Below are 72,089 nucleotides of genomic sequence, written 5' to 3'. Positions count from 1 at the left end.
TCCTCTTGACTCCTGCACTGGTGCTCTATCCACTGCACCACCTAGCTGCCCACTTTCATTTTAATACTGACAACCTGTACCTTTGGGGAAATATGTGATTTCCATGACTTCAACTGCCAGTTGTATTTCAACGTAAGTTTCATCAACTGAGAATGAGATGTCATACTTGGCTGGTTTCTTTGTCCCTAGTTTCCCTGCCTTTACCATCGGTACTTTTGATTTGAGCTCTGTGCTTCAAAATGTATTGTAATAAAGGTCTAGTGCTTTATATTTTACTGGGTGTTCTAATTTTTAATATCTTTAAAGTTCAGAAACTTCAGGAAATAGACGTGGACATGTGAATATCCGTGAAACACATGGATTATTCATCTATTTTCCTTGATTTCAAGACATGCACATATGCTTTTCCTCTATGGTAATAAATTTACTTCATGATATTCTTTAAGCTACTCTAGTTTACAGTTCTCCATTAGCTGAGATGATTTAATAGGTCCCTTCCAGTTTTCCTTCCCATAGATAATAAAAACAACAGTATTTATAAAGGGTTTTGAGTTTTACAAAGCAAACTGCAACTTCATTGAATCCTCATAACCCTAAAGGAGAGTTTGTAATTTTTATCCTTAAATTTTTTATGTAAACTGAGGCTAAGAATGATTAAATAACTTGCCTAAAGTCATAAAGCTAGCAAGTGTCTGAGGCAGGAAGTGAATTTACTTCTTCCTTATTCTAAGTCCGTCACTCTATCCATTATTTCATCAAGTTGCTATCTCTGGTCTATAGATATCTATGAAATTCTAACAGCTTCCTGTAAAATAGATAGTGCAAATATAGTCTTATTTTTCAGAATAATAAAATGAGACACTGACACTACTTAGTGTCAGTTACACAGACAATAATTTGTAGAACAGGGCCAAAACCCATGTATTTTAAGATCAAGGACATATCTTTCTTTTTTTTTTTCCATTATATTTTAAGGACATTTCTTTCCCCCTCTCCTTTATACTGCACTCCCTTTCTTTTTACCTAGAGGAAATTGGGTAGTAATTAAGCTTGGGTGTGTGTATGAACCTATAAACTGTAAAAAAAAAAAATTAGGTAAAAGAATCAATAACATGCACAAATGACATATAAATCTGAGCAACTTCTACAGAAAAAGAGAAACCAAACCCCCAGACTGGGAGGGATTCATCCAAGTGGTAACCCATAAATTATAATATGTAATGTAATATATCTATGGTTCAGGCTATGCTCATAATATCTACAACATGTTATCTATATAGAGAGAAAGTTATCAGGTTCAGCTGTATCAAGGTGAAGCCTGACTATGGAAAATACCAATGAAACCAAGGTAATGCAAGACAAGAGACTGGAAAGAATACTGAACTTGGAACACTATACTTGCAATCATGGAAAATAAAATTGAATCCTTGTTTTAATACATGATTTTATAGAAATGTCAGTGTCATGTATTATTCTAATATTGAAATACAAAGTGATAGCTTGAATAGGAATAATTAATCAAGGCCAAAAAATAATTAAATCCCAGATTAAAGTTGAACATAGCAAAATTGTACCTATTTTTCCTACTTTAGGTTCTTGATTAGAATAACGTTATTAATGTGTTAATCATTGTATTTGATTGTTGTGTTAATTACAAATTAATTTCAAATCATCTAAATGAGCACTTAATGATATTCAATAGTGTTGTATTATCACAAGCAAGAAAGCATGACAATTGATCCAGGGCGCAGGAAGGAAGTTAATATTCTAATATGAGCACTAAACTCTTTCACCTCCCAAAGTGCGCTGTGATCACATTAAAGATGAGTTAAGCCCGTGAGTCTGAATCACCATTTCTTAAACAGTCTCTTACACTTCAGATAGAAAGGAGATCAAAGGTCCTTCATGAGATCTTCTGGTGTGGCTTTGCCACACAGCTCTTCAGCATTTAGTTCCCTGGTAAGCAGTTGGTGAACTGTGTGTCCTGAGAGACAGTCTGTTGCTGTGGTAGCTGAGATGATAGGTGTGACCAGAAATTATGCTATATTTCAACACAAACATGATGGAAGCAAGATTATGTAGGAACTGGAATAAGTTGAGTCTGATCCTCCAGAGATGGAGGTAGTATAAGGAAAAGTATGTCCTTGTGGCATTGGGAAGAAATATTTGTACCATATTCTTGCTATTATTTTGAAGTAAATATCCTTTTATATAAACTATCTAATGTTAGGTAGTTATGCGGAAATAGAGTGCCAGACACTGGCCTTTAGCAATAAGAGGAACCCTATCCATGGTGGCTTAGGTTGATGGCAATGTAACATAATACAACATAACATGCATAACATAACATAGTATGCTATGATATGATATAATGGAATGGAATATACTATAATGTAATGCAATATAATGTAATGTAATATAGTATAATGTAATATAATTAATGATATGATATAATGTAATATAATATAATATAATATATACACACATATACATATACATTTATATATATATATGTAAATATACATTCATATGTACATACATATATGTATATATATACACACATATACACATATATCCATCCATCTGTATGTGTGTATGTGTGTGTGTGTATGTGTACACACATAAGTTATTTTAATCCTTCAGGGTCCTTGAGGCACCCTTCCCAGTGTGATTTATCTGTTAATTTATTTTATTTTCTATTAAAGTGGCCATTCCCCGACTACTTTTTAAAGAGACCTGTTCGCTTAATGGACATCACCTCACTTTGTGAGTACCTGAAAAGACCTCAGCCTAAAAGGCCAAGATCTCTCATTGCATGCTGGGCTTTCTCCACTCATCCTGATGAATATCTGGTCACTAGATCCAGATGACTCAAGAGGAAAAAGTGAGGCTGGTGACCTTGCACAGCCCTTCCTCATTCAAAACAATGTCAAGTGCAAGTAATGTCATCATTTCTCTAATGTCATGATCCTCTTCAAAAAGAGAGAATAAACACAACTTGTGAGTAGACCGAGCTGCCTAAATGGGACCCAGCTAGCTGGGTAATTCAATTCTTCTTCTCTCTCAGCCTAACCCTCTCCCCTTCCTTACCCTCTATGAAAGAAGGCAAATTCTGATGACCAGAGGCTGCCCAGTTAACTTGGGGTACATTGGCTAGATTCCTGCCTGCCTTCCTTCCTTCTTTCCTTTCTTTTCTTCCCTAAAACCTTGAATCCAGTGTACTCTAAAGCCCATGGATTGAACAACAATGGGTGCCAGTCCAACCTCCACTCAATGGCTGTTTTTGGACCCTCCTGGCTCAGAGTGAACATCAGTAGTAATAGTTTCTCTTCAAACAACCCTGAGGTTCCTGCCCCTCCCAGCATGATTTATCTAAGTATTTGCTTTGTTTTCTATTAAAGGGGCCACCTCCCTGACTACTTTTTAAAGAGGTCTATTCACTGAATGGGTATTGCCTCACTTTAAGTGAGTGCTTGAATAGGCCTTAGTATCCCCTCCATCCTCAAAGAGAGACATAGTGACTTGGTTCTGGGATAGTGTGTTGGAGTGTATATATTACAATCAAGCTACTCTCATAAACTGCCTTCTATTCAACAGAATATTAACATTTAGGTTTAATTCTCAAGTTCAGCAAGATATTATATTCATTCTAATATTTTATTGATTACTCAGCATGAATCAAGCCCCTATGTTGGAACTCTGAGTGTATTAATTTTAGGTAAAACTTTTTTTGGTTGTTTACTTTCCCTTGAACTTTGTGATGAGAGAAATATTAGTAAAGGGAACTAATTGGTATTAATTAAAAAGTTTTCATTGTTTTATATATTGAAATTTTACTGACCATATATTCATTGTACAAACTTTTAAAAAACTGACTCAAGGTTGTCATATAGATATGAAGCGTAAAATGCCACTTCAGTTTTATTGAGATTGGAGAGAGTTTCAATTCAGTTTTCTTTGCTGCTATCCCCTTCCAAAAGGGCCATTGTAAATCCCTAGGTGCATGCTTGCTCTTGGCTACCTAAGATTCCTAATTTTCATGCTCTAAAAGTCTATCATTGTGTTCTGCTATAGACATCTTTTTTTTTTACTTTTTCAGTGTAATCTCTGACTCAATTATATGTCACCTTGAATGATAGCTGATAAAATATCAAGAAAGTGGCCATGACTAATAAAATCTTGTGACATAGTCTTTCTGAGAAGCATTTGACTCTTAAAAGGGAATATTGTTATAACATAAAGGAATCAATTGAGAAGGTTGAAAATCCACTCACGTTGATTGAGTGAATGAGGGGCATAACTTTAGGACATACAGTCTTCGGGGAAATCCTTTAATCGTAACATATGTGTGCTTTCTACTTTGTCTGCTTATAGAGATGGTTCTCTTAGACTGCCCATGTGTGACATAATTATTAATAATAATTCAGTGAATACTGAGGATCACCTGATATATAGATAGCTGATCCTGGAGATAAGAAGATCTGGGTTCAAATTCACATCCTGCCATATTTTGACTGTTTGTAACTGGATAAGTCTTTTATCTTTTATTGCTCCAGGTAGATTTCCAATATATTAAGGTGAAGAACAAGGACTGATCTGAATTGGTAGAAGATTACTCAAAGGAGGTTCCTTGTGTTAATGAAATTACAAGCCTGTTTAAAAAATGTTAATCACAATTTGCATTAGATTGTAAGCTCCATGAAAGTAAAGATTCTGCATGATATAATCTTTGTATGTCACTCAGTGTCCAGTTCAGCACTTGGTACATAGTAGATGATTATTAAATGCATATTAACATCAATGAAGAAGTATATTATCCTTCTGACAGAGAAGTGATGGACTAAGATACCTATGGATGCATTTTTTGAAAGCAACTAATGTAGGTATTTGTTTTGCTTACCTATGCACATTTATCATAAAGGGTCTCCCCTCATTTTTTTCTTCTATGTGGTGAGGGAATAATAGTAGGAGAGAAGTTTTTTAATCAAAAATATAGATCAGCCAAACAGGCTAATAATATAAAAACTGAGACTGACCATTTGTAATGTTCTGAAGCTATGTTCTTCCAAATCTGCAAAGGATCATGAGTGCCTGGCACATAGGGAGCAGTTAATAAATCTGTTAGTAGGCTGTTGGGGACAGAACCAGGATGGCAAAGTAGAAGCAGAGACCTGTTAGAGGTGTCCCATCAATACTCCTCAAAAAACCTGCAAAAATGACTGTAAACAAATTCTAGAGCAGCAGAAACCACAAAATGACAGACTGAAGAAAATTTGCAGCCCAAGATCATCTGGAAAATTGACAGGAAGGGTCTATCCCACCAGGCTGGGACTAAAGTTTGGTGCACACCAAGCTGGCATAGACAGAACTAGAGCAGGTCTTGCGGGACTGAATAGCTGGCAAGTGCTTTGGTTTTGAGACTTCTCAACTCATAAACTCTAAAGATAGTTTCAAAAATCAATGGGAAGCATCTCTCACCTGGTTGAGGGGGCTGTGTGGTGCAGACCCAGACCCAGCCCAGGCCCTGGCCCCAGCCCCAGGGCAGAAACAGTCACAACTGAAGTAGAGGCTACTTCTAGAGCCCTTCACATAGCAAAGTGTTCAAAAGTCAAGTAATTTGCTGTGAAAATGAACAAACTGGGGGAAAGAAACAGATTATAGATTCTTGCTTTCTTAGTAAAGATGTATTTTCTTACATCATTGATGAATAGGAAGATCAAAAAACACAACCAGATGAAGACAGCAAAGCAAAAGCTCGTGCACCCAAAGCCTCCAAAAAAATTTGAATTGGTCTTAGGGCTTGGAAGAGCTCAAAAAAGGATTCCAAAACTCAAGTAAGACAAGTAGAGGGAAAACTGGGAAGACAAATAAGAGTGATGAAAGAAAATCATGAAAAAATGAGTCAACAGATTGATAAAGGACACCTCCCAAAATGCTGAAGAAAACAACACCTTTAAAATTAGACTAACTCAAATGCTAACAGAAATTCAAAGACCCAAAGAGAAGAAGAATGTCTTAAAAAGCAGAATGGGCCAAATGGAAAAAGAAGTCCAAAAGCACACTGAAGAAAATAACTCTTTTAAAATTAGAATAGAGTAAATGGAAGCTAATGATTTTGTGAGAAATCAAGAAATTATAAAGCAAAACCAAAAGACTGAAAAAATATAAGGCAATGTGAATCATCTGACTGGAAAAACACAGCTGATCTGGATGGATCCAAGAGAAATAATTTGGACTACCAGATAGTCATGGTAAAAAAAAAAAGAGCCTAGACATCATCCTATTATCAAGAAAACTGCCCTGATAATATAGAAAGAGAGGGAAAAATAGAAATGCAAAGAATCCACCAATCATCTCCTGAAAGAGATCCCCAAAAGAAAATGCCTAGGGATATTGTAGACAAAATCCAGAGGCACCAGGTCCAGGAGAAAATATTATAAGGAGCAAGAAAAAAAACAGTTCAAGAATAGTGGAAACACAATCTGGGTAACACAAAATTTAGCAGGCTTTTACATTAAGGGATCAGAGGGCTTGGAACATGATATTCCAGAGGTCAAAGGAGGAAGAATGAAAACCAAGAATCACCTTTCCAGCAGAAATGAGTATCACATTTCAGGGGAAATAAATGAATTTTGAAGAAATAGAGGACTTCCAAGCATTCTTGTTGAAAAGACCATATATATGTATATATGATCACACACATGTGTGTATCTATGCATATATACATATATATGTATGTGGGTTTTTATATATGTATGTATATGTGTGTATGTATGTGTGTGTTTATATACATATACACATATATACATATGTGTATATATGCAGAGAGAGAGGGAGAGAGAGAGAGAGAGAGAGAGAGAGAGGCAGGCAGAGGACACAGGATGAGCTCAATATGAAAGGATGATATCTAAAAATAAAATTAAGTGTTAAGAGGAATGTACTAGAAGAAAGAGAAAAGGAGAGGTATAATGTAGTAAATCTTCTCTCATACAAGAGGCAAGAAAGAGTTTTTACAATGAAGAGGAAGAAGGAGAAGATGAGAGGGAATAAGTGAGCCTTACTTTCATCAGATTTGACTTCAGGAAGGAATAACATACACAGGTAATTGAATATGGAAGTTTATCTTAACCTACAGGAAAGTAGTGGGGGAAAGGAATTAGAGAGGGGAGACAACAGAAGGGAAGGCAGATTGGAGAAAGGGGTCATCGGAAGCAAATACCATGGTAGAGGGATAGGTCAAAGTAGATAATAGAATATATGGAGAGTGGGACAGTATAGAGAAAAATATAATCTTTCACAACATGACTGTTAAAAGTGTTTTGCATGGCAACACATGTATAACCTATATAAAATTGCTTGCCTTCTCAATGAGGGTGGATGGGGAGGGAAGAAGGGAGAATATATGGAATTCAAAGCTTTAAAAATGAGTGTTAAAATTATATTTACATGCTACTAGGAATTAAGATATACAGGCAATGGGGTATAAAGATGTATCTTATCCTACAGGAAAATAGAAGGGAAGGGGATAAAATGGGGAAGGGGGAATGATAGAAGGGAGGACAGAATGGAAGACAGGGTAATCAAAATACATGCTGTCCTGGTGTGTGAGGGGTGGGGATTGGGAGAAAATTTGAGATTCAAAATTTTGTGGAAGTGAATGTTGAAAACTGAAAATAAATAAATTAAACTATATACACACAACTACAAAAACAACCACCTTGATGACTTCATAAGGAATTGAAAGAGTTTTGGTTGGTCCAAAGTACCTATGGAGAACAAATTTTGTTACAATAAACTTCAAAAGATGATTCAAACTGAAAAAAAAAAGAAGAAAGTGGAAGGGATGTATTTTGAGATGCTGGTAGCCCTTGGGAAAGCTAGGAATCTATGGACTGTTTGAAACTGTAAATCAAGATTGGATTGGACTGAGTTTCTCCTAATATAAATTAGATGGTGCACTCATTGAAAGTCAGATGTGTTCTCCCATAGCAGTAACTGTTATGACCTACCCTCTACAGGTACATCAGACCTTAAAGCAAAATAAACTTAAAATTTAGTATTAAAGTGATATCTTTAGGAACTATAAGAATAAGAATTAAATGTAATCGCATTAGAATTACTCTCATTGCATAGATAGACGAAATTATTTTTCCATATAAGACAATTAAGAAGTATGGAACTGAACTGATGTCATTTGACTGGCAATTTTGTTTCTTACTTAAATAGGTAACATTGTTTATGTCATTATTATGTTTCTATTTGTTTTTCATTGGGATTTCTGGGAAACCAGTGTATAAGAAACGCAGTTAATTTGAAAAATTAAAATTATATAAATGTATCCTTAGAAAAGAAAAAAAATCTATGTTTACCAAGATATTCTTAGAAATTGTATAATCACCGACATTGCATGGTCATACACACATGTTAAAATATTATTGTGTTTAGATAGTATTTTTTAAAATGGAGTAACTAATAGTGTATCAAATTATTTTAATAATAAGAAGAAGCTAATAATTTAATCTCACAACAGTATATTTAAAGTGGCATATATAACATCAGTAGATTGCAGGAGAAATAGGAAAGGCACTCTCAATAATACACAATAAAAATGAACCTTAATGGACAATCAAAATAAGACACCCAAGCTCTCCTCTCTACTTCAATGTGCACAATTAAAAAAAAATAAAATAGAAAAATGCAGCTATTTAAAAAAATCTGTTGGTCTCAGGATCAGAATTCATGCATACATACATGCACACACATAAATGCAAATAACATATAGATATATGTGTGTGTGCATATGTATGCATGTGTGATTTCTGTTTGCATTCTAAACCAAAAAAAAGATGTTAAATAAAAGAAATTCAAAAACATACATTAAAAAATTCAAATCTACCACTTTGGTGAGCCTGTGCCTCTGAACTTATCAGCATCCAGCCAGAATTAAATTTTACACTAACTGCTAAAAATCCAAAAGTCCTAAAACATCAACCCAGCAGCTAATATGCAAATTCACCAATTCAAAGCTTAGAAAATGAAGGATTTTACCTGGAGGAGTGGAGTAGTGAATGATATATAGATGTTTCTGGTCTAGACAACGGGTTTGGACAGGGATTTTAATTATAGAGTTGAACTTCTGATGGATATGAATTAGGTACTGGGTGTCTATATAATGATTTAATACTGCAACATCTCTGATTGATAAATTAAAATCAAATAATCCTTCTGATGACATCAATTTGAATTTATGAACTGTAATGTGTGTCAGCCTGATAAAATTGCTTTATTCAGGATTTGGGTGTCTTTATTACAAGCAAAAGGGGAAAATTGTCTTAGCTTTTCTTCAAAGTGGATACTATAATATCCCATCCTATTCATCTCAAGCCTTCCTTACTGTTTTGATTGTTTGTACTGGTAAGACATTTGTTCTTCAGGACCTAGAATTAGCAGTTATATCAGTCTTACCTAAGTGCTGTACTCTAGAATCCTTTTGTCTTTTTTCCATCACCCCATAATTCAGAAATACTCTCATCTCATTTATAAATTTGTCATTTGCCATGTATTTTAGCATTTTATCACAAATCCTCAATACTGGTATTCTAAAATGGGAAGAATGGTACAAGGACATGAAACAGTATATAACACTCCTTCAGCTTCCCCTTAGTCATACATATACCCTCGTCACCTAAGACTCAATGCTCCTACTGGGCTTTGGAACTGGCAATCTTTACATCACAGATAGTTTTACTTTTACTACACTATGCACATCCCCCTCCCCAAACACACACGCAAATTCTATGTTCAATACAGAGATTCACTTCTCCTTTAGGCAACATGATATGGTAGATAAGAATTCTGGAGTTGGAATTTGGAGGAGTTCAATTTGAATTAACCTCTGATGCTTTTACTTGTTTGTAAAGATGCACAAATTACTTTACTTTGAATGCTTACCTTTCTTTATGAAAAACATAATATAACAACAGCCATTTTCTATTTCAGATTATTGTGAGGATCAAAGAAGATAATTTGTATAAGATATTTCATAAACTTTAAAGCATCATATACAGGTCAACAAAGTGAATAGAAAGCTGGCTTTTAATACAGGAAGACCTACGTTCAAGTTTTGCCCCTGGCTGTATAACCTTGGGAAATCACTTGATCCTTTAAGGATCTGGGAAAAAATCTAAGGCAAACTTCTTAACCTCATTAATGCCATGTATTAACCACATTTTCTCATTTTTGTCATGGCTGTCTAGTGAAATCTCTTGATCCCTTCTAATAATCTGAACTCTATAAAATTTCAAAAAAAAACAGACTTACAAAGGAAACTAATATTAAAAATAGTCACATTTACTTATATGTTTGTATTTCTGTATTTATTTGTTTATGTACCTCACGTTAAGAATTATAGTCTAATAATCTAAGTTACAAAGTGCCATCTGTATGGGTAGAAGGTATTATCCCAACAGAGATTGCTCCTATTCTAACAAAATAACAAGTACAGTTTCCATTCCTATTTCTATATTACTCTACATTCTCTACTTTAAATGGTGTGGTGCATTGTGAGGAAAAAAGGCTAGATTTGGAGTCAGAGGACCTAGTTTTAACCACAGATATCACTTATATCAGATTTGTATATATATAATATATATGTACATATATGTAATATATATGTATCTATATATCATGTGCAAACATGGTCGAGTCCTGTAAACTCTTTAGGACTTTAGATAAGTCATGTAAACTCTGTAGGCTTTAGTTTCTTCATCTATAAAGTTAGGGTATTGGACAAGATGACATCTAAGGCATCTTTCCACTCTAAATATTGGAGGCTATTCTACTATCTCTCTTCTCTAGAGTCTCTCTGACCCACTCAATCCACCAGAGCTCCAAGTTCCCACCACTCCCTCATGCCCATGGAATTTTCTTGACAAAAATACTAAAGTGGTATGCCATTTCCTTTTCCAATATGTCCTCATTTTGTAGATGAACAACTGAGGCAAGTAGAGTTAAGTGACTTGCCCAGGGTCACACATCTAGCAAGTGTCTGAGACTGGATTGGGACTAGATCTTTCTGCTCTAAGCCTGATCCTCTATCCACTACTCTATCTAGTTGTTTCTATCTCCTGTATAGTTCCATAAATAAAATCTACTTTCACATGCCCAATCAAATAATCAATTAATTAACCAAAACCTGTTAAACACTTACCATATGCCAGTGATTGTACTATGCTATGAGGACATAGGTATGAAAAAAATCTCTACTCAAAAGCAGCTTATGTTCTAATGGACTAAGTAACAAATGCCTAAATAATTATATACACTTCTGCATATAACACGTTTCACACAAATGTGTAATAGCCACAGTCCAGTCAATCATCCCAGCAGGTAGACTAAACCAGATTGAGGTTAACTGACTGGCTACCCATTCTTAAGTTAGGGGGTAGTCTACCCCCCAAGCATGTGGAGAAGATTCCCAGTAGAATAGGCAGATAAGAATGATATATTCCAATGACCATAAAGGCAGCTGAAGCAGACCTTGTGGAGTGCTTAGAGCAAGGTCAGATATCAAAGAAGCCAAGGTCACTCATTGCATCCCAGACCATCATCAGGCATCCTGACTTCCATCTTCCCACTGGACTTTCATGACTCAGGATTAAGGAGTGAGCCTCAAGACAGTGCTCCTCTGCCTCAGTTAAATCTAATTCACTCAAGTTAAGACATCATCCATGATGTCTTTGATTCTCTTCAAAAGTAAAGGATGATAAAGAACAAGGTAAATAAATATAAATTAGTCAAATGTAAAGTAACCTGGGAAGGCTGAAAATAATGGTTTGGATTGATGAGCAAATACTTCATGTAAAAGAAGGTAGTTCATCTACATCACTTGTGTATTATTTTTAAAATGTTTTGCTCTAAAAATCCCTAATAATTAGAGAAAGTCACATTAAAGCAATTCTGAGCTTATGTTTCATAAGCATAATTTTGATGAAATTGATACAAAAACAAACATTTCAAATGTTGGCAGGGCTGTGGGAAAATAGGTACATTAACGTACTTTTAGAAGAACTGTGAATTGGTATAAATTGAGCAGCATTTTAAAGTAAATGAAAGAGTTGATGAGATAGAGGTAAGAAAGAACCACATCCCAGTTTTAGGAGAAGACTAATAATGCCTTTATACCATTATTAACATCATATTCCAAATGTTCAATAAATTGACCTAGAGAATCAATAAAAATTTGGGGCAACTACATTTCTCAACGATCTTATGTGCACAAGTATACCTACTTTGTTAGCATCAGAGATGTTTGAATATAGTATTTATGGAACTATAAATTTCTTTATCTGGAGCAGGTTAAGATGGTAAGTGAAAGCAGCTTACTCACTAGTCATCTGGAAATTTGAACTTTATGTAAGTTCCCCTGTTGAAAAATGTTTTTTTTTTTCCATTCATCTTTTTTCCCAGGAATACAATGAGAGAAGATTAATGGAAGGAAAGAAAAAAATATTCCATATTCTTTTCTCCCTATCTAAAGTTCTGTTTATGTGGATCAGTAAAATAATTAAATTATTATACTATATAGCTTAAAACAGAATTCACTGGAACAATATGAATAATCCTGTACTGGATATCTGATCATTCTCCTGTTCAAACAGGGAAAGATTTCTTGTTGTTCATTGATGTTTTACTTCCTACTCTCCCAATACCATTCTCTCCTGTTTTGATGTTTGACTTGAGGAGGTTGAGTAATTCCATTGATTGACAAATGAACAAAATTTCTATGTTATTACTAATAATCACTCATTTCTTAGCATCATCCTGACAGAGATCTTTTGAAACATCACTTCATCAAATGATTGTCTAATGATGAGTGGAAGAAGCCATATTCACCAATGTCTGTAGCTTCATTCTGTATATAACTTTCTCAGCTCTTCTGGCACTACAGTTCTAACCTTTGTTGTACATAATCTACATTTTGTTTACAACAGAAGCAATGACCTTTTCCAGCTTTTATTTTAGAAGATAATTTTAAAAAAATAATATTTTTTTTTGTTTAGAACTTTGCTATGTATCATTGCTAACTAAATATTAGTGACTTCTCAACAACATATAGCCTAAGTCAAATAGCAAATATAAAGAACTAAACCATATGGGCTTCCTTGATAGGTGATCACTTTTGTTTGAAGTTACCTTTACTACTGAGGGCATGATATACTTCACTGACTGTAACTGTAATACTCCATTTCCCAGGAGTTTTTCAGTTAATGTACAAATGGTCACCCAGAATTACCCAATTAAATTTCAAAAAAAATATTAAAGTCATTTAACTTGTAACATATAAAAATAATTCCTGGTAATATAACCCACTACATTTTTCTTTAATAAAATTGTTGTTATCACAGCCTTAACTATCTTTCTTTTCTCTGACTACCAATAGATGATTTTCTGTATTAAAGCATAGGTATAATATTTTTCTTTTTGTTGTTAATCATAATGGTTGCTTATTTCTCTGCATTATGGCAAGTTAGACAGAGTTCCTTCCAAGTTTAGTTTTCTTGTTAAGTACTCATTCTCTGAATAATGGTATTATCTTAATTACTCCCAAATCTGATATTTAATTGTGACAAACAGTTGGGTGAAAATTTTAATTAAAATATTGCTTCATGGATATTCAGGGTTCATCTCTTTTATATGTGTTTTATATGGTGTACTATGTGCAACTTCCTTTATGTAAAACCATTTTTAAATGTACCCTCTGAGCTTATGAAGAAGTTTAATCTTGAATTCTCTCTCCCACAATAAGCATATTCATGCTTTTCAGCAAACTGGCAAGTAAAGAAAAGTTCCAAATGGTGAAAATAAATTATTAAACGGGAGCAAGCTGTATATATTCATTCTACTGCATCTCTCCTTTTTTTTCCCTATTTATCTGAACAAGTCTCTAATAGACTTTTTCATAACAACAAGGCTCTCATATTTTAAAGTACAAATTTAAATATAATAGAAGTATCTCTTGTAGGTAAGATAAGTTTCAACTATTGAAATTTAATTTTTGGAGAGAAAATTCTAGCAATGTAAAGGTGGTGGAAGACAATCTGTTTTCGACAGGAAAAAATAAATACTAACAATTTAAAACTTCTCCACTGCAGAAGTTCAGCATAATGAAAAATGCAGATTGTGGGAGAAGATCAAACCTAGAGTAAGGCTGAAAGAATTTCACTTACATTATACTTTAAAAGGCCTTCAATATGAATAGTATTCCTGATAATTTCATAGAAACTCACTGAATAAACACAAAAGGAGCAAAGATTTATCTGATGCTATGCTATGCTAAAATCTTGAGGAAGGGGGGGAGGAGCCAAGAAGGCGGAGTAGAAAGATACACATATGCTAGCTCCTAAGCCACAGCCCTTAAAATATCTGTAAAGAAGAACTTCCAACAAATTCTGGAGCAGCAGAAGCCACAGAACAAAGGAGTGGAGGAGATTTCTGATCCAGAAAGCCCTGAAAACAGACAACAAAGGTCCATCATGCACGGGACCCAGAGCGGAGACCAGCCCTCCCTTGTCCAGGTGGCACCAAGAGGAGCAGATCCAAGCAGGCTTCAGGGACAGAATCTTCAGCAGCTGTGCAGGTCCCTCCACCCACAGGCACCAGGGGTGAGTGAGAGAGTCTTTTTGGCTTGCTGAGAGGGGAGCAGGGTATCTCCATGGCTCGGGCCCCCTCCAGAGGCAGCAGCAGAGGCAGCAGCTGACAGGGGCTCCCCAAGCAGGCAGGAGCCCAGATTCATTGTTGAAGGTCTCACCATAAGCTGCCTGAGGGAACTGAGCCTCGTGAGGTGGCCCTGCCCCCACCTGAGCACCTGAATTTAATCTCACACTGAATAGCAGCCCTGCCCCCACCCAAAGCCCTGAGGCTGGGAAGCAGCATTTGAATCTCAGACCCCAAGTGCTGGCTGGGTGGATCTGGAGGCCAGGTGGGTGTGGAGAGGAAACTCAGAAGTCAAGTCACTGGCTGGGAAAATGCCCAGAAAAGGGAAAAAAAATAAGACCACAAAAGGTTACTTTCTTAGTGAACAGATATCTCCTCCCTTCCTTTCTGATGAGGAAGAATAATGGTTACCATAAGGGAAAGACACAAAAGTCAAGGCTTCTGTATCCCAAACATCCAGAACAAATATTCAATGCGCTCAGGCCATGGAAGAACTCAAAAAGGATTTTGAAAATCAAGTTAGAGAGGTGGAGGAAAAACTAGAAAGAGAAATGAGAGAGATGCAAGAAAAGCATGAAAAGCAGGTTAACACCTTGCTGAAAGAGACCCCAAAAAACTGCTGAAGAAAATAACACCTTGAGAAATAGGCTAACTCAATTGGCAAAAGAGGGTCAAAAATCCAGTGAGGAGAAGAATGCTTTAAAAAAGCAGAATTAGCCAAATGGAAAAGGAGGTTCAAAAGCTCACTGAAGAAAACAGTTCTTTAAAAATTAGAATGGATCAGATGAAGGCTAATGACTTTATGAGAAACCAAGAAATCACAAAACAAAACCAAAGAATGTAAAAATGAAAGATAATGTGAAATATCTCATTGGATAAACAACTGACCTGCAAAATAGATCCAGGAGAGACAATTTAAAAATTATGAGACTACCTGATAGCCATCATCAAGAAAAAGAGCCTAGACATCATCTTTCATGAAATTATCAAGGAAAACTGCCCTGAGATTCTAGAACCAGAGGGCAAAATAAGTATTCAAGGAATCCACAGATCACCGCCTGAAAGAGATCCAAAAAGAGAAACTCCTAGGAACATTTGGCCAAATTCCAGAATTCCCTGGTCAAGGAGAAAATATTGAAAGCAGCTAGAAACAAACAATTCAAGTACTGTGGAAATACAATCAGGATAACACAAGATCTAGCAGCTTCTACATTAAGGGATTGCAGGGTGTGGAATAGGATATTCCAGAAGTCAAAGGAACTAGGACTAAAACCAAGAATCACCTACCCAGCAAAACTGAGTATAATACTTCAGGGGAAGAAATGGTCTTTCAATGAAACAGAGGACTTTCAAGCATTCTTGATGAAAAGACCAGAGCTGAAAAGAAAATTTAACTTTCAAACAGAAGAATGAAGAGAAGCATGAAAAGGTAAACAGCAAGAGAAGTCATAAAGGACTTACTAAAGTTGAACTATTTACATTCCTACATGGAAAGACAATATTTGTAACTCCTGAAACTTTTCAGTATCTGGGTAGTTGATGAAATTACACACACACTCACACACACACACACACACACACGCACGCACAAAGACAAAGAGCACAGAGTGAATTGAATAGGATAGGATCATATCTTTAAAAAATGAAATTAAGGGGTGAGAGAGAAATATATTGGGAGAAGAAAGGGAGAAATGGAATGGGGCAAATTATCTCATAAAAGAGGCAAGTAAAAGACTTTTCAGTGGAGGGAAAAAGGGGGGAGGTGAGAGAAAAAACATGAAGCTTACTCTCATCACATTCGACTAAAGGAAGGAATAAAATGCACACTCATTTTGGTATGAAAACCTATCTTACAATACAGGAAAGTGGGGGAGAAGGGGATAAGCAGGGTGGGGAGGAGGATGGAAGGGAGGGCAATGGGAAGAGAGAACAATCTGAAGTCAGCACTCTTGGGGAGGGACAGCATCAAAAGAGAGAATAGAAGCAATGGGGAACAGGATAGGATGGAGGGAAATATAGTTAATCTTACCCAACATGACTATTATGGAAGTCATTTGCAAAACTACACAGATATGGCCTATATTGAATTGCTTGCCTTCCAAAAGGGAATAGGTGGGGAGGGAGGGATGAAGAGAAGTTGGAACTCAAAGTTTTAGGAACAACTGTTGACTACTATTTTCGCTACTAGGAAATAAGAAATACAGGCAATGGGGTATAGAAAGTTATCTGGCCCTACAGGACAAAAGAGAAGATAGGATCAAGGGAAGGGAGGGATGATAGAAGAGAAGGCAGATTGGTGATAGGGGCAATTAGAACGCTCAGTGTTTTGGGTTCGGTGGAGGGGAGAAATGGGGAGAACATTTGGAACCCAAAATTTTGTGAAAATGAATGTTAAAAGTTAAATAAATAAATTTTAAAAAAATAAATAAAATGAAATCTTGAGGAAGATGCAAAGTTTACCTAAAATAGTATCTCTTATTTCAAAGAGCTTATGGCCATTCAAATGAAAAGTATTTTGGAAGTAGCAGTTTTTAAGACTCAATGCTACATGGAGTAATAAAACAACCTCTGATCTAAAGGAGATTATTGTTTTCTGGCACATTAAGAGAAAGAGTTAGAATCACTTTAAAAACTTATTATTGCATGTTCTACTAAAGTATTTTACAAAGTTAGTGATAAAGAGTTCATTTGAAAATTTTACTATGGAGGTTCAATTTTATATGTATTTTATTGCATGGAAAACAGAGCCAAAAATCTGATTTTTGAGAGCATAAAAGGCAAGTTTTATATATCACAAAATTAACTTATAAAAATGACCATACACATAAAATAATATAGATTACAATTCTGCCTAACTATAAAGCCACTTCTCTGTGGTCCTCAGTTTTCTTGAATCAAAAAGGAGGGTGGAGGTAGTCTCTTCTCTCAAGTCCTTTAAGCTTTATATTTCATAATCGTATGTTTTACTACTGAACTACTTGAGTTTAGTTATTTATAAGTTAAAAGCATAAAAGGAAATAGAAAAAAATATAGCAAGTATTAAATTTGTTCTACTATGAGGTAGCAGAAAAATTAATGGTAAATGAAAAATAACTGGGGGCATTAAAACACTTTGCTCAGTACTTTTTTCACCCAGTCATTATTCTTTGTATTTAACATATGATATATATATATATATATATATATATATATATATATATATATATATATATATATATATATATATATATATGTGTGTGTGTGTGTGTGTGTGTGTGTGTGTGTGTGTGTGTTTAAATACATACATATATGTGTGAATGTACATTATGTATAGTCTATATATAAAAGATATCACATGCATAGTCACAATATGAACATATAGATACCTATACAAAATGAATATCGTACATATCTATATGCATATGCATATGTATGTGTGTGTATATTCTACCTCTACAGTGTCTGTTATGAAGGAAATGCAGAGAAAAACAGTATTTTGAGATCTCTTTAATAAAGCAAATCTCCCTGTCTTGGGTTGCCCAAGAGCAATTCATAATATCTCATTTTTATCTCAGTTTAGAATAACAGAATTTTAAGGAAAGAAGCCATTCATAACTGGGTGGACAATTTGAGAAGGCTTTATTTAACTATAAAAGCAAACTTATATATTAAATGACATTTGAAATTTAACAAAATCATCTTAGCATGATTACTTTGTATTCATAGTAGAATAAATATCAAAGTTAACCATCCAAGAGGTTTTTTTAAGCTATACGTGAAACAAGAAATACGAATGTAAACTGGAATTTGAAGCAAAGAGAGTTTATCCAAATGCGAATTATTCTTTTTCTGAAAGGCAATTTACATGTCTTTGAAAGAGGTGATTATAATAGCTATAAAATTAAGGTATCACTTGTGGAAAATGCTTTTTTTTTTTTTTTTTTTTAACATAGAAGCACAATGATTTTAGAGTACAGATTACACTAGCCCTAGCCTGTCTCACTCCTATTAAAACAGAAGTTTTACATTACGATTTTTGTTTTAAGCTTCATATTCTTTAAAACTATTGAGAACATGCTTTCATCTCTAGAATGTATAAAGCAAACTTTCAGGAGGAATTTCAAAAGACTTTTTTTTCCTCCAAGAATGCTGATTTTCCTTTTTAAAAAATAGTATTATAGTATCTTTATACTTTGCTCATGCAATGTTATTATCTAAAAGTCTTTAAAGAATTTCACATCTTTTTTTTTTAGAATTTGCTTAATTATTCATAATAGAATATATGAGTTGACAGACACATGATTTTGAATTTACGAATAGGTGCATCATTGTGAGATCACAAAATAGTAATTAGGAAAGAAGTAAAACAGATATTTTAACATTTATTCTCTTATCTTTATCACTAGTACCTACTTCCTCTAACAATATAATATGGGCAGCAAGAAAAACAGATTTGATGTTTAGATCTAGGAAGTTAATATGAAGCAAAAATAAAGTCTATTGCAGTAAGGGTAAAATGAATTTTTTTTCCTCTTTTATCTCCCAAAGTGAGATCATAGGGTTTTAGATTTGGAGCTGCAAACAATGTTAGAAGTCATCAACTCATTTATAATAAAGAAACGTTATAAGTTTCTTCCTATTATTAATGTCTTATGGAGTTCAGAACAAATCAGTCCTAGGGAAAATTCTAATTTAGCTCTTTTATACTTAATGTTACCAAATAAGTGTGAGAAGAGTAAAATAATTGACGTTCTTGGCATACAAGTTAATTTTTGTAGCCTCACTAAAAGCAACATTGGGACCATTCTTCTTACAGAGAATGGAAATATCTCTTTTATCCTTTTCCCACATGGCTGAGATTTCTCTTACCCTATCTTTATATTTTAAAATAGTTTCATTCTATCTAGTTCAGCAAATTATGGTTGTTCTCTCTAGCAACATCTATAAAAATATTCTTAAAATTATGTGTCTCAATGTTTTCTCTGGGCATTTATGAGTGACATTTTTGTTTGTAATAAATCTCTGATTCTAGCCAAACTTATTTTTCATGTTCTCCAGGATATTTTCAGTTATTTCACTGCAGTATGGGGATTTGTCTTCTGTTAGTTTATGAAGAGTAGTGAATTACTTACATATAACTCTCACTACTCAAACATATATTTTTAGGTATTTGATAGTGACAACCTTTGCACATTTCTAGAGTTTTCTTAGAAAATCTGCATTAATCTATAAGGCCAGTCTCCCTAAAATACACTTTTTATATGCCTCATCTTATATCACTAACATGAAACCACTGTATCTGTAAACAAATCTACTTGACTCATGCTTTATGCTTTATGCTTCTTTGACAGTGTTGTTGGTTTAGTTCATGTGAATGTCACCCATGGAAGGACTGCTTTGCTTTTATTTTTTCCATTTTTTCCATGTATTATGCTTCATTGTACAGAAAACCAACACTGGAGTCATTTTAAAAGTTCAGTAGGAGATAGGTAATATCAGGCCCTACTATTGCTAATCAAAGTGAGGAATATTCAGGAAATATTTCCATAAAAATTCAACTTATCTATATGTCTATATATGTATGTATATATGTATATGTGTATATACGTATCTATAGCTGTGGAGAAACATATCTATACTTCATTGTAACCTGCTGGGAGGGAGTGGGTGAAGGGGGAAAAGGAACAAAATTAAAAACAGTACAGAAGAGAGCAAAAGAACTCACATGGAAGCAAATGAAAAGATGGACAAATTTCAACACAAGTATTGTTTATCATGCAGGCTTTCTTGAAATGAAAAATATTGTTACAGAATGTGAATCCTCTCATGTTCTGCTATGCACATGACTTTTTTTTTCAACTTTATATTTAAGTTCTAATATTTAAGTTTATGATACGTATTTGTTTCTTTCTCTATTCTGTATTTTTGTTCTGGTGTTTTAGTCTAAAATAAAATTTAAAAAATTCAACTTATCATGGGAATGCTGTTGCTGCTGCTTGTAATGGTGATGGCGTTATTTTCTCATTCCCATCTTTGCTAAAGGGAGGTCATATGAAAAGTTTAAGAACAAGTCTTAAATGCCTATTTTTCTTTCATAGGAAGATGAAAATATATTACTTTCAATGTCTTAATTTGTATCCTCATCAATTTCCCCATCTTCATTAATATTTTTATACTTGGAAGTCTGCTATATTAGCATAGTTCTCACTGATGACTGGTCATATTCTACTCCAAAATATTTTCTTCCATATATTTGCATTTGTTCAGTTAAACATCACCGTTCATACAAAAGCTTGAACAACTGTCTGCATGCCTCTTAATGGAAGATGAGAGAGCCTTAAAACTGACTTGGTTTTGTGTTGCTACTCTGTCATAAAATGAAATGACCAATGTCCCTAAGATACTTTATTAAGTGGGGTATGCTCTGAATATATCATAGCATCTTGCTCCAATAGGTTTTTTACTCTTCTTTCCCTTTACTTTGACTGATCATCCCCAAGGATTAAGATGAAACAGCATATGAAAGCATACTAAAGAGATGGAAATTTGACACAAGAAAATCCAAGCCTTCACTAAAATATTTGATTTGGGAAAAATACAAGACCTGGCATAGGAGCTGGAGTTGTCTCTGAGTTTACTACTTCCTGGTTTCTTAATCTTTCCTTGACCTTCCCTTTGCACTGGTTGAACCAATGACACATAAGATGGAGACAGTTCAATTTCACTTCTAGGAAAGCACTTCTTATCCACAAAGGCAGTAGCTATATGTCTTTCAATGAGGGCATACCTCTCATAAAGTGAAGTTGGGTGCTGCTTTCTGAAAAAGTAAAAATTAAAGAAACAATTCCATATTCTCTCTAGACAGTAGGGATAATTTACTTTCTTCCAAATGACGTTTATACAAAATTTTCATCTGAGATTGTTCTTTACGTATAATCACACTTTAAGAAGCCTATATTGAAAAACACTCTCCGTAAGATCTGTGTAATTTGCTTATGTCTTCAATTATTAAGTCATTTATACTTTTTTCAATGACCAAAATAAAAGTACCCCCTACCATAAGCTATTTATTCCTCTATGTAATAGTAAATTTTCTCAGCCAGACCTACGTCAAATGTGCTTTCCTTACTAATTAGTTTGGTAGTTACTTATTACATTGAAATTTAAATGTGCTAATCAAATGTTTATTCTGTAACAGCATTACATTAACCCTGATTAGGGATGTATTTATCGCTTCAAGGATTACATGAAATTGTAAATTCTCCAGTCTAGGGATGGATGTTAATTGTACCTACCAAGTAAAGCAATGATTTGTGAATAAAGCTACAACAAATCTGGGGCCATTGATCCGATATCTATCTGTGTTATTGCTTTTCCCCTTGTAGTAATGAAATGCAATTATCATAGGTACCATTTGAATGCTGTTTTTTTCTTCCTAGAGTCAATTGACTTGGGTTCAAATACTGCTTCTTTCAGTACAAGATGACAGTGAAGGAGTCATTTAATCTCCTTGTGCTTCAATTTTTTCATCTTCAAAAAAAGATATAGTTGGACTAGGTGGCCTATGAGGTTCCCTCCCATCTATATTTATAATCGTATTATCGCAGAAATATTGTCATTTCTTTAAAGGCCTAACCATTCTTAATTGGAATTGTGATTCAATCAATATGGCTTCTCTGCCCAGTCCACTTGTTTCATGATCATGGTCTGTTCACTGCAGACAGAAACGCCAGGTGGTATTTTAAAAAATAAGGAAAATATTTGACAGACAGAAAAACAAAGGAGATTTTGGGCAGCGATGGGTGGAAAAGCCATCTCCCCAAGAGGATAGTGTGATCAATGGTTAGATTGGAATGGGTCTCTGGGATAACTCCAGCAGATCAAGGGGTCAGCATCCAGCTGACAATCAGTTTCCTGTACCTGGTAAGCAGTTGGCCATAGGTCAAAGTGGGTTGGGTACAGAAGGGATAACTACATGGCTACACTTATTTATAGAAAGTAGCACTGGTATAACTTTCTTAATCTTATTAATAGGTTGGATTTATGGAGGAAGGGAAGGTTCCTGACACATCAAAAATACTTCAGATGAAGGGAAATCTTCACTGAATTGAAGCCAGTAATAAAAAGTGCTTAATCCAGGTAGCTTTGTAGTAATTATGGAAGTTGTTTCACTATGTGATATGGATTTTTTTGGGTGACTAAAAAACATTCAAGTGTATCAGATATATACTCTAAAGTCTAAAGGAAAATTTGATGTCAAGAAAGAGAGATCTTAAGGTACAATCAGTTTACAATGTATCGAAGACTGTATCATTATTATAAGTAGAGCTGAAAGATATAACCTAGAACCTTAGACTCACAGTTGGTCTGACACATGGGAAGGATATAAAGCTTTTTTATGATTTGGTTTTTGGAGCATGGAAAAACCTAGAACACATCAAATCCATCTCCTCCTTACATATTGATGCTTATTAATACTTTCCTAGGTAATTAAAGCTTTCATCTCACTATCAGAAATAAAGTTAACAATGTGATTCTTCTTAAGAGAAGTAACACTATGATTCAAATTAAAACTTAGATGTAAACGATACAGCATTTAATGTTAAAACTAGATTTTGAGAGAAAAAATATTTTACTCTGCACTATCAGAACATCATTTCTCTATCAGGAGATGGATTGCATTTTTCATCAGCTGTCCATTGGAATTATGGTGGATCCTTGTAGTGATCAGAAAACAAAATAAAATTAAGAATTTAAAAAGAGAAAAAAAAAATTAAAGTTGATTTTTGGATGGGTCAATGAAGGTATGAACTCATGTGGTATTGCATATCTGAAAGAAGAATCATAGAATGACCAAGAAGATGTGGAAAAGTGTGTGGGGAGAGACTGAACACATTGAAACTAAATTTCAGGCACTTTGATTTTAAAAATTATTTTGTTAGAAATTTAACACTGACAAATTCACTTGCTCAATAATTAGTTACATTTAAATGTATAAAGCATCATAACATATTTCTCGTTCTTTCCTCTAATTTCTCATCAGGAATATTTGTCAATTTTTATTCCCATTTAAAAATTTATCTTGGTCCTAATCACTGGGGCTAGTCCTAACAACGCCCATGATTAGAATTTATCCCTTACCCATCAATTTTCATTGTTAGAGGCAACATGGTGTAATGGAAAAGAAAATTGAACGTAAAATCAGAAAACTTGCTTATTTTAGCTTACTGGCTTTGTGACTGAAGAAATTGGTCAAATTCCCTGAATCTCAGTATTCTCAACTGTAAAATAGGAGAGGTGACAATATTTTCACTAGTTACATACAAGAGTTATTCTAAGGGGAAGTATAATATATCTTATAAGATATTGTAGATATGATCTATTATCATTATTGTTCTAATGGTATAGTGCTACTGGCAGCAAGCAGACATTTAAGTGGAACTATTTGTTTGACTATGGAAATGGGCAATTTCCAATAGCATTAGAAAGTTAAATTATGAGAGACCTGTGCAATGTGGGGCAGTGGAAAAGTAGACATACAGTAAGAGAACCAGAGTTCTAAGTTCATCTCTGTCATTTACTTCCTTTTTGACCTTGGACAAGTCATTCAATCTTGCTAAGTTTTAGTTTTTCCATCTGTAAAATGAAAAGTTTGGATTAGATTGCTTTTTCTAATTCTAAATATATAAATCTTTGATCCTGCATAGTCCCACAGAGTCATAACAAAAGAGTTGATGTCAGTGCTTTAAAACCACACATTTCCAATCTGGGAAATAAAGATTCCAAGGTTTTGGAGAGTGACAAAAATGAAATCTGATGTGTATTAATTTATTTGCTTTAAAAAATTTGTGAGCCTATATATCCCTATCTCTCGCAGGGCTGGAAGTATAGTGATCACTCACAGTCCTGAACCCTCTCCTAATCAGCATAGATACTTTGATGCACTCCAATTCCAATCTGGTCTAGTTTTTCCAAACTTTGCTAATCAGGTATGCTTTTATTCCTAAGAGTTTCCCAGATTAGTTCCAAACATAGCATAGACACGTGATCATCTTTAGCCTCAGATCATATCAGAATTTCTAATCTCCAACTATTTACCAACTCCACCCTCAGATTTCCCAAAGCTAGGATTATAGGTATGTGATATAATGCCCATTTAATAGCTCATTCCAACTTTTAAAATGAATAGATAACTGTAACAGTGCTGAAGCTCTAAGGAGCTTTCATTTAAGCTTCAGGAAGGGAAATGAGGAATAATAAGCACAAGTTGCAAAGACAGATTTAGACATCATGTAAAAGGAGGGGATGACAATTTCATTCTATAAACATTATAAACATGGAATATACCATGTCAGAATATATGATGTCTTCCTCCTCTTGAGATCTTTCTGTAAAAAAATGGATGATCATTTGTCAGGTATATATATATATAGCCAGAAATTTTCTTCAGAAATGGGTTGGACCCCACAGCCTCTAGGATTCTTTCCATCTGTGAGGTCTTAGGATATTTTGAATATGAAAGAAAAGTTCTTCTGTATGATAACTCATTATGGATTCACTACAAATTACTAGAGAAGTGAATACTTCTTACTTAACTTTGAAAATATTTGGTGCAGACTGTAGTCTACATTCAGAGTTGCTAATTCTATTTGGGTAGAGTATTTTCTCAGTTGCATATCCTACTATTACTATTATTACCTTTACCCAAAAAATCTAGAACATGGAACCCAAAAGCTAAGGATAGTATACCTATGTCAATCATTGACAGAAAAAAAAATGTTGGAAAAATTTTTAACCTCTGCCATGAAAAAAATAAAACATCATGACATTTGAATTATAACTAGTACTTTGGAGACATTTTGCTGCTTCCGTAGTATGAAAGTGATATATTTGTAGTCTAGGGAAGCACAGTGTGTGAACTGACTTGCTACTTACATCCATCAAAAATATAATTGTGTTTTCAAACACAAATGAGTGATTTCTTTTTTTCCTTATAATCCTTGAATATTTGCTTGTACAATTTGTATTTGAAAGGACTCTGCTTTAATTTCACTTTTAAACTAGATATTTCTCAGAAATTTGCAGAAAATACATGAAATTTTTATATCCTAACAGTTACAATATTTCTCTTTTGTCAATTGCCAAATTTAGAGATGCCCCAGCTGTCCATGAAATCTAAATTGCTTGTTGGCATGAAGCACACATCTAAGCTGTTTCTCTAAATTCACTTTTAGGGAATCTTGCATTGAGATCTCTCAGCATATGTGATTTTCCCTACACCCTCCGCTCCCCTTCCAGTTCACTCAGAAATATCTTGGCATTATGTTGTGTGTTAGAATTTTTATTAAAAAAAGAAAGAAAACTTTCAATGTCAATTAGAATCATAAAGTATAACCACTTTTTCAGCATGGTACAAAAAAATATCATAGTAGAGATCTGAAAACTCAATATCTCTAGAATTTCCTCCATAAAAGTTTCTTTTTTAGTTTTCATTCCATTTTATTTTTTTGCACTTAATATTATTTTCTTTGTCCTAATTGCTTATAAAGATAGTTCTCAACAAGTATTTTGGTAAGAATTTGAGTTCCAAATTTTTCTCCCTCTCTCTCTTTCCCCCTTGCCTCCCTAAGATAGCAAGATATAATTATACATGTATGATCATGTTAAATATACAGCCCCATTAATCATTTTGTGAAAGAAGAATCATAACAAAAGAGGAAACATGAGAAAGAAAAAAAATCTGTGAAATTAGTATGCTTTGATCTTCATTAAGATTCCATAGTTCTTTCTCTGGATGTGGATAGCATTTTTCATCATGAGTCTTTTGGAATTGTTTTGGACTATTTCATTGCTGAGAAGAGCTAAGTCTGTCACAGTTGATCATCACAAATGTAGCTGCTATTGCTTACAATGTTCTCCTGGTTCTGCTCACTTCACTGAGTATTAGTTCATGTAAATCTTTCCAGGTTGTTCTAAAATCAGCCTGCTGGTCATTTCTTATGGAACAATAGTATGCCATTACATTCATATACTAGAACTTCTTCAACTATTACCCAATTGATGGATTTCTGCACAGTTTGCAATTCTTTGCCGCAAGAAAAAAAAAAGTTGCTATAAATATTTTGTACGAGTCATTTTCCCTTTTTTAATGATCTCTTTGGTATACAGATCTAGTAGTATGTTAGTGGATCAAAAAATATTCATGGGGGGCGGAGCCAAGATGGCGGAGTGAAAGCAATGACTCACCTAAGCTCCTGGAAAAACTCCTCTGGATATATCTGGGGGGAGAGTCTGACCAGACTTTGGAGGTGTAGAATCCAGTGGGAGACAGACTTTGACAGATTCGGAGCCCAGGCTGGACTGGAAGGTCCACGGGAGGGATCTGTTCCGTGGGGGTAAGACCCCGGCGCACAGCGCAGCGCGGTCGCGGCAGGGTGGAGGGGACCCGAGGGGCCCGAGAGTGGCGGGCGAGACCAGCGGAGCAGGAGATAAGCCAGGCTGAGCCAACAATATCAGCGCAACAGCCTTTGAAATCTTCAGCCTAAAGACGGGACTTCAGTGGGTCACTACTTGAACATCCAGAAGCTGGGATGCCGGAGTGATCAGTAAGTGCTCTCCCCTCCCCCCCGATGACCGTGAGGGAACCATAAAATTCTTCCCCAGATTGATCCTGGATCAGTGGGAGCAGCAGAAGGGGGCGGGTGGTCTCATAACACCAGAGGCTGGAGAGGTGGCAAAGGGGGATTCTTCCCACCGTGGTGGAGGCTATCTGGAGGGACAGACGACCCAGGACAGAGAAAAATTCGCACTGAGACCCAGGCAAGCCTCAGCCAGGGAGACGAGCCCCAGGAGGGGCGGGAACACGCATTAGCCTCTAGGCGTGCCCCAGCCCTCCAGGGGAAAAGGGAAGACAATAGGGAAGCTGGGATCACCATCCCCGGACCTTGCCTTTGCCTCAGGCCAGCTGAGGAGATAGCCTGAGACCAGACCACACCTCCCACACACCTATCAAGCTAACCCCAGGGTTGATCTGGGAAACAACAACAACAACAACAACAACAAAAAAAAAAAGCCTGCTTTTAGCCTAGACAAACATCAACTCAACTTAAAAGATCTGTATCTTTTGACTGAAAGAACCAAAAGCTAAAACACTCAGCCAACATCATGAATCGGAAAAAGCAGACGAAAAGTGAAAAAACCATAGAATCTTTCTATGGGGATAAGGACCAAAACACAAACACCAAAGAGGTCAGAGCTGAGACTGTACTTCCATCTGAAACCTCAGATGGGACTATGAATTTCTCGCAAGCACAACTAGATTACCTGGAACGTCTGAAGAAGGATATAAAAGAAAAACTGGCCAATGATTTTAAAACCATAAAAAAAGAATTCACTGATGAGAACATCAATCTGAAAAAGAAAATTGAAGAAATGGAAAAGGAAGTTCAAAAATTAACTGGAGAGAATAATTCCCTAAAAGGAAGAGTTAATCAAACGGAAAAGGAAACTCAAAACCTAATAGGGAAAATTGATCAGATGGAAAAGGAAACCCAAAACCTAACTGGGAAAATTGGTCGAATGGAAAAAGAAGTACAAAAATTACATGGAGAAAATAGCTCCTTAAAGGGAAAAATTGGCCAGATGGAAAAGGAGATGCGAAAGCTAACTGAAGAAAACAATATGATCAAGATTAGAATTGGGCAAGTAGAAACTAATGACTCAATGAGGCAACAAGAATCAGTCAAACAAAATCTAAAGAATGAAAAGATAGAAGAAAATCTAAAATATTTAATTGGAAAAACAACTGACCTAGAAAACAGATCCAGGAGAGAAAATCTAAGAATTATTGGCCTGCCAGAAACCCATGATGAAGAAAAGAGTCTGGACAATATCTTCCAGGAAATCATCAAGGAAAACTGCCCAGAAGTACTAGACTCAGAGGGCAAAACAGTCATCGAAAGAATCCACCGTTCCCCACCGGAAAGGGATCCCAAACTCAAAACCCCAAGAAATATAGTTGCCAAATTCCAGAGCTATCAAGTGAAGGAGAAAATACTACAAGCAGCCAGAAAGAAACAATTTAAATATCAAAGTCACACAGTCAGGATCACACAGGACCTTGCAGCTTCTACATTAAAAGATCGAAAGAATTGGAACCCAATATTCCGTAAGGCAAAGGAGTTGGGACTCCAACCGAGGATCAACTACCCAGCAAAGTTCAGCATAACATTTTAGGCAAGGAGAAAGTCATTCAACGAAATAAGGGATTTCCAGAGCTTCCTGACCAAAACACCAGAACTCAATAGACAATTTGATCTTCAAATGCAGGTCTCCAGAGAATCATAAAAAGGTAAACAGAGGGGAAAAAACAAAAACTAAAACTTGCAACTCAATTAGGGCAATCTGTTTACCTCCCTGTAAGGCAAGATGATACCTGTTAATCTTGAGAACTGTGCAGCTATTATGATAAAAGGGATATATGTAGAGGGAACGGGCATAAAGTAAATGATGTCATGGCAAAAATATGATTTAAGTATGAGAAGGGAATGTAATAGGAGGTGTGTAAAGGGGGAAGCAGAAAATGGCAAATTATATCACAGGAAGAAGTACAAAACTATAGTAGAGGGAAGGAGGGGAGGGAGATGAGCATTGTTTGAGAGGTACTCTCATCTGATTTGTTCAAAGGAGGGAACAATAACCTTAAGCAGATAATCCTAACTAGCTCTATAGGTAGTAGGAGGGGAAGGGGGAAGAAAGGGGAGGGTGGCTAAAAGGGAGGAAAGAAGCAATAAGAGTAAAGGGGACTAAAAGGGAGGGGGGCTAAAAGAAGGAGGGGAAGGCTGCAGGAGGAGGGGGAGAAAAGTGAATACTATTGAGGAGGGGAAGGGAGACGGGAGAGTTAAAAGCACAAATGGTGGGAAAGAGGGTGGAGGGAAATACACAGATTGTAATCATAACTGTGAATGTGAATGGGATGAACTCTCCCATAAAACGGAGACGGATAGCAGAATGGATTAAAAGCCATAATCCAACAATATGCTGCTTATAAGAAACACATTTGAAACGGGGGGATACACATAGGATAAAGGTCAAAGGATGGAGCAGAATATATTGTGCTTCAGCTCATGTAAGAAAGGCAGGAGTAGCAACCCTAATCTCAGACAAAGCAAAAGCAGAAATAGATCTAATCAAAAGGGATAAGGATGGAAACTATATCCTACTAAAAGGCACCATAGACAATGAAGCAATATCATTACTAAACATGTATGCTCCAAGTGGTATAGCATCCAGATTCTTAGAGGAGAGGTTGGGGGAGCTGAAGGAAGAAATTGATAGCAAAACTATACTAGTGGGGGACCTCAACCTCCCCCTCTCTGAACTAGATAAATCCAACCTTAAAATAAACAAGAAAGAGGTTAAGGAGGTAAATAAAACTCTGGATAAGGTAGATATGATAGATCTTTGGAGAAAATTAAATGGGAATAGAAAGGAATATACCTTTTTCTCAGCGATACATGGAACATTTACAAAAATTGACCATGTACTAGGACATAAAAATCTCACAATCCAGTGCAGAAAGGTAGAGATAATCAATGCATCCTTTTCAGATCATAATGCATTAAAAATTACATGTAATAAAAGGCCATGGAAAGAGAAACCAAAAATCAATTGGAAACTAAATAATCTAATTCTAAAGAAGGATTGGGTTAAAGAAGAAATCATAGAAACAATCAACAACTTCATCCAAGAGAATGACAATAGTGAGACAACGTACCAAAACTTATGGGACACTGCAAAAGCAGTTATTAGGGGAAGTTTTATATCTCTGAATGCTTACATAAATAAAATAGAGAAAGAGGAGATCAATGACTTAGGCTTGCAGTTGAAAAAGCTAGAAAAAGAACAAATTGAAAATCCCCAAGTAAATACCAAATTAGAAATACTGAAAACCAAAGGAGAGATTAATAAAATTGAAATTAAGAAAACTATTGAATTAATAAATAAAACCAATAGTTGGTTTTATGAAAAAACTAATAAAATTGATAAACCTTTGGTTAATCTGATCAAAAAAAAGAAAGAAGAAAACCAAATTACTAACATTAAAAATGAAAGGGGTGAACTCACCTCCAATGAGGAGGAAATTAAAACAATAATTAGAAACTACTTTGCCCAACTTTATGCCCACAAATTCGACAATCTAAACGAGATGGATGAATATTTTAAAAAATACAAATTGCCCAGATTAACAGAAGAGGAAGTTGAATACTTAAACAACCCCATCTCAGAAAAAGAAATTGAACAAGCCATCAATGAACTCCCTAGGAAAAAATCTCCAGGGCCAGACGGATTCACAAGTGAATTCTATCAAACATTTAAAGAACAGTTAATTCCAATACTACATACACTATTCTTGAAAATTGGGGAAGAAGGAGTCCTCCCAAATTCTTTCTATGATACAAATATGGTTTTGATACCCAAACCAGGAAGAGACAAAACAGAGAAAGAAAATTATAGACCAATTTCCCTAATGAATATAGATGCAAAAATTTTAAATAAGATTTTAGCAAAACGAATACAGCATCTTATCACGAGATTAATACATTATGATCAGGTAGGATTCATACCAGGACTACAGGGCTGGTTCAATATTAGGAAAACTATTAGCATTATCGATCACATCAACAACAAAGCTAACAAAAACCACATGATTATCTCAATAGATGCAGAAAAAGCTTTTGACAAAATACAACATCCATTCCTACTAAAAACATTGGAGAACGTAGGAATAAAGGGAACTTTCCCTAAAATAATAAGCAGTATCTATCTAAAACCTTCAGCAAGCATTATATGCAATGGGGATAAGCTAGATGCATTCCCAATAAGATCAGGGGTGAAACAAGGTTGTCCATTATCACCACTATTATTCAATATGGTACTAGAAATGTTAGCTGTAGTAATTAGACAAGATAAAGATATTCAAGGAATTAGAATAGCCAAAGAAGAAACTAAGTTATCACTCTTTGCAGATGATATGATGATTTACCTAGAGAATCCCAGAGATTCAAGTAAAAAATTACTTGAATTAATAAACAACTTTGGCAAAGTTGCAGGGTACAAAATAAACCCACACAAATCCTCTGCATTCCTATATATTAGCAACAAAGTTCAACAGCAAGAGATAGAAAGAGAAATCCCATTTAAAGTTAGGGTAGACAGTATAAAATACTTAGGAGTCTACCTGCCAAAACAAACCCAGGGACTATATGAACACAATTACAAGACACTTTTTGCACAAATAAAGTCAGATTTAAGTAAGTGGAAAAACATTAGTTGCTCATGGGTAGGCCGTGTTAATATAATAAAAATGACAATTCTACCCAAATTAATATACTTATTTAGTGCCATACCAATTAAACTATCAGACAATTACTTTCTAGAGCTGGATAAAATAATATCAAAATTCATTTGGAAAAACAAAAGGTCCAGAATATCAAAGGGACTAATGAAAAGAAATGCTTGGGAAGGTGGCCTAGCGCTACCAGACCTTAAACTGTACTATAAAGCAGCAATTATCAAAACCACTTGGTATTGGCTAAGAAACAGAGAGGTAGACAAGTGGAATAGACTTGGCACTCAAGATGCAGTAGGCAAGGAATATAGCGTTGATAAACCCAAGGACCCCAGCTTCTGGGATAAGAACTCATTGTTTGACAAAAATTGCTGGGAAAACTGGATAACAGTGTGGTGGAAATTAGGCATAGACCCATACCTGACACCGTACACAAGAATAAAGTCCAAATGGGTACATGATTTAGGCATAAAGATTGATACCATGAGTAAACTGGAGAAGCAAGGAATAGTGTATTTATCAGATCTATGGAGAAGGGAAGAATTCTTTACTAAAGGAGAGATAGAATGCATTATGAAATGCAAAATGGATAACTTTGAGTACATTAAACTGAGAAGTTTTTGCACAACCAAACCCAATGCAACCAAAATCCAGAGGGATGTAGTAAATTGGGAAAAAATTTTTACAGCTAAGCTCGGGGATAAAGGCCTCATTTCTAGAATATATAGAGAACTGACCCAAATGTATAATCATACAATTCATTCCCCAATTGATAAATGGTCAAAGGATATGAACAGGCAATTTTCAGAGGAAGAAATTAAAGCTATCTATAATCATATGAAAAAATGCTCTAAATCACTATTGGTTAGAGAGATGCAAATCAAAACAACTCTGAGGTACCACATCACACCTATAAGATTGGCAAACATGACAGAACAAGAAAAGGATAAATGCTGGAGAGGATGTGGGAGAGTTGGAACACTAATTCATTGTTGGTGGAGCTGTGAGCGCATCCAACCATTCTGGAGAGCAATTTGGAACTATGCCCAAAGGGCTACAAAAATGTGCATACCCTTTGACCCAGCAATATCGCTACTAGGACTATATCCCCAAGAGATCATAAAAATGGGAAAGGGTCCCACATGTACAAAAATATTTATAGCAGCACTCTATGTAGTTGCCAAAAACTGGAAGTCAAGGGGATGTCCATCAATTGGGGAATGGCTGAATAAATTATGGTATATGAATGTAATGGAGTACTATTGTGCCATAAGAAATGATGAACAAGAAGACTTCAGAGAGGCCTGGAAGGACTTATATGACCTGATGCTGAGTGAAAGGAGCAGAACCAGGAGAACTTTATGCACAGCAACAACCACAGTGTGTGAGAGTTTTTTCTGGTAGACTTAGATTTTTGTAATAACACAAGAACTTCTGAAAAAAAAAAAATCCCAATGGTGGACCTCAAGGCAAAATGCCTTCCACACTCAGAGAGAGAAATATGGAAGTCACTCACATAATGTAGCAGATCATGTTTGTGTATGTGTATGTGTTTGTGTATCATGTTCTGATTTGTTATACGGATTCTTTCATTTATCTTAGTCTGACTACATAGCATGACTATAGTGAAAATATACTCAATAGGAAAGTATATGTAGAATCTATACAGAATTGTATGCAGTCGTGGGGAGGGAGGGAGGTAGTGGGGGGTGGGTGGGGAGGGATAAAATCGCAATTGTTTGGCAGTGATTGTTAAACATTAAAAAAAAAAATAATAAAAAAAAATAAAAAAAAATATTCATGGTTTGATAGCCCTTTGGGTATAGTTCCAAATTATGCTCCAGAATGGTTGGATTAGTTCACATATCCACTAACAATGCATCAATATTCCAATTTTCCCATATCTTTTCTAATAAAACTTTATTTAAAAGACTCTTACTTACCCAATTATTATTTATCACCAACAGATGAATTATTCTCATAATAAATAAAACTAGAAGATAAAGAATGATGGCCAAACAGAATAATGCCCTGAAGAGTCAAAAAAATGTGTTTGAATTTATTACATTGTATATACAAAGGGAACATAAAATATAATCCATGACCACTTCAGAATTTTACTTTGAAATGCTCATGATGAGGATAAGGAAAACCGACTTCCATAAAAGTGATTGCTGCTATGCCACAGCATCATGTTACAGGGTAGAAAATTAAAGAAAACCCATAAAAAATTTGTCTTCACTCTCAACATTCAAAATATCATTAATTACTTCTGATTCCAATGCAAAGGTGAGCAAAGAGATTGATAGAAAAAAATACATTTTAAAACATAGCTTATATATAGGAAATAAATGAAGTGAATGGATCAAAGATCACGTAGAAGCCTTATTACAACATATAAGAAGTATAAGGTACTGATCATAGTGGAGGAAATGAAGTGAGGGGGGAGGGAATAAGAATTTACATAACTCTTACTGTATGTCAAACACAAAGATACGTCCTTTTCAAATATCTCCTTTGATCATTTGGTAAACTTCACAGAATATCACAAGAAATGGCATAAGCAAGCAAATGATAACTGACTTTGACTCTATAGTCGTATCATAATCTGCTCTTTATGCGACTAGACCATAATCTACTTAGAGCAGAAGTCAAAATCCACATCAAAATAAAAGAAAGTCTAACAGTGAGTAGGAGGCACTCAGAATAATTTCCATATAATCAGCTTCATCTATGTCAAAAGAGAAGTCATTGATGACCCTCAAAATGGGAAAAAGAAAAGAGGCAAATATACTGAATTTGATTTTCATGATTTGTCTGAAAATGAAAGTATTTTTGATTGCCAAAACAAGTAGACCAAATGAACTCGGAAAGTTAAGACATACCTGATCTTTCTTTGTGGAGTGATGTAGTGAATAAATAAAGATTGATTAAGTTCCTACTACATACTAGGCACTGTGTTAAATGTAAGGGACACAAAGGAAAAATTAAACAAACAATAAGTCCCTTCTGTGAAAGAGTTTATCATCTAACCAGAGAGTTAATATACAAATAATCAAGTGTGAATGTTATGGAAATCTTTAGAATAATCTCTGATGGAAAGTAAAAAGGTCAAGGATGATTGACAAAGGCTTCTTGCAGGAGGGGGGATTTTAACTAAGAATAGAAGAAAGTCAGGGAAGTCAGTAGACCAAAATGAGGTGGGAGAGAAATACAGGCAGAGGGGACAGTAAGAGAAAATATCCAAAGTAAAGAAATGAAGTTTCAGAAAGATCAATATGACTGGATTGCAGATTGTTTAGGAATAAGATTACTAGACAGGTGAGAAGGGAAGGCTTTGAAGATTTTTAAAAGTTAAACAGAGAATTTTATATTTGATTCTAAAGGTAAGATGGAGTCACTGGGGTTGATTTAGTTGGGGGAAGAGGTAACAGGGTCAGACTTATGCTTAACAAAGATCAGTTTGACAGCTGAGCATAGGACACAATGGAGCAGAAAGAGACTTGAGGCGTGGAGACAGACCAAAAAGCTATTACAATCATAGAAGCATGAGGGGATGAAAGTCTGGACCAGTTATAGTGGCAGAGTCAGAGAAAATGATAGTGCACAAACAAGAAATGATACAAAAAGTAAAAATCAGCAACTCTCGATGAAAGAATGATTATGGGGGAGGAAGGCTAGGTCAATTGGGGAGTCAAAGATGACACTTAGTTTGTGAGCCTGGATGATTGAGAGAACTGGTGTGCTCTCCAAGGTAATAGGAAGTTTAGGAAGAGGTGAAGGTTGGGAGAGGAAAATATAATGATTTCAATATTGGAAATATTGCATTTAAAATGTTTATGGGACAAAGAGTTTCAGATGTTCGATAGGCAGTTGTAGATATGACACTTGAAGTTAGGAGGTAGATTAAGGCTGGATAAGGAAATGTGAGAATTATCAACAAAGAGATGATAATTGAATTCATAGGACCAACAAGTGAAACAGGATAGAGGGCAAAGGGGAGAGAGCACAGAACAGAATACTGATAAACAAGCATGGCAAAATAAACAAAAAATGAATGGATAAGTTGAATAAAATACATTGATAAATAAACATATAAATGAATGAACAAATGATGACTACAATAATAGAACCTATTATGTGTCAGGCACTGTGCTAAGTTTTTATCTCATTTGATCCTCACAACAGCTCTTAGAAACAGTTGCTATTTTCTGCTCCATTTTATTGAGGAGAAATCATAAGTTAAGTGACTTGCCTGAAGTCGCATAGCTAGTAAATGTCTGAGGCTGAATTTGAACTCGTCTTCTTTAATTCAGGTCCACTGTCCCATAGCAGTTCTGGACATGGTATGGAATAAGAGTCACCAAAGAAACTAAGAAGAAGAAGTCAGATTGGATAAGAATGAGTAGAGAGCAGTGTCATTAAAATGAAGAAAATGGAGTTTCAAAAAGTAGAAGGTAAGACAATAGCAAGAGGCAGAAAGAGAAATTAAATTTAAAGTTATAGTAGACACCATGAAATATTTGGGAGTCTATCTATGGCAGGGACTATATGAACACAATTACAAAACAAATTTTGCACAAATAAAGTGAGATCTAAATAATTAGAAAAACATCAGTTGTCTGTGGGTAGGCTGAACTATTATAATAAAAATATGACAATTCTACCTAGTTAATTTACTTATTCAGTACAATAACAATCAAACTACCAAAAATATTTTTTCTAGAGCTAGAAAAATAATATCAAAATTCTTGTGAAAGAACAAAAGGCCCACAATATCTAGGGAATTAATGAAAAGAAATGCAAGAGAAGGTGGCCTAGCCATATAGCATATCAAATAGTATTATAAAGCAGTAATCATCAAAACCACTTTGTACTGGCTAAGAAATAGAGGGGTAGATCAGTGGAATAGGTTAGGCACACAAGGCAGAGTAGTCAATGATTATAGTCTGAATGGATAAACGATCTAGGTATATAGGCTGTTACTATGAACAAATTAGAGGAGCAAGGACTAGTTTATTTATCAGATTTATGAAGAACGGAGAAATTTAAGACCAAACAAGAGACAGAGAACATTATGAAGTGCAAAATGGATAATTTTGATTATTTTAAATTGAAAAGTTTTTGCACAAACTCAATACAATCAAGATTAGAAGGGAAGCAGAAAACTGGGAAATAATTTTTACAACTAGAGTCTGTGATAAAGGTCTCATTTCTAAAATATATAGAGAAATGAGTGAAATTTACAAGAATACAAGTCATTCCTCATTTGATTAATGGTTAAAGGACATTAACAGGCAGTTTTAAGAGGAAGATATTAAAGCTATATTTAGTCATATAAAAAAATGATCTAAATAACTATTCATTAGAGAGAAGCAAATGGAAACAACTCTGAGGTACAACATCACATCTACCAGATTGGCTAACATGACAAAACAGGAAGACGATAAATATTGGCGAAGATGTAGGTGAGTTGGAATACTAATTCATTGTTGGTGGACCTGTAAGCTAATCCAATCATTCTAGGCAATTTGGAACTATGCCCAAAGGGCTATAAAAACGAGCATACCTTTTGACCTAGAAATACCACTTGTAGATTTGTATTCCAAAGAGATAAATAAAAAGGGGAAAAGTACATACATGTACAAAAATATTTATAACAGCTCTTTTTGTGGTGGCCAAGAACTAGAAATTGAAGTAATGCTCATCAATTGGGGAATACCTACACAAGTTGTGGTATATGAATGTAATGGAATACTGTTGTACTATAAGAAATGATGACCAGGTGGACTTCAGAAAAACCTTTAAAGACATATATGAACTGATGCTGAGTGAAATGAGCAGAAGCAGGAGAACATTATGCACAGCAACAGTCACAGGATGGTTTCTGATGGACTTAGCCCTTCACAGCAATGCAAGGACCTAAAACATTTCTACATCACTCTTGATGCAAAATGTCATCCACATCCAGAGAAAGAACTATGGAGTCAGAGGGCTGAATGAAGCAGACTATTTTCCTTTTTGTTACATTCATTTTGTTTTTTCATGGTTTCTCCCTTTTGTTTTAATTCTTGTATGCAAGACGACTAAAGTGAAAATGTGTTTAATAAGAATGTATGTACAGAACCCAAATAAAATTTCATGTTGTCTTGGGATGGGAGTGGAGAGTGAAGGGGAGAAAATTTAAAACCTATGGAATTAATTGTTGAAAACTGAAAGCAAATAAATTATAAAAAACCAAAAGGAAATTGCATCAAAATGTGCAAAGAATTTAAGAAGGATGAGGATTGAGAAGGGGCTATAAAATTTGGTGATTAAGAAATCATTGGTTTTTGTGCAGGGAGGAGTTCTGGTTTAATGATGAAGTTGGAAGGCAAACTACAGCTATTTATGAAGAGAATGAGAAGAAAGGATTATAAGCCCTTTTTTGATGTTTGCCAAGAATTAAAATGAATAATCAGGATTAGATCTGGGGGACAGTATATAGTGGTTTGTAGCTTTTGTTTTTGTTTTCATAATTCCTAGCTGTAGCCAACATATAAACCCACTAAAAATGCCCTGTCATTGATTTTGTACAATCACAGATCTTATAAGACCACAACCACTGAAATCATGAGTAATTAATAACTTTTGTGTTATAAAGCCCCTTGACTGTCTAATGAAGATCTTTTCAGGATTGATAGACAGTTATAGATACAGGATAATCCAGGAAATTTATGGTCATATAGTAAGAATGTACACTCATAAAAAGAGATAAAAGATGGAAATTTAAAATTTACTTCCTTTACTTTTTTTACATTTTATATTTATGTGACATTTTAACATTTGCAAAATACATTGCATATATTTCATTTAACCTCCACAACAACCTGGGATGCTGATGCTATTTTCATTATATTCCTTTTATTAATGAATTGGCAATTTACTTTATCAGAACTAAACTGACTTATCCTGCAACTCATCATATTAACCTTAATTTATCTTATTTTCATTCATGCACACAAAGCTTTTAAAAATTAGGACTTTTGCTATAATCTCCACTATCCCATTCTGCAATTCATTCACACAAACTATCCTTCTTAACACTGATTGTCATCTCAAATCTTTCTTAAAAGACTAACCTACCTCTATACAAAGCCCTCTCTGATCCCCCAGTTTTCAGTGTTTTCTTTCTCATTAAAAAAAGGGTTACATTTATTTCTCCATCTAGAAGCTATTCCCCCAATAAGTTCTTTGAGGTCAAAGGTTATTTCAGTATTGTTGTCATAACACCAAAACTTCTTAATAAGGATAGACAATGCTTCTACTACAGCTGCTGCTGATGTTGTTAATGATGATGATGATGATGGTGTTATTTTTGATAATTTTTAATTCTTTTATTTTTATTTTATTTTTCTCAGATGTATAACTTTTATTAACAATTATTTTTAAAATTTTAAGTTACAAATACTATCCATTACTTTCTCTCAACTCCTTATCCCATTGAGAATGCAAGCAATTCAATGTATGTTGTACATGTATAGTTATGCAAAAAAGTTCCATAATACTTACATTGTGAAAGAAAATGTAGACCAAAGAGAAAACCCTCCAGAAAAATAAAGAAAGCAAAAAAAAAAAATTCATCAATTTGTATTCAGAGACTATCAGTTCTTTCTCTGGGGATGGATAGCATTATTTTATCATAAATGCTTCAGAGTCATCTTCAATCATTGTATTGCTAAGAATAACTAAGTCATTTACAACTGATCATCTTAAAATATTGCTGTTGTTTTCTACACAGTACATCTTACTTTGTATCAGCTCATGCAAGTTTCTCCAGGCTTTTCCCAGAGTACTCTGCTTATAAATTCCCATGGCACAATAGTATTCTATCATCATCACATACTGCAACTTTTTCAGCCACTCCTCAATTGGTGGGCATCTCCTCATTTTCCATTTCTTTGACACCAGAAAAGAGCTGTTATAAATAAAAATGTACATACAGGTCCTTTTCCATTTTATAAATCTCTTTTGGGACACAGATCTAGAAATGGTATTGCTAGATCAAAGGATAAGCATATTTTTTAACCCTTTGGGCATAGCTCCTAATTTCTTTAGAAAATGATTGAATTAGTTTACAATTCCACCCAAAGTGCATTAATGTCCCATTTTTTCATACCCCCTCCACCATTTGTCATTTTCCATTCCTGTCCTATTAGACAATGTAATAGATAGAGAAAGTATGTCAGGATTGTTTTAGTTTCTATTTCTCCAAACAATAATAAGTTAAAGGATTTTTTTTTTCAGTATGGTTATAGATCACTTTGATTACTTCATTTGAAAACTGTTCATATTTTTGATCATTTATCAACTGGCAAATGGCTCTTATTTTTATAGATTTGACTCAGTTCTCTATGTTTGAGACCTGAGATCTTTATCAGAAAACTTGCTTCTATTTTCTTGTTTCATTACTATTACTAACTGCATTTCCCTCCATCCTATATCCCCCTCCCGAATTATTTTCTTCTCTCACTTCTTCCACCCTTTCCCTCCTCAAAAATGTTTTGCTTCTGATTATTCCCTCCCCCAACCTGCCCTCCTTTGTATCACCCTCCACTCCCTTCTCTTCTCCTCCCCCCTTACTTTCCTGCAAGGTAAGATTGAGTGTATATGAGGCAGTTCTGGTGAGAGTAAGATTGTGCCCCGTGTGTGTGTGTGTGCGCGCGCGCACACTCCTTCAATCTAACCAAATAATGAGAACATTCCTATGAGTTACAAATATTATCTTCCCATGTAGGAATGTAAACAGTTTAACCTTTTATAAATCCCTTATGATTTCCCTTTTTTGTTTACTATTTCATGCTTTTCTTTAGTCTTATATTTGAAAATCAAATTTACTATTCAGCTTCAGTCTTTTCATCAGAAATGCACAAAAATTCTCTGTTTCATTGAAAATCATTCTTTCACCCTTGACGGATTATACTTAGTTTTGCTGGTTGGGTGATTCTTGGTTTTACTCCTAGCTCTTTTGTCCTCTAAAGTATCTTATCCAAGCTCTCTCATCCTTCATTGTAGAAGCTCCTAAATCTTGTGTCATCCTGACTGTGGCTCCATGAGATTTCAATTGTTGCTTTCTGACTGCTTACAATGTTTTCTCCTTCACTGGGAGTTCTGGAATTTGGTTATAATAATGCTGGTTGCTTTCCTTTTGAAATCTCTTTTGGATGGTGATTGGGGGATTCTTTCGATTTCTATTTCAACCTCTACTTCTAGAATATCAGGGCAGTTTTCCTTGAAAATTTCTTGAAAGATGGTATCATGTGCTGTTTTTAAGGATGGCTTTCAGGTAGTTCAATACTGTTTTTTAGGTATCTCTCCTTCATCTGTTTTCCAGATCAGTTGTTTTTCCAATAAGATATTTCACATTGTTTCCTATTTTTATCATGCTTTTGGTTTTATCATTTCTTGATTCCTCATAAAGTCCTTAGCTTCTATTTGCTCAATTTTAATTTTTTAGGGAATTATTTTCTTTGATGAGGTTTTGGACTTCTTTTTCCATTGAGTCAGTTCTCCTTTTTGAGGAATTATTTTTTTTTCTGCTGTGATTGTTTAGTTTCTCTTTTTCCATTTGGCCATTTCAGCTTTTTAAAGCATTTTATTCTTCGTTGGATTTTTGTCTGTCTTTTATCATTTAGCCTATTATGTTTTCTAAATATTAATGTATTATTATTATATTATATAATTATTATAATATATTATTAATATATTAATATATTTTCTTCAATATATTTTACATCTCCTTTGCCAAAGTACTGATTGGTTTTTCATGATTGTCTTGCATCACTCTCATTTGTCTTCCTAATTATTCCTCTACCTTTCTGACTTGATTTTCAAAATCATTTTTGAGCTCTTCCATGCACTATAATCAATTCATATTTTTCTTGGAGACTTTGGGCATAGGAGCTTTGACTTTGTTATCTTCTGAGTATATGTTATGATGATCTTCCTTGTCACCATAGTAACTTTCTATGGCCAGAACTTTTTTCTGTTATTTGATCATATTCTCAGTCTATTTCTTGACTTTTAATCTTCTGTTAAAGTAGGGCTCTGTTTCCAGGCGAGAGGATACACTTTCTGAATCTTCAGGGGTGCTGTGCAAGTCTTTTCAGAGATACTTCAAAGGACTTTTAAGCTTTCAATTTTTCCAAGATAGTAAGGAGAGGTATTTCCTACTCTCCTGGCCTGAGCCTTGTCTGTGAATGACCACCACCACTCTTTTCTTCCCTGGAAGTATGAGGAGGGTCCCCCACTCCACTATGGCTGCAAGTTCTTGGGTGCTAGCACTGCTCCTCACCCTGAGGCTGCCACTCAGGACTGCAATTAAAGCAACAAAGTCATGCCTCACTGCTGTCAAAGAGATCTTGTAAAATCCTTCTGACCACTTGACCCTCTTATCATCTGTTGGCTAAGATCTCTGGAAACAGCTGCTGCTACTCCAGATTTAATGAATTCCAAGGCCTGCTCCTGCTTTGCTAGGCCCAGGGCTATGCTGGGATATTCTGTACTGAACTGTGCTCCACTCTCACTCTGGAGGGACAGAACTTTCCTGCTGACCTTCTAAGTTATATTTCGTGTCTTTGGGCTGAGATGTCTGGAAATCATCACTGCTGCAACTGATTCAGTCACCCTGAGACCTGTTCATTATTTGCTAAGTCTGAACTGAACACTTCTTTTACCCTGATACAAAACACCATTTCTACTTCTAAGTAGCATTGAGCTGAAAAATTGTTTTACTCCATCTTTTTGTATGTTTTGCCACTCTAGAGTTTGTTAGAGTGGTTATTTAAAGGCATTTGGAGGGATTTTGGGGAGAGCTCAGGTGAGTCCTTGCCTTTACTCTTCCATGCTGGCTCTGACTCTGTCCTTTATTTTTTTAAAGCATTCTATATAAATAATAGAATTGATCATTGAATTGAAATGAATAGCCTAAGTACTCTACTCAGGGTCTCACTTTGTACAAACTAGAAGATCAAGGGTGTAAGCCCAGGAAAGTCCCCTGACTTTAGGTCAATTGTGTTTTGCACTAATCCACGTTGCCTAATAATTTGCTCAAATCATGATTTTTAGATAAGTAGAATAGGTATGACTATTTCCTTCTCTTAAGGAGACTACAACGGTTAGTACAGTGTTGGAAGAACCCATATGGTTAATACATATTTGATGACAAAGCAAAGTGATTGACATTTTTTGGCTAAATAGTTGGCTTAAATTCCTCTTCAACCTTACTCTCCATGAAAATTTTTATTTCCTTCTCTATCAAGATGTACCTTAGCCTTGTAATTGCTTTTCACTTTAAAATGAATAGCCCTTTTACAACTATCCTCTCAGCATTTTAAAATCCCCTTTGAAATTGATGATGCAAAATTAAGTGTGAAATGAAATCAATAAGTCTCTGGCATTGACCTTGTTTTCTCAAACAGAAAAAGAGAATAAGAAGAGCCATATGCAGTCTCAAGCCAGATAATGTTATAGAACTGTGTAGTGTTCTGTTATTGCAAGAAACAAATGTTATGAAAAAATCAGATATTATACACTGAGAAATGAATTCATTGGAACACACTGAAATACGAAGACTAATTGAAAAACTCTGTTGGGACATAATCAATGCTATAGTCTTTTTGTTTTCTTTCAGATAAATTAAAATGAGATTATATTTAAATATTACTTCAAAATTTAAAGATGAATCTGACTTCATTTAATTTGTCTGTTCAAGAATTAAATGCAATAAAATGAGAGCCATAACTGGTGCCAAGTGTGATCTTTGAACATAGCAAGAATCTACCAACACATGGATCTAAACAAGAGTCATAAACTTCAGAACTGTTACCACAGGAAAATCACCTGGGCATCTATCATGGCTCCAGAGGAGTCTAATTATACATATTCTCAAAATGATTATGAATTAATAAACCTAATTTCAAAAAGAAAATATTATTTACATTCTAATATAAAAAAAGACACCTGGAGCCTTTCTGGGTAAAGAAATCACCCTTTATTAAGGAAAACAAAAGTGATTGTCTTCAATCCACTCAGTATCATCTGCGACTCCAATTTACAAGACGCAATTATTTATAGTTTTCTTGGTTCACGTTTGGTGTGAAAAAGAGAAAAAAAGCTTGGTATTATGCAAATCAGCTCTTTTTACTAAAGGAAACTCTTGCCAAAAAAAAAAAAATGGTACTTTTTCACCAGAACCTCAGAGCAAACAACTCCATTTTAATATAAAGGTGATCAGTGTAATAAAGAAGGTTAATAGAGTCACATCCACTTATATTGATTATATTTATTCTCTTTGGGTCAACTAAAACCGGAATTTCCCTGGGATTACATTATAATTTCTGTTACTTCTTATTCCATTAAAATAGTAATATCTGATAAATGATTATAGAGCAAGGCTTTCAAGGCATTTCTTTTTTTTTTCTATTTCACTAAATAGGAAGAGATTTATTTTAAATCTTGAGAGGAAATATAATAAAAATAGGCACCAATAATTCCCTTATCCCACCAACCTCACTTAAACAAAAGGGGTGGAAAACATCGAAAATAGGGAAAAACTTTCAGGCTGGAAAACACTTGTATTTCCTTAAAGCTCTAACCACAGCCTAAAAAAGTGATTTTCTTATGATAGTTATTCCTTTTTATATCCTATAAATTAAAATAAAAACATATTACGACATGTGGAAAAGGCATGAGAGCAAGAAGTGTTACCTGAAGGAAATATAGAGTGACTCAAACCTAAGCATCTCTTTGTGGGGCTGAAAAATATCATTTCTGTTCATTCTCAGTAAATTTATTATAAGACCTAAACAAAGAGTAGAGATTTTCTTCTGGTCCAGATGAAAATGATGCTGCCAATGGCACAGCATATAATCAACACCTTAGAAACAATATAAATGGTGTTAATTAACTCCCAGTTCTTATTGTGCTAATTAGATGCAAAGGGATTATTTATTTGGGAGGGAGAAGCCCTCCTGAGGAGCTATGTCTGAAAACTCAGAGTTAAGATTAAGATTTTTCTGAACTAACCAAGCTTCATTAACCTAGTAAATATCTTTTAAATAGAAGAATAAGCTGCCTAAAACGTGAACAAATGTCCCACTGTTTGGGTTTAAACTGGTTTCCAAAAACCTTTAATGAAAAGGTAGATACCTACAGGTGTTCAATTGAGGAGGGTATATATTTTTTGCAGATTTCTAACAAGAAATGAGTCTAAACTGAACATTATGAAAACCAGAAACTATAACAAATAGTAGAGTCTTTTTTTTTGAAATCTCCCTAGCTAATCATATCACTTTTTAAAAACCTGAGCAGTCCATCACTTTTCTTCCCCTTAGAATAATGTAAATACCATTTTAGCTCTGCTATTCTTAATAGGGCAGCTTTAAAAAGGAACCCTCCTTCATCATGGCAAACAGTGAATGAAACAAGGCTATAGGTTTCATTAGGAAATAAATGAATAAACTTATGCATGGAAGCCATAAAAAGAACACTGAGGAAAGTAGATGACCAACATTGCGTGAAACTGAGTTGGGGGAAAAAAGACAAAAATACAAGAAATCCAAGTCATTAAATATTAAGAGACTTAAAGCCATAACAAGAAAAGAGTCTGGGCCATTTAGGAATAAATGAAATGAGTGAAATTTGGATATCTCTAAAATACTCCCAGTAATGATTTTTTAATCTTTGTAAATCTACTGAAAAGTAAAGTTACTCTCCTTTGTACTTCTTCATAATCTCATTAAGCTGTGGACTGTCTTATTTTTATCCCCATTTATTTTTAACCAGAGAAACTCAGGCCCCAAAGGTCTTAGCTTAGTAAATACTTTCCTAAAATCATTAGACTGCAGAGATAACCCTGACCCATTTGCATTGAATTTGTTTACTTAACCTTCTATCACTTTTCCAACACCATACAAACTTTCTTCAGGTTAGAAAAAAACAGCAGAAGATCACCATATTCTAGAGAGATCTATTTCTAAATAAATGCTGTTATTGGGGGATATACCCTTCTGGACAAACTTGACTTTATGACAAGATCTATAACGTTGTCTGAAACTCATGCTGTTGAAATTGTAATGTTGTGAGTTACTTTTTTGGGGAGATGATCTTAAAAAAGATCACAAATAATATGCAAATGTCATTTTTGAGGGGCCAAGGAAATGACTTTACCTATGACTTTTTTCTTCTGATTTTTCTGGGTTCTTTTTTATTAATCTATTTGTTTTCAGTTTGCAATAATCACTTCCATATGTTTTAAATTTTCTCCCCCTCTCTTCCCAATATGGCATACAATCTTATATGGGTTCTACACATACGTTCTTATTAAACACATTTTCACCTTAGTCATGTTGCAGAGAAGAATTAAAACAAATGGAAGAAATCATGAAAAACAAAACATGACAAAAGAGAAAAGAGTCTGCTTCATTTTGTGATTCAGTTCTATAGTTTTTCCTTCTTTATTCCTCTGAATGTGGATAGCATTTCTCATCGAGTCCTTTGGAAATATTTTAGGTGCTTGTATTGCTGTGAAAGGCTAAGTCTATCAGAAACAGTCCTTGCAGACTGTGGCTCTTGCTGTGTATAATGTTCTCCTGGTTCTTCTCATTTCATTCAGCATCAGTTCATATAAGTCTTTCCAGGTTTTTCTGAAGTCCGCCTGCTCATCATTTATTGTAGCACAATAGTATCCAATTACATCCATATACCAAAACTTGTTCAGTCATTCCCCAATTGATGGGCATTCCCTTGATTTCCAGTTCTTGGTCTCCACAAAAAGAACTGCTTTAAATATTTTTGTACATGTGGGTCCTTTTCCCACTTTTATGATCTCTTTGGAATACAAACCTATAAATGGTATTTCTAGGTCAAAGGGTATGCACAATTTAGTAGCCCTTTGGGCATAGTTCCAAATTGATCTCCAAAACAGTAGGATCAGCTCACAGCTCCGTAAGCAATGAACTCTCCCACATCTTCTCCAACATTTATCATCTTCCTGTTTTGTCATGTAGCCAATCTCATAGGTGTGATGTGGTATACCTATGACTTCTTGAATTGGATGAATCATAAACATGTTAAACTGTACATGTGCAAAACTCAACTCAGTATCTTCCTCCCAGGTGCTGTTGATTGTAGTTTTATAATATCTCTCATATATGTTTCCTTCTCTTCTCTTACATTGCCACAAGTCATGTGCAGATACTCATTACTTCAAACCTAGACTATTTTAATACTCTGATGATTGGTCAGCCTGCCTCAAGGATCACCTGGTTCTATTCTGCCCTCCATTAATCTATTAAACTGGTATTCTGTGTGGGAAAAATTAGAACATTAATGCATTGTTGGTGGAGTTGTGAACTGATCTGGTCATTCTGGAGAGCAATCTGGAACTATGCCCAAGTGGCTATGAAACTGTCCATGTCCTTTGACCCAGCAGTGTCACTTTTAGATCTGTATCCTAAAGCAATCATAAATATGGGGAATGGACCCACATGTACAGGAATATTTATAGCAGCTCTTTTTGTGGTGACCAGAAATTGGAGATTGAGGGGATGCCCATCAATTGGAAAATGGCTGAGCAAGTGTAGCACGTGAATGCAATAGAATACTATTGTGCTGTAGGAAATCATGAGCAGGAAACTTCAGAAAAATCTGGAAAGACTTATATGAACTTATGCTGAGTGAATTGAACAGAACCAGGAGAACATTGTAGACAGTAACAGCCTCATTGTGCAAGGACTAACTCTGATAGACTTAGCTCTTCTCAGCATTGCAAAGCTTTAAGCCAACTCCAAAAGACTCATGGTAGAAAATGCTAACCACATCCAGAAAAATGGAGTCTGAATGTAGATCAAAGCTTACTATTTGCTGTCTCTGTTCTTGTTTGTTTGTTTTGTTTTTGTTTGGCTTTGTTTCTTCTTTTCTGGGTTTCTTCCTTTGGTTAAAATTCTTTGTTACCTCATGACTAATGTGAAAATATCTTTAATACAAATACGTATGTAAAGCCAAATCTTATTGCATGTGGTCTTAAGGAGAGGAGATAGGAGGAAGAAATTTAGAACTCAAAATCTTGTTGAAATGAATGTTCAAAACTAAAAATAAATAAATAAAAAGTTTTTAAAAATAATGGAAAACAACATTTGAACTGCACTTCTGACCACATCACCATCCTATGCAATCAACTGTGTTGGCTTCTTGAACCTTCCAGGATCAAACATAAAATTGTGTTTCTCTTTTGAAGATAAGTTATGAAACTCTTGGCTGTCCCCTACACTTCCAGTCTTTTTATACCTAACTATTCTTCACATGTTCTAAAATTCAGAGACATATGACTCTTTACTGCTCCTCTTAAATGTCACTCCATCTCCCAACAGGCATTTTTACTGACAGTCATCCATGCCTGGACTTTTTTTCCTCTTTCCTTCCAGATGTAGTCGTTTTTTCAGTAAAAAGATAAAGTACAGGAGGAAATCAAGACCGAGAGAATGTTTTTGCTAACTTAAAGGTGTGTGTCTAGTACTACACAAAAGGATATTTTGTTCCTTCACTTTTTGTATTAAAAATATTGCTTTAGAACACTCATTTATAATATCCTACAAATAAGCATGTTAGAATTCCGTTATCTGGTCTCATCCTTTTTCATAATAAGACAAGATGATATAGCGGCAAGTTTACTGGATTTTAAATAACAAAATATAAGTTCAAAACCCACTCTATACTCTTATAGTCATGTGACCACAAGCCTAACCTCTAAAAATTTTGATTTCACCATTTTAAAAATGAGGATAATAGTACTTGTATTATATCAGTTCTCATTCTTTGGCTTTTTACCTGTTATTGTTGTTGTGGCTGTTGTCCAGGAAGCATGTGTAGAATGGAAGCTGAATCTGGAGGCAGTAGCATAGTTTGGGTCACATGTGTGCTGCTAAGTAGCCACATGGCTTGGTCAATATTGCTTAACCTAACTGATTAAGCAATGGGAAAAATGGGGAAAAAATATGTTGGTTAAACTAGATGACCTCTGTGGTTTCTTTTAGTTGTAAATCTGTGAAAATAATATCTGTGGTTTTAAGGAAAACACTTCCACAGGACAATCACAGCTTTTTATTTGAAAGGATAGTCTCACAGTGGAAAAACTATGGTTAAGACTAAACTAATTTCTTGGGCATCAGAAGACGAGAGTTCAAATATTAACTGTAATTTGTTACCTGTGTAATGTTGGGCAAGTCAGGCTTTACTGAGTCTCCATCTTATTTGTGAAATGAGGGGGTTCATAATGATTTCTAAGATCATTGGCAGCTCAAAAAATTTTGTTAAAGGAGGGGTATGTATGTATATGTATGAGTGTATGCATATATACGTATGTATGCATACGTATATATGTAAATACATATGTGAACATATATATATATAAAACCTCTATCTCTGTTTCTCTCTCTCTCTCTCTCTCTCTCTCTCTCTCTCTCTCTCTCTCTCTCTTTTTATTTATATTTCCAGGGCTTAGCAAAGTGCCTATAATATAGTAACTACTTAACAAATTAACCAATATTTGTTGGCGAACTGAACCCCAATCCCAATAAAGGTTATCTCAAAAATTGTGGTGCAGTTTTATTCTATTAAAACTCTACATAATGCATGGTGTACCTTGGACATTCATATCATGTTCAATACCCACATATGTGTATAAGTGTATTATTTAACACATCTAGAATTATATTTTATTTCAATTATTAAAATATTTTCTGCAATTATACATTTGAATGCCTTTATAATTCAAAATAAAATGAAATCTTTTCTCTTCAGGTTACATATACATTTTTAGTTAATTAGAGTGAAGACAGTTTAAGATGTTTTTCTAAAACTGACAGTTATTACACTATCTTCCAATGTTCTCATCAGTTCTTATTAAATTGTTGTTCTCCAATTTGTTTTCTCAGTTTTATCTAACCCTGATTTATTAAATTTAAATATGTCTGATTCTTCCTTATTTAGTCTGATCCACTTATTTGCTTTTCTAATTTTTAAATTGTATCAAACAGTTTTATTAATGAAAGGCTCTTAATATAATGTGATATTTTAAAGGACTATTTTTACTAATTCCTACTTTTCTTTAATTTCCCTTAGATTCTAGACTTCCTCCTGTCATCTAAATGACTTATTTTTGATATTATTTTGTCTGTCCATAAAATAAGTCCTTGTAGTGTGAAATCAAATTAAGAATGTGAATTATTTGTGGCATCATTTTTATTATATTGGGTCCATCTGACTAATCATAAGTAATGATTATCCTTCCAACAAATTCAATAATTTTATTTTTTTAAAGTATATTTTATAATTTTTATTTTTATGTCGTTATTTACCTTCTCAGATTGACTTTCATTTTAATGGGATTTCCTTTTGTGTGATTTAATTAATTATTTTATTTCATGTAATAACTAAATTGGTTTGGAGCTATCTATCATCCATCTATCTGCATATCTGTCTGTCTATCTACCTACCTACTTTTATTTGACTGTCCATCTATTTATGTATTCATACAAATTCATTTATTTTATGGATTTATCAAATCATCTACCTATGTATTTATTTGTTCATTCAATCATTTATTTGCTTCCTGATTCACTCATTTTTTTGTTTGATAAATCATTTATTTTGCATTTATCAGAAATTACTTATAATTTAATTGCTGCAGACACCTCCCAGTTAGAAGCTTCTTACCATTAAAAAGTGACATTATCTCTCCAGTCTAACCTGTCCTGTTAGAGAGCTGCCTGGGGCATTAAGAGTCACTAAGTGACTACAGCTGGATCTGTACTCTGAATCTGACTGATCTTTCAGAATAATTTGGGCTTAATGACAGGAGGTCTTTTGTCTTGCTACACATTAACAAACATTTTGCTTCATTGGATAAAGCTGCTCATGCATTTTTATCTTCTAAATCATCCTAAATCAATCCTGCTTGTAGAGAAACCCATAAAAAGCCAATTACCACCATTATTACATTTTTAATTAAATATAGTATCTCTGAAATTAAATCTTTTCTTGTAACTGATCATCTTGATTTCTATTGCTTGAACTCACATTTAATTTGAACAACCAAATGATCTTCCTGGGCTACAAAAGCTTTACTGGAGTGCAGAAATAATTGCCAAAGAAACAAATGGTAACTCTTACTGATTCTCTATCGATCTTTGATCCCAGTAAGAAATATTTGATCTTAGTACTAACATTCCTTGCCATGGATAAGCATTATGCTGACCAAAACAGTAGAATTTAAAGTAATCTACACACAATCAACATATTTTGGATATAAAAGTTAATAATTTTATTCAAAAATGTAAAAATACCACAATAAAATGTTGTGAGAATATGAATTCTGAAATTCATAAGTCATATCACCCACTGAGAAAGGGAGGAGAGGTATAAGATGATAGCTAGTGACGTTGAAAGATTTGTGTTAGACAGACATGGATTTTTAATTGTTTTGTTTTTGGTGCTAGACGTAGCTATGAGAAGATATTGAAGAGCAGAGAAGAAGGAGAAGATAGATGGCAAAATCTGCTGGAAGAAATGAGAGGTCATGAGATCGAGGAGGCACATAAAGTGACTTCATGGATCTTGACCATGATGCCAAAATGAAAGATGAGGAGATAAGAGTAAGAGATAGATAAGTGACCTCAAGGATTTTTTTTTAAGTAAAGTGTAAGAGAATCTCCATAATTGAGGACATTAAAAAAAAAAAAAAGAGTCCTAAGAAAAGTCTGTAGAGAGAAAAGAAGATGAACAAGGTGCTATGGTGATTGAGAGAAAAGATTAATTAACCAGGAGTAGGATTGTTTGACTGTAAAAAGGAATTTGTTGGCATTAAATAATTTTTTTGGTGGGATGGAGGTCATAGAAAATTAACTCTGATGAAAAAGGACTGATTCTAGAGTTGTAGAACCTGGACTTGCATGTCACAGCTCATGCTTCCTGTATGTGTGACTTTAGGGAAATCACTTAGCTTTTCTGAACCACACTTCTATCTGTAAAATGAAAGGGACGAACCAGATGGTTTCTGAGGTCCCCTCTAACTTTTCATATGATCTAATATTATGGATGGAAAGTGTAGACAAGTTAGTTATCTAGCAACTTCAAAAACTTGCTACTAAAGAAAAGTAAATCATCTTTCTGTCCCGTACAATACCGCATCTTAATTATCTATATTGCTTAATATCAGAATTATCACAGAGATGAGAGGAGCTTCCCCAATGCTGACTCTGTGGAACCGGGGGTTATGGAGATGCCAGAAGGAGAACAGTGAGGAGACAGTGTTTATTTTCCTACAGCATTCTTCACTTTTGGCACCATGCATGCAGATATTAGGAACCTACCACTCTTACCTCCCAACCCTTCCTTCAGGGACTTAATAGAAAGCAGGAATCACAGATTCTGACATGGTTTTGTGTTGTACTGATAAGAAAAATAAGGAGTGAGATAACCTGAATGACTCTCTATCAGTCAGGAAGCAGGTATTTATTGTTTACCCTATGTTAGAAGCTGTGCTAAGCTCTGGGGATTCAAAGAAAAAAAAGTTAGGAAAAAGTTCTTGCCTGTCAGGAAGGACCTCATATTGTAATAGGGGAGATAATATGCAAACAACTGTACGTAGAAGTTATATAATTTAATGGAGAGTAATTTCTAAGGAAAAAACACTAACATCTGATCGAGGAAGGTGCTGCTGTGTCGTAAAAGAAATTGCCCTTTATCCCTACCTTTGAGTTGACAGAAAAGCTACTACTTTAAACAAGCAATTCCTACAAGGCCTTTCTTTCCTTTTTTCCCTCGAAGGGGAAGAAAACTAAAAAAAAGCCATTTTCTGCTCTTTTGATTGACGGTATCTGGCACTCTATTGGATATCCTATGAGTTGTGCCTTTTCAACTTTTTACTGTCATCCCATTACAGAAGTCATTAACCCTTGTCTTATAATCAATGCTAGCTTCTCAGACAGGGGAGCTAGTTTGCATCATAGTGCTTAGAGTGGTATGCCTAGAGTCAGAAAGACTCATCTTCCTGAGTTCAAATGTGGCCTCAGATGCTTACTAGCAGTGTGACCCTGGGCAAGTCACTTCACCTTGTTTGTCTCAGTTTCTTCATCTGTGAAATGAACTGGAGAAGGAAATGACAAACACTCCAATATATTTGCCAAGGAAACCCCAGATGGAGTTATGAAGAGTCAGACATGACTGAAATGACTGAACAGCCACAACAAAGCTTCCAAGGTAGAGGCTGGGGGAACTGGTCTGTCTGGGGAAACCAAGAAATCCATCCAGCATTTAGCAAGAAATCAACATGGAACCTACAAAATAATTATCACTCTATAGATTAGGAGGGTGTGACAAAAGTCTTTGGTTATTCTGCAATCTGTATTCATGAATTAGCTCAAAGTAGATTTCTGAGACAGATCAACAGAAATATTTATACACAAATATATATGCACATGCATACACACACATGTGCATAGGTACACATATGTATATATGTGTGCATATGTGTGTGTGTGTGTGTGTGTGTGTGTGTGTAATTTCCTCTAGACTAGAGATAATTCTCAGGGCAGAAAATCTCAGGACAAGCAAGCTCCTTGTGAACAGCACTTTGAACTCCTTTGTTTGTATAGACATTATTCTCATCTATACCTAACTCTCCTTTCAGCAGCTTACCAGTGAATATAGTTATCCAATAAGCAGCTTTTTTCAGCTTCCTCCATCACAGTTCTAGAGGTGCATAGAAACCAACATAATTTGTATGATATTTGGAACTGAATTAAATATTTAATCTTCTGACATCTTCTAAAATGCTACCTCCATGGAGTTGTTCATTTTCATGGATAGGATTTTTATGTTATAATTACAAAAATACCATGTATGTGTATATACTTGTGTGTATGAGCATATACTGTTCAATAGTTGCTCATCCCTTTAATTCATCTCTCTGCTATTATAACCTAAACTTATAAAGTATACAAACTAGCTGAATGAAAAAAAGTACATTTGAGAGAGTTACTTCAGAGATCTGATGGGGGAGTATGTCTCCTACTTCTCAGAAGTGAGGTGATATATACTGGACCCAAGTGAGATCTACATTGTCAGAAATGGCCAATGTATTTAGTGTTTTGTTGATGTTAAGCATTTAAAAGGGAAATTATTATTGTTTCTTATGGAGGATCAAACATTAGCTAAGTTCAAAAAGACAAATAAGACTTTAAAAAAGTATGTTAGGCCTTGATATGTGATTTATGTTGTACAGACTACAATGCATGAGGTGTCATAATACACAAAACCTCCAATACTTTGACATCAAAACAGTCAGTGGCATGATTATCATGTAATAGAAAAGAAAGTCACTGGTAAATTTATGTCTTATGATGAACAAAACCTTATGAAATGACTATTGGGAGTATTCTTTCTGTCACATATGGCTTACTCATCTCTATACCATTTGGTTTCATTTACTTTCATTTTATCATACATGTATTAATTCATTCAGAGAAAAAGAAAGACAAATGATGCTTGCCAATGAGTCTTCAGTTACTTAGGCAAAGATTTTCCTTTTATTTGTCATAAAATGCTTGGCAGCATTAATAAACCTCCTCCTTTATGAAGCCCTTCCCCTCACCTTTAAGGTCCCTAGCTTTCAGTTCTGAATCATTGTAATGGAGATTTCTTTTAGTAAACAATCTTTTGTTTAGAGTATTAATCCAGTTGAAAAATAAAACTTTGTGAAGATGTACCTTGCTCTGGGCAAAGGATTTGGAGTTCCTTTGGAATTCTAGTAGATGTTTTGATTCTGTTTTAATTGATTCGCCATGATTAAATACCTTACCTAAGTCGCCAAACAGAGCAGGGCTTACTGATCTCAGAGACAAGTCTGTTTTGCTTCTTTACTTTAGTCTCTTTCTAGATGATGTTAAATTTGGTTTTGACTTTACTTTTTGCTTACTTTGTTTTTCCTGGCCTAGTCTTCTTTGTCTCTTCACTATATATATAATGTTTATCTTTTTTTCTTGAGCTAGATGTCTTAGTTATTGCATAAAAACCAATATTTATATTCAGGGCCATGTGTGGAACTATGAATTCTAATAGCATCCTACCTCATTGTATATTTCAATTCTAGACTTTTACTGGAGGTCATATATTCTTGGCAAGATTTATTCTTCTTTTTGCAACTCACCCACAAATGACAAAGTAATAATCTTAGAATAAATGACTGGAGATGTTTCACCTTGGGCCCTGTGAAAGTAGGTTGTTTTGGTTAATGGTAGATATTTGTGTATGATCACATACATAGAAATATAGCATAAAAGCCATCATACACATGAGGTCACTGCAAAGAAATGGGGTCTGTCTGAGTAATGGAGCTTGAGAAGGATTCTGTATTCTACCCATGGCCACTTTCTTCCACAACCCCTCTGTATCGACTCAAAATAAAGTGTTTTGGTGTTCACCTGCCAGGCTATACTGCCTGAAATTTTAGTCTTAGCATATATCTGAACTTCAATAAACGTTCCAGGTTCTTTTATTTCATCCCTATTCTAAAGCAAGGAGAATATGTGGGGGTGGAGGGGGGAGATATCATATGTTTGGGAAACAATTGTACCTGAAATATTAATATAGAATTATTGTTTTTCCTTGACCTAGATGTTTCCCTTTATTCATATATTCAAAGCTTATATAATTTCTATTTTCTCACCGTAAGTCTAGGACAACTACAAAAATCCTCCACCCCCCCCAAAAAAACCCCTCATTTTCCGATAATTTTGTTGGGTCTCTATGTTGTGAAAAACTACAGGTATGAGTAACCATTAATTGGCTTATATTTTTGATATCAAAAGGAGCACTAATTCCAAGTAAAACCAGCTTAATTAAGCAATATCACAAACTAAGTGACTCTAAAAGATCTATACCAAGAACCGATGTGTTCTATCACAAGAAACAACACAATCAATAATATGCATGACCTGAGGATACATGTGAAAGTTTTATATATATATATATATATCAAATATGACCAGAATACCACATGTCCAGGGCACACAAGGTAGGAATATATATATATATGTGTGTGTGTGTGTGTGTGTGTATATACACATACATACACACATACACACGCACATATATATGGACTCATATGGCCAGGAGACAAGTATCAGAGACATCTCACCATTCTGATGATTCAGAGCTATGTATATTTTTTGGCGATATGCAAGTGGTTTTCTCCACTGGAAATCTCCTTTTCCTTTCTCCTGGGTATTGCATTACATTTTTAGGTATAATGTATCAGCTTTAATTTTTATTCTGCTGTCTCTTTTGAATATTTTTTTGGCTGTTTCTGCCACTCTCAGAGTCACTGAGTTTCTCTCTGCCACCATTTTCTCTATCTGCTATTATGTTCTGCAGCAAAGCAGTCTGTATTTTTATCTCATGCTCTAAGCAACTACATTCATCAAAAGAGAAGAAAAATCTAGCAGTAACTTCAAACTAGGATTTGTCTTTCTTTGCCTAGCTTCTACTTACAACATTCCTTGGCCCCAGCTAGCCATCTGACTTTAAGTTAGAGAATTATTTTTAACTTATTAAAACCTTAATTCATCACATAGTAGCTTTTTCACACCATTTTGGGGGCTCCACTCAATAAAACATCTTAGGAGCTTTTTGAAAACTGGGGCTAATAAACTCCTCAATCCTATATTTATACCTGATTGTCTTAAAAATAAACCTAGGAGGGAAAAAAGGACTAAGTAAAACAGGTCAAGATATACTTTTGCTTCTGTTTTATATGCCTGCTTTTACTATGTCTATCTTATGAGGAATAAAAGCATGTACTGCTGATTTAAAATCTGAATTGCACAAAATTTCTCATCTCTCTATTATAAGTTTGAAATGTTAAAAATGGACACAGCACCTTCTTGTCTTCCTGAATTTTTTCTTGCCTTATTTGAGGGTACTGGGCCTGACAGCCTTACAATTACCTCTGCCTGGAGCCTATATCTTGCTATTCTGGCCATTAAAACTCTTCCATTAGAAATGTACTACGGAAGCCAGGATCATTTAGAATTCAATCCTTAAGTAGCTCTAGAACAAATCCCTCATAGTTTTATAAAATGGTTTCTAACTTTGTAGTCTTTGATTGGCTTTTGATGTTCTACCCAGGTTGAAGTGATCATTACTTAAGTTTCTACTTTTTCCTCCTCCGTTCAGTATCATAAGATTATAGGATGATAGGATTTAGAGCTGAAAAGACTTACAAATTACCTAAATGAATTACCTCATTTTACAGATTTTTTAAAAGGTGTTAGAAGTATTCTCCTCACCTATGGGGAAAAGGTACCAACCCTATTTCATTGCCAAAGTTCAAAGACATCTCCTTTTCTGATACAGTCATCACTGGGACCAAAAGGGTCCTTACAAATGTTGAAGAGTAAGCTACTACATCACTGGGCACAGATCCTACACAACCACCAAATGTTAAGTTGCTAGGAGATAAATGAAGTGAAGCAGAAAATCAAAGTGCTCACTACATCTGACCAAGCAAAGTGTCACAGCCCCTGACTTCTAGGATGCAAGCATCACATAGGCTATGCTTTGAAGTCACAAGCAGCAGTAGCAGCTCTTTGAAAATTAAAGATGTCACACATTCTTGGAGGGGAAAAGGCAGATCTGCACAGAACATCTTTCTAAATTCTTCCTTCTAAGTTTGCAGTGACAATTTGTGACTGGGAAATTGGTCCACAGGTCCACATGGAGCAGCTTTTCTGTGGTTTCATGTGGATTCCCTATGTATGTTTTGATTACCTTCAGAAGTTATGGAAAATGGATGTGCCTTCATAATAACACTCACCCTTACAGAGAACAGAGTTTCTCTCAGGTCTTAAAGTTGATCTTGATGAGACTCCTTGGATAGCATCACCTGAGTATGATAACAAAAGCCTCTCTCTCATATATGAAATCTATATTAAAGGGTCCTTAATGTTATACATATATATATATGCATATATATATGTATGTATATGTATATAATGTTGGGCAAATGTGTGTGTGTGTGCTTGTGTTTGCATGATGGAACCCTCTCTCAGTCTGATTGTCTATATTATGGTTTATAGTTGTCTACTTATAATATTGAAGGAAATACCAAATTTAAGTGAGAGTTTAGTGAAAATAAAGATGTTTTTCTCCCATCTAAGTTCACAGATCCCTGATATATATTCTCAAATCCCTTGGGGAACAAGACTTAGAATTCTTGATATTAAGCATTTTTATAACATCTTTTTACTAGAGATTCAGAAGAAGTTGTGCATAAAGCTGTGATAAAGTATAATCCACCATTTCTAAGGGGAGACACATATATTAAATGATGCTGAGTCTGGGAATAAGGGTTGGCCTAGTTCAGGAAATGTGTGAAGTAACTCAAGACTTTTTAAGTTATAACTAAAGATTCTAGTCTCAAAAGTTGGGGAGAGGGGAGCAGAGAGACCCTACTGCACCTTCCTCTGACGACTCTTTAACATGGTCATGGATTCCTTTTAATAGAATGCCAGATACTTGCATGAAGCAATTATTTTCTTTTTTTTTAATATTTTCATGAATTCACCCCTAAATTAACCTGATTTCCTGCATATCATTGTTCAAAACAACTAGGGTGCCTTAGTAATGACTGGGCCATTCCACTAGTAAAGCTATGTTTTTTAGTAGAGTGTCATTTTTATGGGGGCAGCACCTAGGCTCAAGAATAATCAGTTGACTTAGCATGCATATTCTGCTATGTAGTTCACATAATTTCCTATCATCTTGTCTTGTATCTTACTCTATTTCTGACCCTCAGCTCCAATTATCTGGTTATGCTTTCTGGTTCTCAATTCTAAAAAACGTTGCATTTATCTCTCCACTCCATCACCCCCAAGGAAGTCTTATCCTTAGGCATACATCTGAACTCTTCTGAGCATGAACTATCATTCTCAACTTAGACTCTTCTCACTGGCCAAGCCTCAACCCCATTCCTAGTGGCTCATGATCATAGTTATTTCTCATTACTGACTCAGAATTTGGGGATTTAGCTTATCCAAAGATTTAGTCAGTCCTGTTAAAGGACTGAGGCCACCAGTTCTATTCCATTATCTTATATTTGTACTTTGACCTTATGTTTTTATTTTTATTCTGATAGCTTTCCTATCTTTCTCTGCTTTCACCTTAAGTCCCATATCTATTGTACCTTGCCTAGATTCTAGCCCTAAAGTGGCCTCTATGCCTCCTACATTCTGAGTTCTCCCTTCTAATCAGGTCTTAGCCAGCTATGTAGCTTAAATCCCCCTGAACTGGTCTGATCTCTGCTTATCCAACCTTATCTTTACCTTAGTCTCATCTTCGTATAGCTTTGTTTAGATCTCAGTATTCCATCCTTTCACTTTGATTAAATCCTGCCAATTCTCCCTGCTGTATCACTTGAGAAACCACACAAATGTCTTCAAGCTAAATCTGAAAGAAATGCTAGTGATCATTTTGCTTCATGTAAACAGAATACCTGCTTATTTCCAGTCAGTGCTGCAGGCATCTGTCATGTAGACCAATCGAAGCAAAACAAACATACGACAAATGAAGAAACAAACAAACCAAACTTGATATTTCATGCTAAGGCAAAGGAGAGACATAAAAGAAACAAAGGGACAAAACCTTAAATTTTGAGTTTTGATCAGAGGAAATTATATTTCATCACTTTTCCGTTGCCCATATTTAAACATTTCTTATAAAGGATCGAGATCTTCACAAGAGCCCTTCCTCCTTCTTAAGATTCAGTGCAGCTTTGTTTTCAGATGATTAAGACATACCACTTAGGCAAAGAAAAAGTTATTGGGTATTTCTGCAGGCAAGGGACAGATCCAGTAAAATGTGCATAAGAAATCATGGCTAAATCACAGAACATAATGACTGGCCTCTCCAGGGTCAGCCCTGGAGCATTTCCTTTTCCTATTTTAGTCCCAGTGGCATCATCCCTCTCCTAATTCCTACTGAGTAATTTTGAGCCAGACCCCTCAATATCGTTTTTAATCCACCATTAATGATAGTGTAAATTTGGTTCCTTTAACGTTGTCTTATTGGGAAGTAATTGTCTATGCTAAATTTAGAATGGCAGAAGAATCCTGCATGTAAAAACTAATATCATTTTTCAAAATCATAGACAAACAACCGTTAGATTTAACTGAACCAAGAAAGTGTAGGATTATTGTAAAGATGATGAAGTTCAATGTATTTGCCTTAAAAATAAGGAGTTCACATTGGACTATTTACTCCCAAAGTAGAGACACATCTGGGCAAATATAAATGCAAAAGAAAGAAATAAAATACTAAAACCAAAGAGGAAAAGGACAGCAAGGTTTGAGCCTTGCACTTTTCTCATTTCACTCTTCCAAGAATTCAGGTTACTCAGAAAATGTATGAAGGAGGAACGTATATGTCCAAAGAACACTAATTTAACTTTTGAGTAACTTTTGGAGCTATCATAATCAGGTAAATCTCTGACATGATTTCAGAATACTGTCACTCTTGGACCTTTAAGGACATAGTCTTCTGTGCACTGGGACTTAAACATAGGCAGAGCTTTCCTCAATGGTTCCCACGAGTTTTATATTTGGCCACTTTTTTAGGCTGATGCTAATATTAATAATAATACCACTAATATAGTACTTCACATATTTCCCATCTGTACTCACAACATCCCTTCGAGGTATATTATGAAAATAATAGTATTTTCAATTTTAAAATGAAGAAAGCTAATCTCAGAAATATAAAGAAACTTGCACAGTTATTGTCAGAGTCAAGAATTGAAAAGAGGTATCTTTTCTCCTGGTTCTAGTTCCAAAAGTTATTCTCAAATTATTATTGAATGTCTCATCATGTATCACATTTTATGTGTTGGAAATAACCCATTATGCTACAAAACCATGATGTCAAGAGAAGTATTGTAATGGTTAAGTGTTGTGTGCATTAGTATAAAGCATGTATTGATATTCTCTTAAGTTTGGGGAGTAGATGACCAGCTTTACAAAATGTTTTCTACCGTGATAACTGAGTTCTCAAAGCTACAATTTCATGACTATATGGTTTCTCTCTCTCCCTTTACAAATAAAAGTAAGATTTTTCTGAGCTACAGCTGCACAATCAGGTTGAAAAAAAGATGTGTGCCCAAAGATTTTCCATCCGTCTCAATGTGCCTTTGAGAAATGTACTTCTGAAGTATGTGTATGTTTGTAGAATAAGGCTCCTTTTCTCTTGTATTCACTGTCTTAAAGAGTTGACCTTGTTCTAGGTCTAGAATAGACTGGAAATTTGGTTGTTTCAGGAGTATCATTTCCTGGACACACTAGTGGTAGTATTATGTCCTGGCAAAACAGTGACATAGGAATCCATTCAAAGATAGTTAGCTGATTGTGACTACTTTTAGGCTGCTATTTTAGTCCAAGATTTAACACAGAGGATCCATCAGTGAATGACAAAAGAGGGGCATACTTTATTACAGTTTTGCTTTATATTTGTTTGCTTTGTATCAGATCATATTAAGAAAGCTTGATTCTCATGTGAGGGACTGGGCTTCCTCTTCTCACACTGATGGACTCATTAATCACCCACGAGAGTATCTGGGAACAATGTTTCTGTCTGTCTGTTTTGGGACAAGACAATTCTTCTTCTCCTATATCCACATATTTTCAGATGTTTCAAAAAACTCAGTCACCTACTCAAAGAATGGAAACAGAAAAGAGAGAAGACCCCATTCCAGGTAAAAGCTTGCCTAATCAGGACATGTGCTTAAGTCATGGGATTAGACTGGACACAATGCAGGTCTTACCTTACCGCAACCCAACTCTCTAGTTGCATTGTAGAATAGTGCTGGTGATATGCAACCTGATAGGATGAGAGAGGTGAGGGGGTGGGTGCCACTTTTGTTTATTCCCCTGAGTTAAAAAACCAAACAGAGTACACTCCAGCTTTACATATTGTAAGACCATATGCATTGCCCAAACAAGGCTTCCTAGCTTTAACCTGGTAGACTGGAAATAGAGAATATCTGTCCATCATCTCTCTGGATGCATATTACTTCACTATCAGAGTACCATTACTTTAGAGAAAGAAGGTAATTAAAGGTTATAAGTCCAACTTTCTCATTTTACAGATGAGAAAAGTGAGGTGTAGGTAAGTTAGGTCTATAAAAAAAACCTTAATATGAGGTAGTTTCATTGCTAAGATGGTCTTACAGCATTAAATTCCAAGGACTACCTTAAAGAGAAACACCAGTAAGTGTGTCATTTTTGTTTACTTGCTGATATTAAGGTAGTGTCTGCCCCAGTCTTAAAGAGGAGTAGTTAATCTTATTCTGTGGACGTGTATTTCCCCCTTTTAAAAGAATCATATGTTTTAACGGAATTTTCACACTCTCGTGGCTAGATAGATGTCAGAAGCCACCTATTCCAATCCATAGTTGATCAAAAATCTCCTCTACAAGAAATGCTAATCCAAAATCTTGGACAAATCTCTGGCAAATAAAAAAAAAATCACTGAAGAAATGCTTATTTGCATGATAATTTGAATTGAATGGATTAGCCAACCTCTGTTTGACTAAGATTCCTCCTGAGTAAGGGAGAACCCATTGCCTTCTAAGGGAGCCCATTTCACTTTTGGACAGATCTGTAGTTAGAAAGTCCTTGTTATTGTTCTGATTCCTTACATGAAGCTTAATTCTATGTCTCTGTAGCCTAGACTCTTATTACTCCTAGTTTGGCCATCTGTGCCCAAGAGGAACAACTCCAATGTCTCATTTGTATCAAAGTCCTATCTTTATTCAACTTGTTTCTCTTTTCACCAATTTATTCCTTCTCCTCCTCGGATTTCTGCCAGGGGCTCATCTTTTATTCTATCTTACTATTTATTTTATTCATAGATGGCATTTTGTAGTAATTCATGCTAATTTTTGTTCAACTACACTGCAGAAGTGCTTTGTAAATAAAATCCATATGCATTATTAGTTATTTCTTTATGCTTGGTCACCAAAAGTTTTCCAGTCTTTTTCTCAGGGAATTAATCCAAAGAATATATTTCTTTCAACTCATTCTCTATCTACTCCTCTAGCTAACAGAAAAAGCAGTCAGATGTACTCAAAGATTATCATTGGCTATCAACCTTGCCAGGAAAAATATGAATTAATTTAGTGAACTTTATTGGTGAGCTATAGCTCATGTTAAAGTTTATCTCCCTTCATCCCAACCTTTCATATCAACTCAAGGAATATAATGCTATGTGAATTGAATCCCAATGATTTCTCTTGCTTTAGGCTCCTATTCAGTACATGAATCACAAGTCCCCATTATTACTGTCAGACTGACCACTGGAAATTTCAAATACTCTGTTCTGCTCTGTTCTTTGTATATGTCTAAGATTTGTGTGAAAAACAGAGGAATTAAAAAAAAAAAACTAAAAAATGTATCTCAGGCAACAGAATAAATTTCAGATATACTTCTTGGGAAGAAACTACATTTATAATAAATTATAGAAGAGATAATTCTGCCGTATTACTTCAGTGGAAAAAAGTTACATTGAGAAAGCTGGAAATAAATAATTTTCTTTTACTATGTCTATATACATGTGCCTTTCTATGTCTTTCTCTCTATATAGACTATCCTTTAACTTAATCAGTTTGGACAGTCCCCAGTAAGGCAACTATTCTGAAAACATATAGTATTAGAAAGCTCATAGGGGGCAGTGAGAAATTCTTAGATTTGAAAGGACCACACAGATTGTAATGGTAAGAGACAGAACTTATACCCAGTGCTTCCTGACCTCAAGGTCAAGTTTTTTTTTTTTTTTCTACTCTGCTATACTTCCCCTTTGTAAATGCTTGTGTGAATGCATATTCACATACTAATGTGTGTATATGAATGTACATATACATGAATGATTAGATGAATGAAAAATATTTATTAGGTGCCTACTATGTATGTGGCAGACATAATGCTAATTGGTGGGGATAAAAAGCAAAGACAAAAGCAAAATCCTAATATCAAGATTATATTTACAGTCTAATGGCAGAGACTTCATATGCGTACATCAGCACATGCAGATTAAATGGAATTGAACTTAAAAAAAGAAGGCTCTCCCTGCTGGAACTCTGAATCTTAAAAACCTACAAATGCTGGCTTTGATCTCTACTGACAACAGACCTGAAGGTAAATCACTTATCCTTTTGGTGTCCCAGGCAAATCATATGAAATTGCGTGATTCTTGTGGCTCCATGAACCGATGAGTAGAATTTCTTCATGTTTCTCATATAAGAGTAGGAAACAGTGAAGTCATAAAGAGACACATGCACGTATCTAAGTATACATGTGCATGTATATAGTCAGTGATGTTTTTGTTTTAAAAATTTTTTTTACAATTTAAAAGTTTTTGAGTTTCAGATTCTCTCATTCTTTCTAGCTCTTTTGCAACTCGTTGAGACAGAAAGACTATGATACCTATTATATATGGAAAATCAAGCAAAAACTATTTCAATGTTAACCAGGTAACAAAAAAGGAAGAAAAATGAAGAAAGTGAGAATATTATACATTGATTGGCACTCAGAGTTAATGACTTCTCACTCTGAAGGAAGATAATTTTATTTTTTTTAAATCAAGAGTCTTTATGAATTGCCTTTGGATCATTAAATTGATCAGAGTAATTAAGTCTTTCACAGTTGATCATCGTTAGAATACTGCTTTAACTGTTAAAAATGATCTCTGGGTTCTGTTCACTTCACTTTTCATCAAGTCATATAGGTCTTCCCCAGTTTTTCTAAAACTGTTCCCCTTGTCATTTCTTATAACACAATAGTATTGCATCACAATGATAAGCCACAACATGTTCGGCTGTTCCTTAATTTGTGGGCATCCCATGAATTTCCAATTCTATACCAAAACAACAACAATTGAAATTCTAGAAACTTATTTGTTCATATAAGTCTTTTGCCTTTTTATTTGATCTCTTGGGGATATAGACCTTATAGTAGCATTAATGGGGCAGGTAGGTGACACAATGGGTGGAGTACTAGGCCTGGACTCAGGAAGACTCATCGTTCTGAGTTCAAATCTGGCCTTGGATATTTATCAGTTCTGTTAACCTGGACAAAGCATTTATCCCTGTTTTCCTAAGTTTCTTCATCTGTAAAACAAGCTAGAAAAAGGAAATTAAAAACCACTCCTTTATCTCTGCCAAGAAAACTCCAAATGGACTCATGAAGAACAGTACATGATTGAAATGACTAAAGAACGACAAAAAGTGGCATTACTGTGTCAAAGGGAATACACAATTTTATAGCTCTTTAGGCATAATTCCAAATTGTTCTCCAGAATTGTTGGACCAGTTCACAACTTCACCAACAGCTCATTAGTGTACTTATTTTCCAAGATGCCTCCAGCATTTGTTATTTATATAGTAGTGAGGTGATACCTCAAGAGTTGTTTTAATTTGCATTTCTCTGATCAATAGTGTCTTAGAGAATTTGTTTTTCATATGACTATAGACAGCTTTGGTTTCTTCTTCTGAAATCTGCCTGTGAATATCCTTGGAGCATTCATCAACAGGAGAAGGGCTTTTATTTTTATAAATGTGACTCAGTCACCTATGTATTTGGTAAATGAGGCCTTTACTAGAAACACTCTTATTATAAAAATTATTGATATTACTTCATTATCTAAGATGCTTTTTAGGAAAATGTAGTTTCCCTGCTTATCTCTTTTAATTAGACATAGATTTTTGCTTTTGTTCTCATAACAATAAAGGTTTTAGGAGTTACATGTAATATCTTTCCATAAAGGAATATAAACACTGTAATCTTATTGAGTCACTTAGGATTTCACTTTCATGTTTACCTTTTTATGCTTCTCTGTAGTCTTGTGGTTGAATGTTAAATATTCTATTCAGCTCTTGCCTTTTTTCATCAAGAGTGCTTGAAAATCCTCTATTTCATTAAATGCCACTTTTTACACTGAAGGATTTTACTTAATTTTGTTGGGTAGATGATTTTTGGTTGTAACCCTAGCTCTTTTTATTTCTTGAATATTATATCCCAAACCATCCACTCCTTTAATTAGAAGTTGTTAATCTTGTATAATCCTGAGTGTAGCTACATGATATTTAAATTATTGTTTTCTACATGATGTAATATTTTCTTTTTTTCCCTGGGAACTTCAAAATTTATCAATAATATTCCTAAAATGTTGTATTTTGAGATCTATTTAAGGAGATGATTGGAAGATTCTTTTAATGACTATTTTACTCTCTGGATCTGAGATATCAGGGAAGTTTTCCTTTATTATTTCTTGAAATATGTCTAGATTCTTTTTTGGTCCTGAATTTCAAATAATCCAGTAATTCTTATATTATGGTTCTTCAATCAATTTGTCCAGTTCAGTTGTTTTTCCACTGAGATATTTCATATTTTCTTTTACTTTTTTATTTCTTTCGACTTTTATTGTTTCTTTACATCTCATGGAGTTAATGCTTCCACTTGCCCAATCTTGCTTTTTAAGGAATATTTTTCTGCAGTGAATTTTTGTGCCCCTTTTATTATTTGGCCAATTGTGTTGTTTAAGGTGTTATATTCTTCACTAATTTTTATGCCTCTTTCACTGAGGTGTTAATTGTCTTTTTATCATTTTCTTACATTAGTCTCATTTCCTCTTTCAACTTTTTCTCTGCAGATCTTATTTTTGCCTTAAACTCTTCTAGCAATTGTTGGTAGGACTGTGCACAATTAGCATCTTTTTTTTTCCCCCGAGACTTTGTTTATAGCTATTTTCCTGTTGTCTTCTTCTGAATTTGTATCTTAGTCATCTCTGACACTGAGGTAACTTTTTATAGTCAGATTATTATTTTTTGATGTTTACTTAAATTTTTCCAGTCTGCTTCTTGCCTTTTATCTTTATTTTAAAGTTTGACTCTGCTCACCTGGGGGTAAGGAAGCACTCTCTCAAGTTTTAGGATTTTTTGTGCTGCAGTTTTCAGAGTTAGTTCTTGCAACTGGGAATTTTTTGGTGTTTAGAAGGTTGTGTGATCTGGGATGAGATGTAATCACTGCTCTCCTGGTCTTCTCTCTCATCTTTAGTGACAAAGAGCCATTGTTCCTCTGTGACATAAGCACTAGCACTCCTCTTGGCCCTAGAAGTGGAACCAATGCTCCCTCTCCCCTGTGAGTGACAACAAATACATTTTTTTCTACCCTAGAACTGTGACTTGCTCTGAGTTCTCTGCAGTCATGAGTGTTAATACTCATCTCTACTCTGGAACTGAGACCTGGAACTGTGTATGGGCAGTTCAACAGAATCCTGCCGTCAATGTCAGCTCATTTCCCCTGTAATATCTTTCTGATCAATTGACCCATTTCTTGTCATTAGGCTGGAAGCTCCTGAAGCTGCTGCTCTTGATGGAATAGCTACCTCCAAAGTCCGCTGCTACCACATGTGCTCCGGGGAGGCCCCCACTCCAGTGTCATAGACTTCTACTGCTGACCCACTAAGTTATCTGGGACTGGGACTGCAATAAAAAGTGTCTCCTCCTGATCTTTTGCTACCTTTGCTGCCTCAGAATTAAATTTGAGGCCGTATTTTAAAGTTATTTGGAGAACAATGTAAAAAAAAAAAAAAGTTCATCTGTATCGAGGCCTCTCTCTACTCTACCATCTTGCTTCCCCCTACTCCAACTAGTGATAGTTTTCATATAGGAATGCCAGATTACTCACTTTTGACCTGCCTCACGAAATTGTTGTATGGATAAGATAATATCATGCAGCTTTCGATATTTATATATCAACATGCTTTGAAAATGCTAAAAGTCTATACTAATTGTAGAGACTGAACTATTACAGTATTAGTAATAATACCATCACATATATATATGAATGGAAAAATAATGTGTTTTGTTAACTTTTCTGGGCTGAATGTTTTATTCTCTTAATTCTCCTGGTAATTATCAAATAGCAAGATCATCTGTAATTTTTTTTTTATTTTTGTGTCCCTTTTTATTCTTTTTGTATTTTTAAAATTAAATACAAAATGAGAAAAGAAAGACAAATATTGTCATGTAAGCAGTTGACCATGAGACAGAACTAAATATAAAATAATACATTCCCATTACATGAGAACCTATTTAATAAATACTTCACATTGTTTTCAAAGCTGCCCAGCTTTTCTTTGCTTGCTGGTTGCTTTTCTTTGTTCTCTGCTGTGCAATTTTCAGTTTATTTTCCCCTCCCTCTCCTTGCTATCCAATTAATTTTCTTATGAAATAGAAAGTATGAGAAGTCAGAAGAAAGACAAACTTTTAAGTATGTAAACAAGATGGCCTATAACTTATGATTCCATTATGAAGTACAAATATCTTTCATTGGGGTCAATGATTTAACAAGTATTTGAAGACTTTAAAAAGAAAATTTTCAACAGTATCCCAGTCAAAAATTTGACCATACTATTGGTTGAGGATACTAATTTGGAAGTTTCCAAGTTCAGAATTTGAAGAAATAGATATTTGTGCTTGTAGCAGATGAAATCACATGAAACTGATGACAATTTTGTGATGCTCTACCCCAACTGATTGTGTTATCAAAGAGATTGATTACATGTAGGGAAATTCAACTGACAGAAGAGAGATACACTAAAGTAAATGTAAAAAATCAGTCAAAAGTTGACATATATAAATAATGGAAAGTAGACAAAGAATGAGCAAAGCAAATTCAAAGAATGTAACTTTTTTTGTACATGAAAAGAATGGTAGCTATGGCTTCAAAAAAGTGCTACCAGGTCATAAAGTGCCAAGATCTTTGAGTATCCTTTCTGCCAGGCATGTATTCAATACATATGCTTTACTACTATTGTACTCTAACTTTGAGCCCATTCTTTCCATTCATCTATGTTTATTTTGTGTCAAAGACTTTGGGAAGAATGTCTTCTTCTAACTGTTCTTAATATATCATGAGCAAAGCATAAGGAGCTTGTAATATAAAGCTTAAGGACAAGAAGGAGGCAAGAAGGCAGAGAGGGAGGAAGGGAGGGAAGGAGGGAGGCCAAAAGGGGAGCAAAAGAGAGAGCCAGACAGTAATATGGGAGAGAGAGAGAGAGAGAGAGAGAGAGAGAGAGAGAGAGAGAGAGAGTCTGTTATTTTCTCTCATCAAGTTTGAGATGAGGTAATCTGTAATAAATAAGGAGAAAATAAGTCCTTCATAATGTGTTTGTTTAGAGTAAGTTTGTAATAAAGAATATTATATATCTAAGGCATGTTCCTAAATCTCTCAAAAACGAATATTTAATTTAAATTATATAATTGATATAGGGGTGAGGCAGAATGGGGGGAGAGACCACAAAGCATCTCCAGCAAAGCAGGTCATGAAATCCTCTGGGAAAATTTGCCGAAAGTCTGGAGAGACTAAGGAAGCTGACCATAGTCACACAGCAATGGGAAGAAAATGCAGAATATGAACCCAAGTTTCTAGACTCAACATCTAGCCTATTGTCCACTACACAAAACTATTTCTCCTATAGCTAAACAATCAGTTCATATTTTAAATTTTATAAATTAACCTTTTTTCCAATATATGTTGTTTTCCACCAGGTAATAATAATAAAAAATCCTGTTTGATGCATTTTTCTTATTCGTTCTATTCTGTTTTTAATTTTATTGGAGAGAAAAATGTATTCATTAGAGACTAAAAAAAGACTTTCACTACAGGAGAAATTTCATAGAGGAAAGACATATTTAACTAAGAAAGATAACCAATGAAAATATGTTACCATTATTATTGTACTAGTAAAATGTGGATGCTGCTAATACTACTAGTCTAATAATAAGGGCCCCACATTTAGTATAGAGTTTTCTAATTTTCGGTGTACTTCCATGAGAATATTTCACCCTCCTGGCTCTGAGGTATCAGACAAAAATGAATAGTCTACTCTATCTCACACCAAAATTCAAAGCTCACAATATCTTTCTCACTGAGAGAATTTTTGTGAATATTACATTTCTATTCCAGGAGGCAAATATTTGCTCCTGGAGGAAGGAGCTAGGATTTCAAAAGACTGTTCAAGGAAATTCCTTCAAGCCACCCTCTAAAACTTCTTGACCTATACATGTAGCACAAGCATCCAAGTCAGCATCAGCTTTCTACTGTCCTATATAAAGGATTGATGAGTTGTTTTTTTCTTTCCTGAATCATTAAGGAAAGTCTAGAATTCTTTATCTCTGTTAGTGGGGATGAGATGCCTCTGAAGTTCATCTCTTCCATGAACCTCTCTCTAAATAAGAACATGACCAGATGTTGCAGTCTTTTCAGACAACCAGAAAACCCTATGGTACAAATATTTGACTCATGTGACTCACCCAGAATGCACTGGGACAATCCTGAAAGATGACTGCTCAATTTTCACTGTGATCATTTGCATCTTAGAAATCAAACAATCCTTCAAGTAATGAACTGATTCATTGTTTCTTTTTTTTTTAGCAAGAATTGAAAAAGTGAGAAAATCTTAGTACTCAAGATTAAACTTTAAAATGGATCATGTAGACACTCTCCTCCAAAAAGTTGGTTGTTAAACATTTATCGACAAACCCTTTTAATAGCTGTCTTCAAAAGTATGAATCATGTGATTAATGCACTATAGTGACACAAATTTTAAAATGTTTTTGTTGTTGTGGCTGTTGATATTGTTGTTGTTTTTATAGAGAAGACAAAACTGCAGGGATCCCTTAATAATCTCACCATTTCTACTCTATATTTAGAGGATGACTATATGAGCTAAATGGTCTTCATTCATCCACTCAACAGAGCAAACCCTTCTTCCACCTAAGATAGTTTTTCTTTGAAAAGAATTGAGACCAATCTCAAGTCTGGATTGACTCAAGGAGAAAAGGGTTTAGCTGCCTTATATCACAAAGTAGTGAAGCTGAGCTCTAGACAGGAACTTTGGACTTTTGGCTGTTGGATCCCCATGGTCCCATCAGGCCAGCAGCTTCCTCAGGTGAATTAACTAGGAGCATCATCAACACCTAATCTTGTTGAAGATCCTTTTTCTGCAATGGCTAAATAGTCCTTTTCTTAAATAATAAATAACGTCCATGTGTTCCATTTTATGCAAATTTCAAACTGGAAATACCAGAAGACTGCCTGGAGACAGGCCTAGCACAGGCAAAAAAACAAACACCTAAGACTGCAGGTTTTGTTTTACTGGTTCTTTTTTTACTGGTTCTTTATTAGTTCTTGGTGTTTCAACTTCTATTCTTACTTCTTTGTGATTATTCCTTAAGGACTTCAAGGATGCCTCTATTTTTCTCTATAAAAGTAAAGGGAATAGATTGTCCTGCAACAATCACAGGAAGGTCTCTCTCTTAGTCATTGCAGGAAAGATTCTAGCTAGAGTCCTCCTCAATAACCTGATCCTTCACCTGGAAGATGGTCATCTATCTGTGAGCTAGTGTGGCTTGAAAAAAGGCCAAGGAACAGTTCATATAGTGTTTGCTGCCCAACAACTCCAGGAGAAATGCCAGGAGCAGAACAGACGTCTGTACACAACGTTTGTAAATCTGACCAAGGCCTGTGACACTATTAGTCATGAGGGCTTATGGAAAATTATATCAAATTTTGGTTGCCCAGAGAAGTTCATCAGTATCGTATGTGAATTTCATGAGGGCATGTTTGCCCGGGTTCTGGATAGTGGACAATGCTCTCATGCCTTCCTAGTCACCAATGGAGTGAAACAGGGCTGTGTGCTTGCTCCCATGCTTTTTAGAATGATGTTTTCAGCCATGTTGTCAAATGCTTTCAATGAGGTTGAACACAGCATAAAGGTCAGCTATCGCGCTGATGGTAAACTCTTCAGACTGAAAAGGTTACAAGCCAAGACCAAGTAGAAGGAGTGTTGGTGCATGATTTTCTGTTTGTAGATGGTTGTGCACTCAATGTAGCCTCTG

Source organism: Notamacropus eugenii, chromosome 6 (assembly GCF_028372415.1).
Source record: "Notamacropus eugenii isolate mMacEug1 chromosome 6, mMacEug1.pri_v2, whole genome shotgun sequence".
Taxonomy (NCBI): Eukaryota; Metazoa; Chordata; class Mammalia; order Diprotodontia; family Macropodidae; genus Notamacropus; species Notamacropus eugenii.
The sequence above is the reverse complement of the archived record's forward strand: the minus strand, read 5'-3'. Positions refer to the sequence as shown.